The following is a 53,216-nucleotide window of genomic DNA, read 5'->3' as shown; positions in this document are numbered from 1 at the left end:
CCAGATTTTTTTTTTGTGATTGATGTCTGGTTTCCTAGCATTGTGGTCAGAAAAGATTCATGGAACGACTTTGTTGATATTTTAGAATTTGTTGAGACTTGTTTTGTGGCCTCATATGTGATCTCTTCTGGAGAATTTCATGTGCACTAGAAAAGAAGGTATATTCTGCTGTTTTAAGGTGGAATGTTCTGAATATATCTGTTAAATCCAACTGGTCCAATGTGTCATTCAAAGCCACTGTTTCCTTGTTGATTTTCTGTTTGAATGATCTGTCCATTGAGGTAAGTGGGGTGTTAAAGTCCCACAAGAGTACTGTCTTGTAGATCAGGAGTCTGACACTGGGCTAAGATCAAAGTACATTCCTTCCTAGAGGCTCTAAAGGAGATCTGTTTCCTTTCTTTTTCCAGCTCCTAGAGGCTGCCCACTTTCCTTGGTTCATGGCTCCTTCCTCCATCTTCAAACCCAGCAACATCAGGTTGAGTCCTCTTCACGCTGGCATCTCTCTGATTCCTTCTTCTGCCTCATTCTTCCACTTTTAAGGAGGTTATATCCCTGTGATTACATTGAGCCCACCCAGATAATCCAGGATAATCTCCCTATTTTAAAGCCAGTTTAATGCCATCTGCTACTTTAATTCTCCTTTGGCATGTGTCCCTGCAAAATTCTTATGTTGAAATCCTTCACCTCTTCACCACCCCCACCATGGGGTTGGAAGGCAGGGTCTTTGGGAGGTTGCTTAGGTCATGAGGGTGGAGCCCTCCTGAATGGTATTTGTGCTTTTTTTTTTTTTAAGATTTTATTTATTTATTTGAGAGAGAGAGAGCTGACAGAGAACACAAGCAGGGGGAGTGGCAGAGGGTGAGGGAGAAGCATGCCCTCCCACTGAGCCAGGAGCCCAACGCGGGTCTCTATCTCAGGACCCTGAGATCAAGATGCTTAACCGACTGAACCACCCAGGCGCCCCTTTGTTTTTTGCTGGGGGGTGGGGGATGTATTTTTTAAAAGATGATCTTATGTGTAGCCCAGTTTGGAAGTCAGATTGGGCCCCGGCTCAGAAAGAATATCCAAGTTTGAGTAGGGGGCTCTGACCTGGTTTCATTATTTATTTAAATATTCTCCTTACATAAAAAAAACCAGCAAACAAAAATATCTTTTGAGATTAGTAACCTAAGCATGTTCAGCCAGGCCTGCCTTCTCCCCACAGCCACAGGAAGGAAACATCTCCTATACTCCACACACAGTCCACAGAGGGCTCAGCAACTATGTACGGAAGAAATGAGAGAAGAAGAAGAAGGGAGGGAGGGAGCTCTCCTTACCATCTTCCTGACACTGGGTCTGCCCAGTTTTCCATCTGCCTCCCCTAGTAAGCCTGTTCTCTCTTCTTCTCCAGCTTCTGTGGCTACTTCCACTCACCTGTAGAAATAGGACACTCCCTCAGGCAGGGTGGTGGCATAAGGAATAATGGAGCTATTTCTGGAGCCCGCAAACAAACCCCAAATATTATAGCAAAAGTTGTCCCTTGTGCTCTAAACACTTAGAAAATGACAAGGGTTGGGGCACCTGGGTGGCTCAGTCATTAGGCGTCTGCCTTTGGCTCAGGTCATGATCCCAGGGTCCTGGGATGGAGCCCCGCATCGGGCTCCCTGCTTGGCGGGAAGCCTGCTTCTCCCTCTCCCACTCCCCCTGCTTGTGTTCCCTCTCTCTCTCTGTCAAATAAATAAAATCTTTAAAAAAGAAAAAAAGAAAATGACAAGGGTTATGGGAGCTGTGAGCCAGGGCCATGATTGAAGACCAAACTATATTATGTCTTATTATAAATCACAACACAGGAGTAACTGAAGAGAGATGCTGGCGCTGTCTTTATAATAAAGCAGTGTGAAAATAAATAAAGGAAACATCATTAAAAATGGAGTCGGGAAGCCTTCAGTGCGCAGCCACTCAGCCCCCAAACAGCAGGAAGCTTGCTTCACAGAGCCCAGCAGGAAGTCTTGCCCAGCCCAGCAGCGAATGTACTAGCCACTGAAAACCTGTCTCCACCCTAAACCCTTGTCAACAGCCCCTCCCAACTTCTTTCTTTCCTCCAGCCCTTTTCATTCTGTCCTAAGTGTATTAATCAGGATAGGCTAGCTGCTGTAACAAACAACCCCACTCATTCCATGCCTTTTAACACAACATGAATTTATTTCTTGTTCATGGTCACAATACAATGCTGGGGTCAGGGAGGACCCACTCCACAGAGTCGTTCAGGGGCTCAGGTTCCCTTCATCTACTGACTCATCCATCTACAGCCTAGTGGTCTCCAGTGAATCCTCTGCTCACAGCTAGCAGGAAAGAGAAGAGAGAACACAGAGAACCACAGGACGGTTTCTAGAGGTAGTCCCAGACTCAACAGATGGCTTCTGCACACATTCCAGGACTCATCACATGATGTCACCTAGTTGCAAGAGAGCCTGGTAATTGTCTAAACTTGTAGGAGAAAGAGGAGAAGCATGGATGTTGGTGAGCAACAGTGACCTCTGCCACAGTGGACAAATTTGGGGTGTGGCACACCAAGAAATTCAAGTTTGCCCTGGGCTCCAGATCACAAAAGGCTTAGAGGTAGGGAGGGCAGAGGCCACCTTGTTAGGGTGACATACCCACCCAGGGACCAGAGACCAGTCATCATCACCAGCAACATCATCAATTTCTCTTTCACTTTGGGTTTGTTGTGATGGTTGCTATTTCTCCTGCCTCTGGGCTCCCCAAACCACTGAAACTTGTCCGGGCCGTCAAACCCACTGGCTGTATGGGGATGGTTTGTGTACACGTCCCTGTCCCAGCCTGACCATCATTTTACAACCTGTAAATGCCAAGGCACCAGAGGACTTAGCACTCATTTAAGATATGATCAATCACTGGATCTGAAAGACACGATAGCAAATGGGAAGGGGGACCTTTTAGTGGGCAAGGGAAAAGTGATGATGCTGTCCAGCAAGCACCAGGGGGTGAGTTGCTGAATCTTGCCACATCACCCTGGCCTCTGGCTGTTTTGTCGCCGGTGACTAATGGGCCCCACCCTTGCTCCCATCAGCTGATTCAGAATCAATACAGGAGGAGACAATGGTTGTGGGTTCCAGGGATCCTCAAAGTCTTAGAGAGACCAGCAGAGCAAGCATGTCTGAGGGGTCTGGTGGACTGCAGCTACCCCCACCCCACCCTTACTACATGGACATGAAGTCTTTTTGGGAGCTACTGCTTTGAATTCAAATTGTCTGGATGTGATGGAGGTGAACTAAAATCCTGGAAAGTGCTCAGGGTGGCTACAGCCTCTGAACCCCAGGGTTTGGCCTTCTGGTGCTGGAGCTTTACGATCTCCTTGCTCAGTAGCAATTAGCCCCTGGGAGAATCACCCTCGGGTGTGAACTCACAAGATGTTGTCATCCCAGAAAGTAATGGAATGATTTCTACTGGCAGCATGGTTGCACGGTGGAGGGGGTAAGTGGACGCCATAGTGGGCTCATTAACTGTTGAGCACTAAGTGTGTGTGTTCATCATCACGTTAGGCAACAAATATGAAATGCCAACTGTGTGCTCATTTGCATGGGTGCACTAAGAATAGGAGGTGCAAATTAGGCTCCTAAGACTACAAAGTCCCTGCCCTCAAGGAACTTGCCTCTGGAGGGCAAGGTCGGAGGCAGTCGGGGGTGACACCAAGAACAAGCTTGAAATATATGTTAAGAAAAAAAAAAAAAAGAAGAAGAAGAAGGTAGCGGGAGGGGAAGAATGAAGCGGGGGAAATCGGAGGGGTAGACGAACCATGAGAGACGATGGACTCTGAAAAACAAACTGAGGGTTCTAGAGGGGAGGGGGGTGGGAGGATGGGTTAGCCTGGTGGTGGGTATTGAGGAGGGCACATTCTGCATGGAGCACTGGTGTTATGCACAAACAATGAATCATGGAACACTTCATCTAAAACTAATGATGTAATGTATGGGGATTAACATAAGAATAAAATTAAAAAAAAAAAAAAAAAAAAAGAACAAGCTTGAACTCTGGACTCTGTCCCAGGGCCGAATTCTTACTTGCTTAACCTCAACAAACCTGTTTATCCATCTGCAATATGGAATCATTGCTACCTCACAAGAGCTGCTGTGAAATGAATGCGAAAATTGTGATGAGAGGTTATTGTGAATCCTTAAAAGTGCACATTCATTGTGGAAAACAGACAACACAGGACTAAAACTTTATGCACCTTTTCCCAAGATATTAGCCTCTGAAACATGCCTTTACTGGAGTAGCTATAATTAGGAAAACACATCCATGCACAAGACACTATCCCGGGCTTCAAGTATCACAGAAAGATGGCAGACGAAGGAGCTGGTTTCCTGGATGCTCCCGAGGGGCTGGGTGCAGGCAGTGGGAAGACCCCACTGCCCCTGGCAAAGTGGTCAAAATGAGTGTGGGGCTGAGGTGAAGAGAAGGAAGAGAGAAGTCCCTGGGAGGTACCAGCAAGCCATTAGGATGAGAACTCCGTCTGAATCTCTCCGTGTACTGTGTGGTTTAAAAACCTACAAGCCAAGCTCTATTCCCGACCCTCCTCTTAAAGCAGCCTCAGGTTCTGGGAGTTTGAAGGATGTGGTGCCCCAAACCACAGGCTGGTTAAAGGCTCCCCTATCCCTGGGTCAGGTGTGGGAAAGGCCCCTTCTGAAGGGAGGTGTCCAGAACGTGCTCAGGGATCCTGAGGCCCTGGGGACAATGGGGGAAGGTTCCAGGGAGGTGGAAGTTCTTTTATTCAGCTGACTGGCTCTCTGTTAGGCTGTTAAAATGCCGAAATCAAGCAGACAGGTCCTCCTGTCCTCCAGATAATCCGAGCACATGGCAACACAACCTGGGGCAGAGACAGAGGAACGTTAAGGCTTGTGAAAACAATGAGGGGCCATTAAGTCAGTCTGAGGTAATGGGAGGAAAGCAATCTCCAAAGAGGAACTCCTGAGGGAGTTGAGGTCACGCCCGTGTGGCCAGGGACATGAGCCGGAGGATTTCTGGGGCCAAGCAGGGAATGGGATAGCCCAAGAGGGCCCCTGGCTGATGAACTGCAGCTTTTCCTCCACGGAGCACAAGCAAGGAAACACTCCCCTGTAGGAACAGCACACGCCCTCAGGCAGGGCAGTAGCGTATGAAGAATATTCCAAATCAAGGCAGAAGAGCACAGTGCAGGGCCTCCCATGCTTTGGTATCTGAATCCCTGAGAGCTAATAAAGAACACAGAGGCCCAGGCCTGCCAAAGCAGGATAGGACCTGGGACTTGGTATTTGTACCCAGGTCCTGGGTGATTCTGACACCTGCCAGAGGCTGGGAACCAAGAACATGAGCTCTGGACACAGACTCCATGGATTTGAATCCCAGCTCAGCCACACGCCTCCTCGGCGACTCTGGCAATGCTTGTGATATGGACGTTCTAAGTGTACATATCTCAGAGCTGCTGGGAGGGTGGACTGAGCTGTTACCAGAACAGCACGGAGAACGGTGTCTGGACTGGAAGTTGCACTCTGGGAATGATACCCATTATTCTGACCTGTTTCAGCTGTAGCAGAAAGGTGCCTCTAGAGGAAGACAAAAAATTTAAAGGAAGGGATTTGAGGGTAAAACAGGATTATTTGATACATTTAACCGAGATTTTTACAAAAGCAAACAGAAAATCCTACTCGATTAGCTAGCCTATGCTACCAGCCAGTGAGCAGTTTGAGACGTTTAAGCCAGAAGCTGAGTACCCATGTTGTAAAGAGAGCATCCACAAGAGGAGGGAAAGCTCCATCAGTTTATTAGAGAAAGCTGGGGTGCTCAGCACCCCCACCTCCCCTGGGCTTCCTTCCTAACCTGTCAGCTTGATCCTGGGGCGTGACGGAAGAATGATCAAGGTGTGAATGGCTTCCATATGGGTGCCCTGGCTGCAGCTATTCTGTGGGATACCTGGAAGAACTTGAAGGTGAGACTGGAGAGGCAGTAATCAGGATCCAGATACCGGTTAATATGCAGGGCTGTTTCCACAAATCCAGAACTTCAAGAACTCTCAGACATACTTGGCTGAACCCTGCGAACTCACAATACTCACTGTATTTCATTTCTGATGGGTTAAGGAGAGCTTGGCTTAGGTTAGTGAACTTGAAACTGCAGGCAAAAAATCAAGTGTGGTTAACAAGGTAAATGTTAGATGTGGGCCAAGAGGACTCCTTCTGGGGGACCTGTCCTGGCCTCCTCCGGCTATGTCCCTCTCCATGAGGCACAGGATTTGCAGGACCAGGGAAATGGGGACATCCAGCGCTTGTGTCCCCCCTCTCACCTACCAGACAAGTTCAGGTACCCATCTTAGACCTTGGAATCCCTGTCCAAAATGACCCAAGCCTGCCTCCAAGGCCTACGGAAGGAGCCTTTCCCCTGGGGCCATTTTCACAAAGACGGTGCTGCCCCATGGTGCACACCCTAAGGCCCAAGTGCTGAGTGGCCAAGAAGTGGTGGTTTGCAATATGGTGACACTTGGGAGGTGTGTGCTGGGGTTTCCCTTGTAATGTGGGAAAGAACCAGGTGGCAAGAGAAGAGGCCTAGACCACAGGATGGCCAGCTATGACACCACACTGTGGCACAGACCTGACTCAGAATTCTCAATTTAAACTTGGCCTTCCAGAATGGTATGTCGCGGTTAGGAGGATGGAACGTATGTGGGCTCAGCTTGATTTTTTTTAACCTTGAAATATTAAGACATGGCGCATGGGTCTCCATTTGTATTCCTGCCTCTGGCTTTTACAAATGTTGGGGATGTGCCTGATGGCTAAAGGTATGTACCAGATAGGCCTCAATTGAAATATTGGAGTGTGCCAATTATTACATGCCTTGGGCAATTTACTTGAACTCTCTAATAATATTGATGTTAAGGCCTTTCAATTGCAAGTAAGAATGTCCCAATTCAAACAGACTTCATCATAAATAGGAATTTATTGGTTCTTATAACTGACAAGTCCAGTGGCAAACACCTCAGGCGTGTCTGGATCCGGCAGCCTCACCAGCATCCTCAGCACGTGGTCTCTGCTTCCCTGTGTTAGCTTCCTTCTTGGGCAGGACTACCCATTGTAATAAGCCTACATCCTACTTACCAAGCAATCCCCACAGAAAATTAAAGCTATCACTTTTCTAAAGATCTGGCAAAGTCCAGGGACCTGATGATTGGTTATAAGCCTACCATGAAGGGTCTCAGTCTCTCTCCTCTTAAGTCATGTGGATTGTGGATTAAGAGTCAGGGAAGTGTAGTTCACCAAACAAAAATTAAGATGCGGTTGCTGGGAGAACAACTGAGGCAAAAACCATAGTGGGTTGGTGGGGATTAAATGCTTAGCACTCAAGTTAGCCGCTACTAACACGATCGAGAAAACGCGGATGGACTCAAATCGGGTGTGCGTGTGGAAAATGGAAACACTCATTTTCCAAGCGCCCCAAAATGGAGATTTGGAAATGCCCTGACAAGCTTAGAAGACACACTGGACTTGCGTGTAGGAATCATGCCTTTGGTTGCTGTGGTCGATCCTGCAGTGCCAACCCGTGCCCATCAGCACACCTCTGCCTGAAGAGCTGGGTGTGAAACCAAGCCATGCTCGCCAAGAAGACGCCTCTGCAATTGTGTAGAGAAGTACATGAACCCCCAAATTATTATGTTACTAGATCTGTGGCCAATTTGGGGCAATGTTCAGTCTATCTAACCTGAGATAATCTACTATCACTGATGACTCATCACGACAGTATGTGTTTCCTACTCACCACCTGTAATCTCCAATTACAGGACAATCTTGAATAGGAGGAGCCTTCTTACTTTGATGGAAATTGACCAAGACTATCAATAGGGCTTTAAATGTGCACCTTTGTGGTTTAAGTATTGTGTTCTATTTTTGATGACTGATAAAAATAGGCTATATACCACCATTGAAAATATATTCCCGGCCTTTTATTTTGAAAAATTGCAAACCCACAGAAGTTGAGATAGTAATACTAAAATGTTAATGCTGCCTTCACACAGAGTTTTAATCAAAAACACGCGGCGGCCTCTGCTCTAGGTTAATATCCAGATACCTTCTCCATGCGAAGCAGCCTCAACATTAGTGAGAGGAGCGGTGTCCTCAGGAAGTCTGTGACGACTTTTTTGTAGGGCTTCACTCATCTCATTAGATACTCACGGCCCTGCAAGGCCCTCAGAACAGGATTTATTCCCATTTTACAGAGGAGGAAACAAACTCAGACGCCCAGTGATCTATCTGCTCAAGGTCTCAAGTTAAGTGACCCGGCCAAACCTGAAGCCAAAGACGTCTGACTTCAGTAACTCAACATACTACGGTCACTTGCCTCCCGGATACCCAGTGAAGAGTAAAGCCAGAGCCAAACAGATATGCAAAGCAGTGTTTTAGCCTCATTTTTCTGACAACCTGAAAGCAACTGTTCACCGGGACCCATGTGCATAGCATTATTAACCAGAAGTCTGTTATCAAAAGCATAAAACCACAATGGAAATTGAGTGGGATGATGCACACAGAGGGTATCAAATGTCTGCTAACTGCCCCCCCGATTTGACTTCAATATTTATTGAGTGCTTACTCTGTCCCTGGTATTGTGCTTGGGGATACAGAGCAAATAAGACAAAGATTCTGCCCCTGTGGAGCTCACATTTCTGTAGCTTAATGAACAATCCAGAAGCTGCCAGTGAGAGATTGGTGGGCGGCATCTGGCCCACGTTAGTGTTCTGTTTGGTCCACAGTGTTTAATTTTTGTTTTTATAATAAATCGCCAACTTCTAGCTTCTCTCAAACAAGCAACTTCTGCTGGATTCCTAAATAATAAGTCGCAGCCACCCCTACCCCTCACCCCGGACACCTGCCCTCTAGAGATCACTTCAGTTTCCCCCCATTTTCCACCATCTTACACCCAGGCCATTGTGGCCCCACGCATGCATTTGCATTTTCCCCTTGACATCCATAAGCATTTCAGCCGAAACCCCTGGAGCAAACATATATCCAAACAAGATGATTTCAGATAGCATTAGGTCACTACAAAATAAATAAAGTAAGCTAATGTGACAGGTGTGGTATGATTGGTGGAAAAGGCTACTTCAGACTGGGTGGTCAGGGAGGCTCTCTCTGAAGTGTAATTGAAAGGGAGACCTGAATAATGACAAGCACGACAAGTCTGCCAACAGAAAAGAAAAAGGCTTCCAAGCAGAGGGAAACGCACAAGCACAGCTTCCGCCTGAGGCAGGACAGAACTTGGCTTGGTCAAATCCGTAACAGCAAGGTTGGGGTGGCTAGGAGAGCGGTCACGAGATCACAGAGGAAGGAAGCCAGATTACACAGGACCTTGTAGGCCATGATGAGAATTTTGGATTTTATTCCAAGTGCAATGGGAAGCCTCTGGAAGGTTTTTGCTTGGGAACAATGTGATCTGGTTTACATTTTCAAAAATCACTCTGCTACGTAGAGAGCGACTTAACGAGGCGAGAGAGGAAGCAGGGGGATCAGTGAGGAAGCTACCTTATCACAGTCCAGTAGGTGACAGTGGCTCGGACCAGGATGGTAACAGAAAAGATGGAGAGAAGCAGATTCAGGTATATCCTGAGTCTAACCAAAAGAATTTTCTGATGGAGTGGATGGTAGGAGTGGGAGCATACCGGAGGGATTAATGAAAAAGGGAGTCATTAGGGGTAACTTCAAGGTTGTGCCTTGTTCAAACATTTATGAGTTGGGGATGTCTAGGGGTGGCCCTGATTTTAGGGAGAGAGACAGCAAGAATGTGATTTCAGAGGAATACATTTTGCCAAGATTCAAGTCTCCCTGGATCCTCATTTTCCTTCTCCCACATTCAAGCAGTCTCAAATCCAAAACGTTTGAACTTTGAAATGCCTCATCTCTTACCAACTCTATCCCTTCAATTTCAAATCCATCGCCTACATCCTGATTCAATCCTCTCTCTTGCCTTGACTTTTACAGCAGCGTCTATAGCTATGAATTAACTAGCAAAAAGCACTTAACAGCCACATGTCCCTCTCTCCCACCAGCCATCTCTGATGGCAGCGATCATGTCTTGTTCGTATTTATCTCCAGTGCCTCGTGCAGTGCTGAGCACAGAGCAGGCACCGAAATACCTGACAAACTGAAAAGAGATCCCCTTAAAGAGGATATCACCTTGAAGACAGGAGTCCAATCTTGGATTCCTATGATTCCTCTACCCAACTTAAAGCAGAACCAGATACAACATGTATGATCAAGTTCCAGAAACTTCGCCTTCCCAAGAGATGTATTTCTTCCCCTTTAATTTAGTTTGAAACTACACCGAGTCCCACTTTTACCCGGTAGTTAGTGAGATTGGCCGACAGACAACATATATTACTACTCTTTTCCACTTTTCTTCCAAATCTAGGGACTTTATACGTGCATACCTTCACAATACCTTTCTAATAAGCAGGTCAAGAAAAAAATCATTCTCTATTTTCAAATTAAAAAAACTGAGGCACAGGGGCGCCTGGGTGGCTCAGTTGGTTAAGCGACTGCCTTCGGCTCAGGTCATGATCCTGGAGTCCCTGGATCGAGTCCCGCATCGGGCTCCCTGCTCAGCAGGGAGCCTGCTTCTGCCTCTGACCCTCCCCCCTCTCGTGTGCTCTCTCTCTCTCATTCTCTCTGTCTCAAATAAATTAAAAAAATCTTAAAAAAAAAAACCAAAAAACTGAGGCACAGAATGGAATCCCTTAATTCCTTTTCGATAGAGTTAGGAGCTTCGCCTGGATTAAGACTAGCCCTTCCCTGACACCACACGACAGTTCTGTCACTGAATGGTATCCCAGGCTCCCAACCCTGCCAACACTGCTGGTTAGTACTCAGGTGTCCCCTAGGTTTTGCCTCCACAATTACAAACTCCTTTGGGTACGAGGGTGTGTTGCCACAAGGTCAAGGCCATGTCCTCTCTCTCTTCAATTTACTCTTTCCCTCCGTGCCTGGTGAAGACAGATTCCATCCCTTGGGCCCAGGAGAAAGAGAAGCACCTTGGTTATTAGACTGGGAGGTCAAGTAAGGCCAGGAGTCACAACAGGCAAGAAGAGAGAGAGAGATCAAAGTAAGCAAGAATAGTTTCAATGGGGAAAAGGGAGAGAGGAGCCACCACCGAGAAAATCAGAATACGCCTTTCAAAAGGTTTCCAGCTGGGGAGTAGCTGGGAAGAAAAGTGGCAGCCGTGCTGGCGGCAGCATGCCAGACCCTTCCTGCCAGACCCTCCCAGAGTCATTTCTTCAAGGCACCCAGGCCTCTCAGCGCCTCCTGGGCCTGGGTCAGCTGCTGCTGCAGCCTCTGCCGGGTGCTCTCGTTGGAGGCCCGCTTCAGGAGGCCCTGCATTTCCTCCACCACTGCCCGGTGGCCAGGGGTGTTGTGGAAAAGCCGCACTGCGCGGTCCCCACAGGAGGCCAGAAGCCGGCCGGTGATGTCAAAGGACAAGTCAGCGATACACTCCCCATGGACCTGCTCAAAGCACTCTTCCTTCTCACCCCGCCGGGTGTTGTAGAGATGAATACTGCTGCCACTGGCCAAGGCCAAGACCTGGGCGTCAGGGGAGAGTGCCAGGCGGCATGGCATGGTGCTCGCCTCTCCAAAGCAGCCTGTCCTCAGCAAGTAGGGATCCTGCTGCTTCTTGTATTCCACATCTGTGTCCCACAGTTTCCACGTACCGTCCTTGGAGACCGAGGCCATCCTGCAGCATGGAAAATCACGGCTCTAGCCCCAACACACCCTGGGCAGGGAGGGCACTGGGACGGCATGAGGGGTTCCAGCTAGGAAGCCAACTGCACCACTGGGCCTACTTCCTGCTGAAGGCCAGGCACTCTACCTACTGCAGAGCTGCTACAGAGATAGGCAAAAGGGCCCCGGTTGCCAAGAGGGGCTGAGAGCCACCGGTAAGACGTCAGAGAGGATGCACTCACCTGCGGGAGTCATTGGAGAAAGCGAAGAAGTGGACGGCTGCAGAGTGCCCCTTCAGTTCAAAGGCTCGCACAACCTCCTGGAAGTCGCTTTTTTTCCCAAAGCAGATTTCCCAAACTTTTACATCTGGGGTGAAGCCACACGAGGCCACAAACCTGCCACACAACCAGGTTCCTTTACAACTTAATTTTAAGAGCATCTCATTTCTGCCAACCCACTAAACCTCATTCCTGAGTAAGTTAATAATCATATGTGTAAATAACGCTGTGCCTTTTAAAACCACTTTTATACACAGGACCTCAGTTCATCCTCATGACCACGCTATAAGATACATAATACGCCCACCCCAGCCTTTTAAAAACTATAGATGAAGAGAGACTAAGGACTTGGATCTAGGCATCCAGATTCCACATCGTATGCTCTTTCCACTATTTGAAATTGGCTCTCTGCTCTGTCCCTGGCCACAACTTCTGCCCATCCCAGATGCCAAGTCCCTCCTTCCTCACCTGCTACAGGGGGAGATAGCAGCATGGGTATTGTTCATCTGGTTGGTGTTGATGGTAGACAGCACACGACCTTTCAGATTCCAGATGAGGATAGTCGTGTCACCGGAAGCAGTCATGATGAACTTCCCTGAGAGGGGAGGGGAGGGTGACATGAACTGAGGTCAATAACCTGACCAAGTCTCATTCTCTAAGGAGACACTTACAATGGCCTCTGCTGCCTCAAATATCCATGCTCCTCTCCTAAGCCAAGGGTCCCCACAGATAAGGATTTTGCTCAAGACTGCGGGTCTTACCTGCCTCCCCTGGGGACCTGCTGTGGCTCTGGGACTCCAGGGGAGCCCAGAGCCAGAGCCCCTTTGTCATACTAGGTCTAGCATAACTCTCAGGCAGCGTTAACTCATTCAGCAAATAACTGGTGCTACTTCTTCTAGTCTTAGGTAAGCTCCACTCTCTGAATGCCTCTTACCTGTGTCCGCAATGCCAATGTTGATGATGGGTGCCTTGTGCTTTTTAGGAAAGTCCTCTGGGTTGGCTGTGAAGGTATAGCCCCCATCCTCTCGCTTGGTCATCTTGAAGACACGAAGGGTGTCTCCATTGGCCAGCCAGATGATGAAGGCTCTAGAGACAGGTACCAGACAAGGCACTCGTTCGTTTGGACATGGAAGCCTATGTGTGCCAGTTCCCATGCTAGGCTCTGAGGAAAATCATGGGTCTTCCTTCATGCCCCAGTCCAGCCCTGCAACTTAACCCCTTGGTTCAAAACCTCTTAATACACTTTAGAAGATAGGACTCTCATAGCTTTGGCTCCTCCTGTGTCTCTCTAGAGTTTAGAAAACCATTATAACAGCTTCCAAGATGAATCTGGAGCCAGACTTTGTTTGGTACTTCCCAAGTAGGAACACATCTTCCTCTCTCTGCTTCCCTGCTGTGCAAAATGCAGAGACCTCCAGGGAGCCCCAGGCACTGCTCAAGCTGTCCAGATAGTCTTTCTGCCACCCCCAGGGAGATCCAGGGTCCCCCCTCGCTATTCCAAGTCAGGTATGGGAAGGACATAAGCCTGGAGCTGGGCTTCTGCAGGCAAAGCTGAGTCCCACCTGCAGTCAGGGCTGAAGCGCACCAGGGTGGCATGGTCCAGCTCCACATTGGCTCTCATGCTGCGATGTTCCCGCTGCAGGAAGTCCTTGGTACTCCAGATGCGGACGGTGCGATCATCTGCACAGGTGGCCAGGTACTTGCCATTGCTGCTAAAGTCCATGCAAGATATGTTCCCACTGTGGCTCTAAGGGAAGGGTTGCAGGAAGTATGAACAGGGACCCCTTGGGCAGATGGGGTCTGCTGCCTGGATTAACGGCAAGCTGCTGATGGGATGTGATGAGGAGGCGCAGGATGAGGCATCCCCAGTGATTTTGGTCAGAGGCAGAAGAGTCTGTCATGTGCACAGAATACTAATGAGGAATAGTCTGCGGGGGCGTGGGGGGGCGGGGCGGGGGAGTGTCTCTGTATATGTGTGCTGAGTATGGGTACCCATGTACCTTCAGTGCCCCAGCCAGGAGGCGGTGAGTGAAGTTGTGCTGTTGAGGCTTCTCCTTGCGAATTCGTTGATGCTGTTTCTGCTTCTTGGATCTCAAGGACTTGTCAAGTGGCAATCCATTTGCTTTTTGGCCTATGAGGAGGGGCCGTGTCATCTACCCATTCACTCACTCACTAAGCATTTCTGACCATCTATGATTGGCCAGGCATTGAGCGGAGCAGCAAGACAGGACCAGAGAGGGTCCCAAGCTCGAGAAGACACAGTGATGTGGACAAAAACAGGGGCTTTGGAATCAGACTGGGTTTGGATTGCATCTCTACCACTGAGTGATCTTGAGGAGACTGCTTGCTGTTAGTCCATACAGCACCTCAATGCAAACTAGAAAAGGCGTCGGCGCAGCTCAGTGGGTACACAGCATGGCCAGCCAAGTGCAGAGTGTTGGGCAGACATCCCTAGGTAGGGAAGAACGTGCACAACCAACTCTGGTGGCCCTGGCCTTGGGCAAGTTACTTAATTGCTCTGGGCCCTGGTTTCCTTAAAGAGAAGCTATGATTACCCAACATAAGAATTAAAGGCTCAGAGGACTCCCAGAGAGAACTCAGGGATGAGAGGTGGGTAGTCAACACCTGTTGAGCACCAACCCTGAGCCGGGAATGGTGCCAGCCACTTTTGCATAAAATAGCTATTTTCATTGAGAATCAGGCCAGGTGCAAAGCTGGCATGTGTTAGATTACTGCAGATGCCCCTCAATTCCTACAGGAAATAAACTCCTGAGGCCCAGGTACAGAGACCACCACCATCTGCCCTCTCCAGCCTTGTCCCGCCAGCGCTCTCCTCCCCCTCAGGTCAGAGTCCCATCAAACGCCCTTTGAGAACTGCCTGCCTTCATGCACGTTGCCTTTGCCAGCGATGTTCTTCCTCCCTCCGTGGCCAAACTGACACATCCATCCTTCAAGACCGCACGCCACGTGTTTCCTACTCAGTGAAGATTTCCTTGACCCGCCCCCCCCCCCAAAAAAAGCAAGGCTGACCACTCCCGGCCTTGGGTTTCCCGTTGCTAGTACGGACCTCCTCCCTGAAACCCATTACACTCTATTTTTCACTTACATTTTCGGATGTTCTTCTCCCTTACGCGACAGCGTGCTCCCTAAAGGAAAAATCCACCCCACCCCCCACCTATTGAGAACTAGTCGGAGTGCTTACAAATGCGTGTCCGTCTCCCCTCAGCCCTCCTCGCTTCCCTAAAATAAGGAGCAAGTAGCGCGCTCGAGAGTTTGCAAGCGCTCTCGTAGCAACTCCGGGGAGACGCGGAGGCTGAGCCGGACAGCTCCCTGGCCTCGGCCACCGCGAAAGCGGCAGCGCGGGACCCAGCTTGTAATTACGGGCGCGACCAGCACGGCGAGCCGGAACCTCGTCTCCGGAAGCGAAGTTCACTTCACAGGAGAAACTGAGGCCCCGGGGATCCGCGGCACCCCTGCGGGCCCAAACCGCACGTCCGACCACCGGGAGGCCGGGAGCGAGGTCCCCGCGGGTCGTCCCCACCAGCCCCGTGCCCGCTCCACTAACCGGCGGACCGGCTGCACGTCTCCTCCTCCGCGCGCAGCCAACCCCGCGCTACCGCCGCCGTCGCCACCAGGGCCAGCAACCCGAGAAACAGCGACAGGCCCATCAGCTCCGGCATCTGCGGCAGCTCCATGTTGGCAGGGCGCTGCCACCTCAGCCTCCCACTACGCTGGCGCCGGCACGCCTCCGCGGGGCCGCGCACGCACGCGGGGCGGGGTCTGGCCGTTGGCCCGTCCCGAGGGGCGGGGTCTGGCCGTTGGGCACCGTGGGGGCGGGGCCTGACCGTTGGGGCGTCCCTAGGGGCGGGGCTTGGCCGTTGGCTCGTCTCGCGGGGCGGGGCCTGATCGTTGGAGCGTTCCGAGGGGCGGGGCTCGGCTCTTCTGGTGTTTGGCTTGCGAAGCTCGCTCGAGGGCAAGATCTGAAGGCTCTGCCGAGTCATCCTCTTGAGTAATTTACTGATAATCGTTTATTAAAGGCGCTGTTCCAGCCATCTCCACGGTGGATCCTTTCGAGGAGGCAAGGCGGGGATGAGACCGTCTGGATGGACCAGTGTGTGCCAAGACCAAAGACAGAAGGAAAATCAGGAGGCGGTTGCTAGGATCCAAGAGGAAAGTGATAAGGACCTAGACTTAGGGGTGGCCTGGAGAGTGGAGAGGAACTTGAAAAGATTTTTAACGAGATGTTTTTATTTTGAAATTATAGATTCACAAGGAGTTTGGGAAAGCCAACAGGAAGGTTCCCCGTACCTTCACCCGGTTTCCTCCAGTGGTAACGTCTCACGTAGCAATAGTGCGATACCAAAACCGGGAAATTGGCATTGATACGGTCTACAGAGCTAATTGATAGGATTTGAATTAGACCTGCTTGGCTGGAAAGAGAGTGTTCTCAGAACAAGGAGCAGTGCCCCGTGGGCCTCCCAGCCCTGCAGCGCAGAGTGAGTTGAAATACCAGGGTCAGGGATTCCAGATTCAAAGGTTTCCGTGCCCACCAGGGAACCTCTCCTGAGAGTGCAGGTTCTCGGGCCTTTAGAAGGACCCTCTAAAGAGAAGGGCTGGTGCAGAGACCAGGTGACAGACAGATACATCCATAAGCTCGGTTGAGGACATAGATCCAGTCAGAGAGCAGATGGAGTGTGGCCTCATTTCCTTCCCTTTTGTCCTTGGTCCGGGGCGGGGGGGGGGGGGGGGGGGGCGGGGGGGAGGTTGTCATTGACTCAGCTGTGGGCAGTGGGGTGGGGACAGCTGGGAGGGGGTGTCCAGAACATCCTGGGGCTTTTCCTCCTTAATTTGCTATTTAGAACTGTAGACCAGCCATGAACCACTATATCACCTAGAGACAAAGCTATACTTTTTTTTTTTTAGTTTATTTATTTAAGCAATCTCTACACCCAACGTGGGGCTCAAACTCAACGACCCTAAGATCAAGAGTCAAATGCTCCTCTGACTGAGCCAGCCAGGTGTCCCGACAAAGCTGTACTTTTAAGAACTTCATTCACCGAGCATTTTGCATGTGACATTTATTGATCCGGGAGCTTTGTATTTAATTTAATCTCCCATTCCCATCCCACAGATTAGGAAACTGATGCTCTAGGAGGTGCTCATTAATTGACTTTCCAGATCACACAGGAGAAGAGTGAACGTGGCAACACATGCAGGTCTGTCTGTGACTCCAATCTTTTGATGTGGGGGACAAGGAGAAGAAAAAAATAGGGCTCTGTGGACAGCTCAGTCAAGGCTACAGAATTCTTCCACATCAGTTTAGTTGATTTTTCTAGCAGCCTCTAAGGCCAGTGATGCTATGAAATTAAACAAATGAAAAAAAAAATTAGGCTCAGGTCAAGTGACTTACCCAAGGTCAACAAGGAAGCAAGAGATACAACTCATTGGGGTGGGTGGTAAACCGGGGTCCACTACACTCCAAGACCCATCCTCCTCCTACCTCGCCACTCAGTGGTGATAAGGCCTGGCTCTTACCCTCAAGTGTCACAGTTGGAAGCCAAGGTTAGCTTGTGGAAGGACAACCAATGACACAAAGCAGGACTTGGGAAGGCTGGGCAGACCAGGGAAGGAGCTCTACTGGGAGCTCTACCAATGGGTTTTCAGGGGCAGTGAGACTTGGCTGTATGGCCGTGGCCCAGCATCATTGTAAATGTAAATTCTTAGACTCCATCCCAGACCTGTTGACTCAGAAATTCTGGAGGTGGGGTCCCCCGGCAATCTGTATTTTAAAAAGCCCCACTGGCTAAGTGATTCTGATGCATAGTACGGTTTAAGATCCACCAATTTAGGGGTGCCTGGGTGGCTCAGTCGTTAAGCGTCTGCCTTCAGTTCAGGTCATAATCCCAGGGTTCTGGGATCGAGCCCCACATCGGGCTCCCTGCTCCGTGGAAAGCCTGCTTCTCTCTCTCCCACTCCCCCTGCTTGTATTCCCTCTCTCGCTGTGTCTCTGTCAAATAAATAAATAAAATCTTAAAAAAAAAAAAGATCCACCAATTTAACTAACTTGAGCTCCAGACACTTGTTATTTGCAGCTCAAAGCATCTTCTTACAGTGGTTCTTAACCTTGGTTGCATATTGGAATCACTTAAGAAATGCTGGTGGTCGAACCTTCCACACGGAAGGCTTCTGATTTAATTGGTCTAGACTGGGTCTGGTCGTGAAGATTTTTTAAAGCACGTTATTCAAGTGCACATTTAAGTTTGAAAAGCAGCTGTCAGGGATACAGCCAACTAATACAAGACTATACGTAGAAGGGGATGTTCTGTTGGACCAGGGTGGTGGCTGTGGGGATGGATGCCTACGAGGTCACCTGGCCAGGCCTTGATAACAGGTACCACAGGGCAGTGGGATGTTGACAGGAGCTGAAGATGACTGTTTCCAGCTTGTATAAGTGTCTGGATGGTGGCACCCTTCCTGGGGATGGGGAACACGAAGAGGACCAGCTTTGAGGAGGAAGACTGTGGGCTATGGTCTCAGAAATGATGAGTTCTGGGACACCTGAGTGGCTTAGTCGTTAAGCATCTGCCTTCGGCTCAGGTCATGATCCCGGGGTCCTGGGATCGAGCCCCGCATCAGGCTCCCTGCTCTGCGGGAAGCCTGTTTCTCCATCTGCTGTTCCCCCTGCTTATGCTCTCTCTCTCTCTCACTGTCAAATAAATAAAATCTTAAAAAAAAAAAAAAAAGAAATGATGAGTTCTGTTTTGGTTCCTTCGAGGTAAAGGGAGCTGTGAAACATCAAGAAGGGAGGGGTTAGGGTGGCAGTTGGATATGTGCTTTTGTAGCTCCAGGGGCAAAGCAGGGCAGATCCAGAAGAGTGGATCCTCGGCAGAGAGGCCAAAGGGAATGCTGTTACCTGGGGCTTGCCACAAAGTAAGAAGGAAGTGGGCCAGGAAGGGTCAGGCGGAAGAAGAGGCTCCCACAGCAGGCCCTGGGAAGGCACTGTCAGGGAGGAGGGAGAGCCTGGAGAGAATTCTGGATTCATGAGGAAAGGGTGGTTCTAGAATGAGGTCCAAGCTGGGGCGCCTGGGTGGCTCAGTTGGTTAGGCGTCTGTCTTCAGCTCAGGTCATGATCCCAGAGTCCTGGAACTGAGCCCCTCGCCAGGCTCCCTGCTCAGTGTGGGGTGGGGGGGTCATCTGCTGCTCCCTCTCCTTCTGTCCCTCTGCTCTCTCTCTCAGATAAAATCTTTTAAAAAAAATGAGATCCAAGGGCCCAGGGGAAGGCAGGAAGAGCACTGCAAATTTGGATTTGGCAATGAGGGAGTCAAGTGACCTTAGTAACAGCGACTCAGTTTGGGGTGAGGCTGGGGTGGAAGTGGGGAGGAGGAGACCAAAGATGGGGTGAGTGGGAGGGGAGGAGAGAGGGAGAGCAAGTATAGATAGCTCTCTCAAGGAAAAGTGGCATCTAGTGGGGGGACACAGGGTCAAGGGGGGTCAAGGGGATGTCTTATGGGGACATTCCTGGGAGGGTGTGCGTGGGGGAAAAACAGCAAAGCACACCGTTAGGATTTTTTTTTTTTAAAGATTTTATTTATTTGACAGAGACACAGCGAGAGAGGGAACACAAGCAGGGGGGAGTGGGAGAGGGAGAAGCAGGCTCCCCGCTGAGCAGGGAGCCCGATGTGGGGCTCGATCCCAGGACCCTGGGATCGTGACCCGAGCCGAAGGCAGACGCTTAACGACTGAGCCACCCGGGTGCCCCCACCGTTAGGATTTTACCTCTCAGCCACTTCAAACCTTTGTCTGCAGCAACAGATAGCCCTCCAGGCCTGGGTGCACCTGTTCCCTGCACCGTAGAGAGAGCTGGGTAAAAGCAGAGACTAGAGTCAGACAGTAACCAAGCAGCCCTGGGCTAGTTAACCTCTCTGTGCCTCAACTTTTCATCTGTGAAATGGGGATTATAAATAATTACGCTAACTTTTTTTTAATATTTTATTTATTTGATGGATAGCACAAGCAGGCAGAGAAGCAGGCAGAGGGAAACGGAGAGGCAGGCTCTCCACTGAGCAGGGAGCCCGATGTGGGACTTGATCCCAGGATCCCGGGATCATGACCTGAGCCGAAGGCAGACGCTTAACGACTGAGCCACCCAGGCGCCCGTGATGACTCTTATAGAGTGCGTTATGCCAGTCACTGTTGTAAGTACTTTATATATATTTACCCTGAAATCCTCACAACTGGCCCTTAGAGGTAGATGTTAATATACAATAAGTGAGTTCATATACGTATATAAAGTACTTCAAATAGTGCTTGGCACAGAGTAAACATTAGATGAGTGTGTAGTTAGTATTGTTATCTGTGTTGTGATTCCACACAAATGAGGGGAAGTCAATGGCCACAGAAGCATCTGTGGAAGTCCTGAGATGTAAGAGGCTTGAATCAGCCCCATGAGGAGAGGGATCCGGCAGCGAACAGAATCCCCAGCACCAAGACCATCGTCTGGTTCCCGGCGGGCCCTCAGAAAAGATTTGTTCAAAGCTCAATAAAAGAATCAGTGAAATACTGGGGCCACTCACCCCAATTCCCCATCCGAAGTATCAGTTCCTTCTAAGACATCCCAACCAAGTGGCCGCCCCCCCTCCCGCTTGCACATCTCGCCTAATGGGGAGGTCACCACCCCTGGTGGCAGTCTGTTCTCCTTCTGGATGGTTCCAGCGGAGGGCCCTGTCCCTTCTACTCCTTGGCTTGGCTCTGCCCTCTTCCAGCTTGGAAGGTGGTAAGCCTTTCTGAACCTTTTCCTAGTCATGGAGAGAGGAATTCCAGGACGAGTGTCTGTCCTCTCTGAGCAGGATGATAGCAACAGCTTAAAACTGGTTTCCCTGCTTCTGTCCTTGCCCCACTGTGGCCTATTCTTGGCTTTGCACCCGGAGGGATTCTGTTAAGAACTTACATCTGACCTTGTCCCACCTCTACTCAAAACCTTCCAGTGGCTTCTAGCTCAGAGGAAAAGCTAAGGTCCTTTCAAGGCCACCTCCCACTGCCAGCTGGCTCTCTTTCCATCCCAGAGTGAGACACACTGACAGTCCCCAACAGTTTTTGGTTTTATTGGCAAGAATTCTTTACAAAATCCACACACACGCATCCACACGCACACAAGATGCCTGCCCCTGGTTTGGCTACCCCTCTGCCCTGCTCTCTCCTGGGATCAGACCTTCCTGGCCTCACCCAGGGATGCCATCCTACAGCACCCCACCCCACACTGGGCAACCAGCGAAGGAGCAGAGAGTGGGAACCTCCTTTTCTGCCTGTGTCCTACCCGGGGGAGGCGGGAAGCAGGTGGGGGAGGCAAGGAAAGAGGATCATCCCCCTTCCTCCTCCAAGCTCCCTGAGTTGCCAGCTTGAGCTCCAAGTGTCACAGCTGCTAAGGCCTTGGGATCATCATCTGGTTGAAGCTTCTCCAGCCCCATTTTGCAGACTGGAAAATGGAGGTCCCAAGAGTGAGCACGAGTCCCCCAGGTCACAGTGTTCGTTGCTGGTGGGGCAGCGACTAGAACGTAGCTCTTCCTGGCTTTCAGGAGGTGGAAGAGATTTGGGCCCTGCCAGACCCTCAGGCAAGGGGACAGCCAGGGCCTGGGGCAGGAAGGGAGTGCCCAGAAGTTGTCCCTGGAGCCCACGCCCAGGGAAAGCAGCCCCGGGGCCGCTGAGTGAGTGGCAGTGTCTGGCCAGCACTATAAAGGTTTACCAAGGGTGCCCTCTGTGACCGCCCGTGTGGCCTGCTCAGGTATACAGCCTGGATCTGTCAGGATGCTCGTAGATGTGCTCAGCTGGCGGAGAGAGTTCAAGACAGCTGGGGAAAGAGAATGAGAGAGAGAGAGAGGGAGAGATACCTCCTGGGGTCTAGGCCCTTCCTCCGGATGCTGAAGACGAAGGGATGAGGGAGAGATACTAGCTGGCAGGACCGTCAGCCCTTCTCAGGACTCTGTCTGCAGGTGTCCTGGAGGCCGGAAAACCATCCAAGGTACGTGGTGGGATGGCCAAAACTTTAGGCTATTCTGAAAGCAGGCTGGACCTGTGGTCTGAGCAGAGTGGACCTTCCTGGACGTTCCTGGACATTCTGGTGGGCAGGGGGGTGGCTCACGTACTTGGCCGGAGAGCGGGCAGGGAGCAGTACTGGTCCAGCCAAGCCAGGGAGGTCTGGCGGAGGCTCTGCAAGCTTGCAGTGGACACCATCCCATTGAAGGACTCGAACAGAGGCCGAATGAGGACGCTGAACTGGGCTCAGGTCAAGGAGCAGGCCTGTTGATCAGCCAGGACCCTCACCCAGCTCATGTGTAGCCCTGACATCTGGCCCAAACCCCGGGAAGGTCCTGGCCACGGTGGCACCTTGAACTTGGAGGCCTCCCACTGCAGCCACCCTCCCATCCTGCCACGGCCTGCCCGGCCCCTCTATGCCATCTTCTGGGCTACGCTATCCCTTGTCCCTGAGCTTCCTGTCCCAGCTCAGCCAAGAGCTTGACCAGGTAAGGGAGTGAGAGATTCCACGTCTTCTTCAGGAGCCACCCCGCTCACGCGACTCAGACTTGAGGTTCTCCCAAACTCCCCTTGGGACATTCTGTGGGCAGGGCTGTGGTCCCCTCACCCAGGGGCTCCTCCCTCGGTTTCCCTCTGCTCCCAGCGAATCACTGGGCACTCCTGCCGGCCAAGACGCCACGGGCCTGGAAGGAGGGGGCAGAACCTGTGTCCCTTCCCCTGGGCTCAGCTCAGAGCCCCTGCCTGGCCTGTCTGACTGCCGCGTTCCCCCCACCCCCACCCCCCACCGGCCGAGGGAGGATACCACCCAGAACTTCCAGTTGTGCAGCGTCCGGGTACGGACGTAGTCGTCAAACATGTCTCGCATCTGGTCGAAACGCTGGTGTGTGATGGGCACCCCAGTAGCAGGCAGCTGTTGCTGGCACAGGCTGGGGGCAGGGGGCCGGTCAGGGCTGGGGAGCCGCGCGGCATGCCCCGGGCCCCAGCGCCCACAGGCCCCCCGCCTACTTAATGGCAGCGTTGAGCTCCTCGATCTGGTCCCGTAGCTGCTGGGCCTCCTCCTGCAAGGCCGCGCGCTCCTGCTGCAGCATGGCGATGTACTCGGCTGTCTTCTGCAGCGTGGTTGCTTTGCTCACCTGCAGGCATCACCAGGGTGGGCTCAGGTGCTGGAGGTGGCCCCACTCTGGGGCCCACTGAGGCACTGGGTGGGAGGAGGAAACTGGGTGTCCAGAGGGTCCTGAGATTTGGTCTTGGGCGGGGCAGGGGGTGGGGGGTGGGGTCAACGAAGGAGCCCTGCGGTTCTGGGGTGCCGGCCTGGGCTGGGGGCTCACCTTGATGCTGGGCTGGGCGCTGAGTGTGCTCACTAGCCCGTGCAGGGTGTCAAACCCCAGCTTGATGTTGAAGCGCCGCTTCTGCTCTGCAGAGATGTGGGTGATGCGCCGGTTCTCAGTCTTGGGGGGCAGACAGTGGGGTGAGCCTAGGAAGGAGCATGGAAGGGCCTAGGGGTAGCAAACAGATCTCGGGGTGAGGGAAAGGTGCCACCTTGTTGTTGTCTGGACGGCCCCGGCTTAGGATGGGTTGAGGGGGAGAGACGCAGACACTCAGAGTCCCCGGGCCCCGCATGGAGCTGAGCTCCCCAGACAGCCGTCGCTCACCACCTGTGGCAGGGACAGACAGAGACCCACAGAGAGACCGACACAGGGGAGAGGGTCCCATTGCCCTGTCCCGCTCATCCTGGCCTCAGATGTAGTCCCCCCTTCTTCCTTCCCCTCCACCCCCTGGAGTCCCCCAAGCCCTGCAAGCCTCTTTACCGCTGTGCGCTGGGGGCGAGAGCCGCTCCGCTTTGGGGACAATCAGGGGCCTGGGAGGGGCCAGTGTGGCCGGGCCTGGAGGTGGCTGGGGCGGTGTGGGGGCCGGGGTCGGGGGTAGAAAGGTGCAGGGGAATTCAGGGGCCGTCTCCTGCTGGAGTGGAGAAGGGTGGAGAGTTGGGGTGAAGCCCTGGGTCCCCCCTCACCTCCCAGTGCCCGCCATCTTACCGGGGACCCTGAGGGCCGGAGGAGGGTGCTGGACACAAGTGCTGGTTCCAGGGTCTGCTCGGGCTTCGCTGTGCATGGGCAGAAGTGTGAGGGCCACTGGGGCCAGCCTCAACCCCGTCATTTCCAAAGACCCCCTCCCTCCCCTCCAAAAAAGCCCACTCCCCTCTTGGGTTCAGGGCCCATGTCCCTAATTCCTCCCCACTTCTCCACACCCCCCCAGCAGAGCCTGAGCCTGCCCCTTAAACCTTCACCCTCTGCTCCCATAGGCTCCCCACTTCCACATCTGAGGTCCCCACCTTCCCCTCTGTGGACCCGGTTCTCCCCATCTCACCTGCTGTGAGCAGCTGCGTGAGGCAGGGGTTGCTGCCCCCGGCAGTGACGGTGGGGTTGGCAATGGCAGGGGCCAAAGTCGGGGGGCTGGGCTTCCGCCCTCTAGGGGATGGGGTGGGGGGCCTGCCTCTGGGCCGCATGCCTTGGGGCACTGTGAAGTGGGGCCCAAATGTGGGCTCCAGATACCCTGAGGGCAGAAGGTCTATGGGGAAGGGGCCAGGGGCCGGGCCTGGACCCGGCTGTGGGGTGGGTGGGAAGGCAGTGGGAGCAGGCAGTGGGGACACTCCTGGGCCCTGGGGGACAGTGGAGAAGGGGAATCTGGGAGAGAAGAGAGGCTCTTCCGGCAGCAAAGCAGGGGGAGGAGCCATGGGAGGGAAGGTGGGTGGGGGACAGGGCTCCAGGCCAGGCCCCTTGGCAAGGGCCCGGTATTGGAGGAGGGGTGGGGGGACTGGCGGAGGTGGGAGCTTGGGCTTGGGGTCTTCAGGAAGGAGGAAATCAGAGTTCAGGAAGGCACTGGAGTCCAGGGGGCCAGGGCAGCTGCTCCGGGCCTGGTTGGGGGACAGACAGAGCAGGGGAGAGAGCTGGTCTTGGCAGCCACTCCGGCAGCCTCTTGACCTGGCTGAGCTCTGGACTGGGCACTGGGAGAGATAGGAGAAATGATCCCTGCTGTCCCTCCCCCGACCCACACCCACACACCAAGGGAAACTGCAGTCTAATGAGGGGAGGGATTGGAACACACGTATGCACAAATTAGGCCTGAGAAAGAGTATCAATCTTCCTGCCCATCTTTTCATTTGCCAGATTAATTATTCCATCCAGCCACCAATCCATCCACTAACCCATCTGTCCTCCATTCACCTATTTGTCCTCTCACCTGCGAGCTAACTCATCCACCCATCTCTCCACCAGCCCACCAGTTATTAGCCCATTCACCAATCTATCTGACCGTCTCTACTTCATTCATCCATCAACCCATCCATAATCCTCTACCTATCCACCATCTGTTCACTGACCAGCCACTTCTTCAGCCACCAGCCTATTCACTGACCCACCAAACTATTCATCTACAAATCCATCTACAGCCCATCCATCCAACCGACCACTCACCTACCCATATGGACACCAACCCATGTAAGCATCCACCCTCAACTACAACCCATCTATCCACTCACCAACACACCCCTCCATCTACACACTCACTCACTGGCTCATTAGCTCAGTCATTGGGCAACGATTTAGCCAGTACTGCTCAGGTGCTTGAACTGTGCCAGGTAAGCCTGAGCAAGGCTTAGTTAGCTCTTTCAGCGAGGAGCTCGCTGTCTAGTTGAAGAGACCTCTCAACAATGAACTACAAGAGTGCCTGAACAGTCTGATGACAGAAGGAAAAGGCGTCTGACAGAGCAGCAGGGAGGCGACCTCCAAATTGAGCCTGCGGCTGCGGGTTCCTCATCCAAAATGGCAGCTTCACTGTGTCCTAAACACTCACACTGAGCTTCCTGTCTCCGTGTGCTCCTTTGTGCTTCTCCTCCCATCTGGCTTGCCCTCTACCAGTCTCTTCTTCTGTCCAAACCCAACCCATTCACTAAGCCCAGAACCTCCCCTCCTCCAGAAAGCCTTCCATAAGCAACCCGGTCCTGGGTGGTGTCCTCCTCCATGCCCTCCCCTCTCCACTGCCCCCCCCCCCGGCCGCTGCCCTCAGCCTCCCCTCTATAACCACCTGGTCCAGTTCTGCTTCACGAGGCTCCTTCCTCCTGAGCTGAATTGCTGCCTCTCAGAGGGCAGAGATGGGGTCTCTCTCCCCCTCCAGTCCCTCTCAGTCGACCAGGCACAGGACTGGGTACTCGGGAATTACCCTATCTCCCAGACAGGGGCAGGTGAGCTAGGCAGGGCTGAGTGGGGTGGGGGCGGGAGCTCACCTGCAGGCGGTTATGCCCTGAGAGGTGGGTCACACCCGACGAGGCAGGGGGCACCTCTGAGCCCAAGATCCCACTGCTGAAGAAAGGGTCAGCCATGGGGCCAAAGCTGGGGGGCTCTGGGAAGTGTGAGGGCGTGGGCGTCGGTGGGGGGCGGTAGCTGGTGAAGAAATCTGTAATTCAGACATACAAGGCGGTGGCAGTTAGGGATAAGGCCAGGCGTGGCTGGAAGCAGTGGGAGGAGAGTGGGCCTCGTGCCCTGTCCCCAGGCTGGGCTGGCCTGGCTGGCAATGAGATCAGGGGGAGGCGGGCGGGGGGGGCTTCTACAGGAGATTGTGAAATTGGGAGAGTTTCTGTCTCACTCAGGGGAAGCAGCAACAGAGGTTTGGTGGGATGGGCCTGCACCCTGGACAGCAGAGGCCGGGTCGGGGTGTGAGTAGAACCCCAGGGAATAGTCCTCCCACCGAGCCTTACACTTGGCTCATGGGGTCCTCTTCCCCATCCCAGGCCCAGGCCCTCCCCTCTCCCCCTCCTGTTACCAACTCTGCTGGGGCCATAGAAAGGGGCAGGGTAATAGAGCCCGCCAGTGAGGGAAAGGGGTGAGGTGCACAGGGCGGAGGTCTGGGATAGGGAAGAGCCCCAGGGTAATGGGAGTTCAAGGGGTGAGCTAGAGGTGAGATGGGTCAGGAGGTCAGTGGGTCTGGGACAAGTTGGTTTGTTGGAAGGTCAAGTGGGGCCTCAAAAGTAGAGCCCGGGAGTGGGGTGAAGGACTAAGGGGGTCATAGCAGGGGTCAGAGGGTGGGCTCAGAGTGGGGGCAGGGGTGGGGGGCGCTGGAAAGCCTCAAAGAGCTGGCCGGGGGGGGCAGCCAGATTGTCTGAGGTGCGGGTTGTGTAAGCCCCAGGCTATTCTGGTTTTGGGAAGCAGCTGCCTGTGGCCTAACCACATCCCGGGCCTGGGCGCCACCCGCCCACCCGCTCCCTTCCGGGCACCTTTCTCTGACCCTGACCAGCCTTTGGTCTGAACCAGCTCCCAAGGCCTCTTGGTCTGGCCTGACCCAGCCACACAAGGCCCATCCAAGGCCCTGGCTCCCCAGCCAGGGAAGCTGGTCAGGCCTCTCTCCCAAAGGCCACCTTGAAGGAGACCCAGGAATGGGACAGATAAGCCCACACCCAACCCGGAGCCTGATGGAGTTAAACTTTGTATGTGCATCTTATGTGAGTCTGGTGCCCGTGTCACTGGAAGGTTGTCGCTCTGTGGGTGTCAGTGTGTGGTCTCATGCAGGATCCATCTCTGCTATGTGTCCCCGTGTCTGTAGCTCTGTCTGAGTCGGTGTGTGCCTACCTTGATGTGAGGCCCTCTGCAGGCGCACGTCGGCTCTGTGCCCGGGTGTGTGTGTTTGTGTGTGTGTGTGTGTGTGAGCTTGCACGCGCTCATGTGGGTCTTTCTTGACCACCTGATCAGAAAGGATCTTCTTGTCCTACTGCCTCCCTTTAACCGAGGGACTGGGTGGCAGAGGGTGAGTGGTCACTGATCCTCTATCCCCCCAGCCCCCAGAGACTGTGGGCCTCATCACTAGGCCCCTTGAGGCCTAGGCTCTAGAACGAGCCACGTAGGGGGGCCTGTTCCCCCCTCACTGCTGCTGCCTCCTCCCCAGTGCTCTGCAGGGCTCATGGGGTACCGAGCCCAGTCACCACCCCCCCCCGCCATAGTTTGCCCTCAACTGTCCCTTCCCCCTTGAGAGAAGTTGCTTTGTAGCCCTAGCCGGCCACCCACGGAGCCCTAGTTCCCCCCAGCTTCTGTCCCCCCTTTGATCTATATCCCCTCCCTGAGACCCTCTCCTACTCCAATCCCCCTCCCCTTCCTTGAATACTCCGCCCCAAGCCCCCTCCCTCGGTAGAGTTCCAGCCCGTCCCTGGGTTTCCTCTCTAGTGAGGAGCCCTGGGGGACAATCGAGGCAGTAGCCCTGGTGGCCCTGGTGCTCCCGGCCCTCCCTGTGTGTGCAGCGCCAGGGGGCCACACTAGCCACCTCCTCTGCATCACCCACATCCCCTACCTTTGGTTGCCCATGCTCACCGCCCCCCAGCAGCCACCCTGGATTGAGAGAAGTGGCTTCCTAGCCCCCAATTTGGCGGAGTCCGGGCAAGAGGCGGTTTCCTACCTGTGGCGGGGGTACGTGTGCCCAGACAGGACCACTGCCCTCCCAGACTGGTCTGCTCCCTGGGCTCTGCCATCAACACTTCTGCCCCCACGGCCCCCACCCTGCCCAGGGCTGAGGCAGGGGTGGGGGTGGTTCCTCATTCCCTAGTGCCCGCCCCACCTCTTGACTGACAGGCCCAGGACCCTATGCAGAAGAAGCGGAGGGGTCATGGGAACTAAGCCTTTATCCCAGAAACCCCCTTCCTACCCCCTGGGCCTGGGCTGAGACAGGCCAAGCCTCTATGGCTACCTGACCCCTAACAGGGTCCAGAGTCCCCTGTTCGTATGATTGTCGGGGACAGTCTCCAGGATCTAAGCTAAGTAAAAGAAGCAATGTCAGGCAGTCTATTGTGAAAACAAAAAGAGACATTTGTCCACAGGTGCTCATGCAGACACGGGTATCTCTGGGAGGACACAAGAAACCAGTGACCTAGCAGCCCTAGGGTCAGGGAGAGGGAGGCACAGAAACACATTACTAAAAAAATAAAAAATAAAAGAAATAAAATAATAAAAATGCTTTACAAGATAAAATTCCTGGGATTTTCTTAAAAACCACTAAGGAAGGAGAAGTGGGTGAGGCCTCCATGAAACCAGATCGGTCAAGGGTTGATACATATTGAAGTCGGTGATGGTTACAGGAGGCTTCAGTGAACCACTCTCTCTCTCTCTGTGTATGTTTGGAATGTTCTTTTTAATTTATTTAAAGATTTTATTTGTTTATATTTATTTGAGAGAGAGAGAGAGAGAGAGAGAGCACGACTGCGGGGAGGGGCAGAGGGAGAAGGAGAAGCAGACTCTCTGAGCTGAGCAGGGGGCCCGAGGTGGGGCTCGATCCCAGGACCCCAGGATCATGACCTGAGCCCAAGGCAGACGCTTAACCGACTGAGCCACCCAGGCGCCCCTGGAATGTTCTTTAATAGTTTTTAAAGGGAATTATGTAAATAATAAACGGGCCCAAACAAATCAAAGTCCCTTTCTCTCCTGAGATTCCCAACATCCCTACTTTCCTGGGCCCTGGCGCCTGCTCAGGTGCCCAGTCTGGCCCTGCTCTCACCTGAGGCCACGTCAATTGCATCCCAAGTCCGGGCAAAGGGAGACCAGGAAGGGCCCTCAGAGATCACTTAGACCATCCGTCCTCCCGGAGGGGTCTGGGACGCACCTGAGGGCCGGTGGTCATCCGGGGACTTTCCTCACGCTGGCCCGGCCTACAACCCCACCCAACAGGGGGCGCTGCCTCACCTGAGATCTCCATGAAGTCGTCCAGGCTGGGCTGCAGGGGCGTCAGGTCCGGCTGGATCATGTCAGCATTGCCCACGTAGGCTGGAGGGGGCAGGGGTGCCATCAGGAGCGGCCGGCGGGGTGGAGTGGGGCCGCCCAACCTCTGGCCACCCTCCCTTGGCCGCCCGGATTCTCGCAGGCCTCGCTTTCCAGGTGCAGGCCCTTACCGTCCTCAGGGGGCAGCTGCAGGGGCGCGGAGCTGGGCTGCGTCATGGTGAAGAGCGTGTCGGAGATGTCGGACAAAAAGCAATCGAGGTCCAGCAGCTGCCGCCCGCTGGGCTCCTCCTCCGGGCCCCCCAGCAGCACGGGCACCACGCTCGAGAAGAGCTGCTCGCACCATCGCTCTGGTGGCTGCCAACCCCCTTCCGCCTAGGGAGACAGAGCCTTCAGCAGCCACGAGAGGGACACAGGGGTCCCCCACTGCCCCTCGCCCTTCCGTATGGCCCCCGCCTGGGGGATGAGGTGGTCAGCAGGTCGGGAGCCTGTGTGTGCACGGCCCTCCTCACCTCTCTCTGGAGGACCCAGTTTGCTGCCTGGAAGGCCTATGGTGGCCTGCTGAACAGATAAGGGTCCCCTTCCTGCCCCCTATACTTTTTTCCTGCCCGGAACCCAGTTCTTGGGGACTTCTGTTCTCCCCATGCCTCCCACCACTTGCTGGGCTAACCGGAAGGCTTGGGGTCTTCCCACCGCGGCGCTCAAAGGCTCCCCCTCCTCCGGGGAGAAGGGCTCGATCAATAGAGGACAGCGGCCACACCCACTGCCTTCGTGACCCACCGTCGCCGGGCCACCGCCTTACCCACCTAGAGGGAAGCTGTCAGTTCTCTGGGTCCCGGGAGCACCCACCTGCTTTGGGGTCAGGAGGTCCCCTTCCCTGCTGGATTTACGGAGCTGCAGGAACACAGAGTGGTGGACACTGGATCGCCTGTCCCTCTTCCAGCAGTGCCCGCCAAGGCCTCCCCTACTCAGAAGCTCCCCCGGACGAAGGGGCCCCCCATTCCCCCTCAGGAGCTCCTCCGCGCTGGGAGGTAAGGAGGCGGCGAGGAGACTCTGGGCCACACGGTGGCGCTGTCAGCCTGGATCTTAATGGCAGGCGGGGTCGGGCGGTCGAGGGGAGTCCCGCCCGGGCTCTTCCAAGAGAGGCAGTGGTCCGCAGCCCCCCGGACCCCCCTCCCTCCCACCGCTGACCCGTTTCTTGTAGTAGATGCGCCACTTGTGGTACTCGCGCATCACCACCTCGATGCGCCGCTTCCAGTAATTGCCCTCCAGGACCACGGCCTGGGGAGGACCAGGAGGGGGCTCAGTGAGACCGCGGGCACTGACCCCCAGCCCTCACCCAGTCCGCCCCTGGGCCAGCCCCTCCTGCCCCGCGCCGGGAGAGACCCGAGGGAGGGGCCGGGCTCGGCAGGGAGGCAGGCAGGCCGGGAGGGCCCGCCGCTCAGCTACCTCTGGTTTCCGGTGCTCATCAGCCTCAGGCCCCTGCAGGGGGGTCACGAAGCCACACACGGGGCTCTTCCTCTGCTCCACATCTGAGAGAAGGGGGCCAGGTCAGGGAGGTACCCGGCGCCTTCACCTCCCACCCCAAGGGGACTGGGACTCAAGTGCCACACTATGAAATCCTGCTTGGCTTCTGATGCTTAGAGAAGTGCCACCTCCTCCAGGAAGCCTTCCTGCCTGCTCCAGCACCCCCAGGGCCCCCTCTTTTACAGGACCCTGTGAAAGGAACCTCCCACACCTCCTCTGCCTCCCTCGGGAGCCCAGTAGGTGTTCAGGCAACACTCGCTGAATGGGATTGTGGGACCACAGGAAGTGAGCTGCCCCAAGAAGGTCAGACTGGCAGGCCAGGGCCTGGAGCCCTTGGTCTCCTGCCTCAGGCTCCTCGGCACTGCCCAATCTGATGCCAGAGAACCACCCCTTGTCCTCTCAGGCCACCTAGCTGAGCCCTTTCCCCACCTCCTCCACTCCCTTCCCTATCTCCAGTCCAATCTCTCCCTCCCCAGGCTCCTTCTTCGGGGCCCATAAACACATTTCAGGCTCCCCTTTACCTCCTAAACTTTCCCTTCCTTTGCTACCCCAACAAGCTAATCTTCTTCCCTTTCACCCCTCTGCTTTGCCCCCAGTTCTAGAATAGTTGTCATCAGCACCTCCACTCTGTGCCTCCTGGTCTCCTCTTCACTTCCTGTGACCCAGCACCTGCCCCCACTGCCCGGCCAAGGCCCTTACCCTCCCTGGACCCAACCTCTTGGACCTCAATGCAGAGCACCCCCTCCTCCCTCGGCCAGGGAACCTACCCTTTGTTCTCCTGCCTCCTTGACTATTTTCACTGGCCCTTCTGCGAGGCATACCCCCAAACCCCTCTCATCTTGCCCCTTTCCAGCTGCAGATATTTTTCACCCGCCCATAGAATCTCTGTCAGGATGTCCCAAAACTTGGGGGGTAGGGAATTAAAAAAAAAAAAAAAAGGATGTCCCAAAACTTGACCCTCTCCGATGTTTGGAAACGTCCTTCCCAAGCCTGTGCATCCTCTGGACAGCCAACACTGCCCCCCACAGAAACTGCCCATCTACCCCCAGCATTCCTCTCTAACGGTGAACTAATCATCTCACTCCTGTCTCACTCCCGAGGATATGTGGCATTTCTGCCCCTGTCCCCTCCCCTCCATATTCTTAGTCACACCCCCCCCCCCACCGGGGGTCTGGTGACCTCCTTCACAGGCCCTACCTTGAAGCCAAACAGCTTCCCCCCACCACAGCCCACCCTCTGGTTTTATTCTTCACGGAATGCCTTTCCCGTCCCTCCTCTGCCTCACCCACATCTGCCCACCCGTCAGGAGAGCCCAGGGCAGTCCCTCTTCCAGGAAGCCCTCCCTCCTCTGAAACCCTGCAGTCTTATCTGCCTGGCTCTCCACTTGGCCTTGGCCATTTCTCTGCATGCTGGCCTCCCTGCTAGGAGTAAAAGTAGGAGCTGTTGCCCTTTAGCCTCAAATCCCTGAATCTGGCAGAGAACTTGGCACACAGTAGGGCTTCCGGACCCTGGGACCCCCATGCAGTGACTTTTCCCGCCTCAGTCCTCCGCAAACTTCCTCTGGGACAATTAACAGACAAGGGGGACCACCCAAACATGAAATTATCGGGACCTTCAGCCTCATTTACAAAGTTCTGTCCTAAAGGACAGTCTCCAAAACGATCCCCACGGGATTAGGGAAGAGGTTTGTCCTGCTAGCTGAGCGTGGCTCGGAAAACAAAGGGATGGGCCCCTGGGTGTGTGAACTCCCCGGGGTGAGAGTAAGGAGGGTCTCAAAGAGTAGCTGCCCTGGGTTCCCAGATGAGGACATGAGCACTAGGGTCCCCAGAGGGTCAGGTCTGAGCAGGCCTGGCTGGACCTTCCCTCCCCCACCCCGGGGACCCTGTGCTCTAGACAGAAGGGCAGTGACCATGTGGCTCCTGGGGCTGGGGCGGGCTTTATTTAACACTGTTGAGTTCATCCATTCAGGAAGCCACCTAGCCCCTTGCACCTGAGCTGGGACAGATGCTGGGACAGGGAATCCGCAGGCGAATCAGAGCACTCACGGCTTAGTTGGAGAGATAAGGAAAGCACACACGTAACATGAGCTAATGCAAGGGGGGGAGCCCGCCCATGAGAGGTGCACAGTGCTCTGGGAGCTCAGAGGACACCAAGATGATTTGGGGGTGTTAGAAAGGAGGGGAACTTGGAGGCCAGGAGCCTGCAGAGGGGTGGCAGGTACAAAGGGGATGAGCCAGGCAGCCCTCCAGCTGTTCCCCCCTCCCTTTCCTGAAGCCCACCTTCAAACCCTCAGTGCCCGGGGAGAAGGGGTGTGCCATGTGCTGTTGCTATTATCACGATAACATTATCACCTTCGGGGAGCCCTTGTGTGTGTCGGGCCCTGTGCTGAGACATGAATGATCTCACTAAAAACTCACAGCAAGCCTCAGAGCAGGACCTACCGTTATTCTCTCTGTACAGATGAGCGATCCTTATCTAGGGAGACTAGGGACTTTCCCAAGGTCACACAGCTTGGTGGGAAGGGGCATCCTAGAACTTGACCCAGCCCCCCTCTCTGTCTGACACAGAACCCAGGTGCTTCCAGCAACTCGGGCAATAGCCAGAGACCAGGGTCTGCCTGTCTGGGTGAGGACCCTGGGTAGCATCAGCAATTTCTTCTGCAGAGAAGGGTTTGCATCCCATCCAGCTGTGTGGGGGAAGGGCAGAGAGAGCGGGGCGGTGGGGAAAGTGGCAGTGACTCCCTCTGGCCTATCAGCCTCCTGGTTAGGGTAGGTCCTGGTCCTACGTGTTCTCAGGTGAGCCATCCTACCTGTTCTCAGGTGAGGACTGAAAGCCAGCCAGCTGGGAGCAGCGAAAGGAGCTCTGGGCTCAGAGTAGGAGAGCCCTGGACTTCCAGCCAGTCACAGCTCTGTTCCTTTTATGCTCCATGACCCTGAACAAGTTACTGGCCTTCTGCGCCTTACTTGCTCATCCATAAAATGGGGGTAATAATACCTATCTGCCAGGGTTGCCAGGAAGCCTCGAATAAGATGGTTTATGAAGTACTGGGCACCAGAGATAAATGGAAACCAGAAAACCCTCCCTCTCTCTGCTTGGATGGAATCCAGGGGACCAGGACAGAGAACACTGAATATGTTCCCTCCTGGGCTGTGTGTTCCCAGCTCAGGGTAGCTTTTGATCCTGTAGCAGGACTTGGCTGCACCGGACAAGGTCCCAACCCAGGGTGGACTGGTCTGAGGCTGCTCAGCCTCGGCTGTTTTGCCATGGAGGGTGGGTGGGTCTCGAAACCCAAAATGAATGACCGTGACCTTCTCAAGGGCATATCAGATTCACCCATCATGGGGGCTCCTGGGTGGCTCAGATGGTTAAGCGTCTGCCTTCGGCTCGGGTCCTGGGAACGAACCCCACATCGGGCTCCTGGCTCGGCGGGGAGCCTGCTTCTCCCTCTCCCTCTGCCTCTCCCCCTGCTCATGCTCTCTCTCTCTCTCTCTCTCTCTCTGTATCTCTGTGTCTCAAATGAATAAATAAAATCTTAAAAAAAAAAAAAAAAAGATTCACCCATCATTTATTCAGCACCAGCTTTGCACCGGGCCCATTCATACTTGTTATCCCCAGGCCAACCAGGAAAAGTAGGACTGTTGGCCTTATTAGGAAACAGATTCAGAGACGTTAGTCACACAGCCTGAGGTTCCACAGCCAGCAAGGGCAGAGACTGGGGAGGTAAGCATCTCTGGGCAACTCCCAAGTCTGCAGCCCCCTCCACTCTACCACATGGCCTCTCTGGGTGCCGCACCGCCCCCCCAGACTCCATGCGGGCACCTGCTGGCGGTTCAGTAAGGACTTCAGAAAGGCTGGGGGAGACCCAGGCAAGATCCTTATTTTCTCCCCTTTGCGATGCGATGCCACTGGCCCGGACAGCATCTAGCACCTCTTTCCACTCTGCCATGTGAGGCACTGACTAGGCTGATGGAATGCAGAAAGGGTCTTGAACTGCCCTCAAATCTCTGCCCACCTTAGGACTTCCAAGGGGTGACCGCTGCTGTGCCTAGCGGTCCCTGTGGAGAGCACCCTTTGGAACGCGTTCCCCTAGACCCTCTGGGGGTCAGATGCTGGTGCTGGCCCCTAAGGGCCATGGGGGTTTCCTGGGTGCCCCCCACTTACAGCCCCCCTGCTGGTGAGGCCCGTGGTGCCCACTCACACTGGATGTACCAGGCCCTCCAGATGGCGTTGTTGAGGCGGATCTTGTCTCTGCAAAGCAGCTTGAGGCCTTTGAAATTCTTCCACTTGGGAGACACCAGCTTGCCACTGTCAGAGGGAGAGGGCTGGGTCAGGGGGGGTTGCTCCTGCAGGGCTGGCTCCCCACTCTTGCCATGCACTGGCTATTCATCCATGCTGGGCCATCTGAGGGTCTCCTCCCCAACCCCGAAAATCCTGCTCCTTGCTCTAACCTGCCTGAAATTCCTACCCTGAGAGTCAGACCTTCAGAATAGGTCCTTGCTAGGGCCCCTGTGTTCTCTGGCCGGAGCTGCTCATTCACCCACTGCCAGAACTAAAGCCAGGGCTGAAACCTGTTTGTCAGCAACGTCCTAAAGACAATAATGCCGGTGGTCCCACAGACATCTGTCTGTAGGCCCGCTAGGGCGGGTTCTCAGACCCATTTCTAACAGAAGGCAACTGAGCGTCAGGAAGGTGAAGCGACATTCCCAAGGCCACATGGTGGAGATTCATTCAGGCCCTATGGCTTTCTCTCCACCAGTCTCACTGGCCCCCTTTGGCCCCTAGGGGATGGGGAAGGTGTTCCTGGGTGGGGAGAAGTGGCCTCCAAGCAACCAGCCTCTGTCTTTTCACTGCCCTTCTGGCGCCTGCCCACTCCAGAATCCCAGGATGGCGATCTGGGCTGAGCTGGAAAGGTGTGCCCCTTCTCAGGGGTGTGTGCAAGACAATAGCCATCAGGCTCCAAAGGAAGGCAGCTGGGATGGTGGAGTGGTGGGCACGTGCCGTGGGGAAGCAGCACTCTGATCCCGACCCCTAACCCTGACCCTAATCCTAGCCGTCAATCAAATCCACGAGATGGAAGGGCCTTACACAGGTGAGGGGCTTGACTCTCAAGGTCAAGATGTGCCAAGTCAGTAAGGACTTCAGAAAGGCTGGGGGAGGGCGCCTGGGTGGCTCAGTTGGTTAAGCGACTGCCTTCGGCTCAGGTCATGATCCTGGAGTCCCTGGATCGAGTCCCGCATTGGGCTCCCTGCTCGGCAGGGAGTCTGCTTCTCCCTCTGACCCTCCCCCCTCTCATGTGCTCTTTCTCTCTCTTAAATAAATAAATAAAATCTTTAAAAAAAAAAAAAAAAAAGAAAGGCTGGGGGAGACCCAGGCAAGATCCTTATTTTCTCCCCTTTGCGATGTGATGCCACTGGCCTGGACAGCATCTAGCAACTCTTACAGGCCAAGTCAACCACCCCTAAGGAGCTGACCCAGGAAGTCAAGATGCTCAGGGTCCAGACCCCCACTGGTTCCCCCCTTCTCCCTCCATCCTCATGGTCCACAAGCCAGGGCTGTATACCAGTCCCTTCTGGCCCACCTTCTCCAACCCTTGCTCACATGGGAAGCTGAGGCCCCAAGGCTTAGTTTTTCAGAACCCCAGGCCCGCTTTCTTCCAAGGCTTCTCCCTCATCTTGGGGGTAAGAGGTGGGTGGGTGGCAATCTGACTACTACAGCCCCTTAGGTGCATGGGTCACTGGGTCCCCTCTCTTCTCTGGTCTCCAAGCTCCTCTGTTTGTTTTGGGATAGGGAGTGGGGAGGACTGCCACCCCAGGGTACCATCGGCCTCATTACCCAAATAGAGTACATAGCCCATGCTTGCTGGCTGGCCCCCTCCCTCCTAAGTTAGATAAACACCATCTGTCCAGTAGAGAGACAGGGATGGGGTACACTGATACGTCCCGGGCCAGCTTCTTCTGTGGCACCTGGGGGGGACTCCTGAGTTCGTTGCCCCTGCCGGTATCCCAGCAACCTCCCAGCCCGCTCTGGTCACCCAGTTCCCCACGCCCAGCCTGCCTGCCCTCCCTCCGTTTCCCAGCTGAGGCTATGATGTGTGTGGCCAAGGCGGTGCTCAGGGAGATGAGACCGTGACAACATCCAAGCCTAGGAGGAAAGCATTTTGTCTGTGTCGGGCTTGCTGGCTGGGAGGGGAGGCGAGGGGCCCAGCCGGGAGCAAAAAGCCTGGTACTAGGGTTCAAGGGCTTCTTATGACCAATAGAAAGTCTGGGAATCTTGGGGATGGGTTGGAGAAAACCTAGGACTCTTAGTTCAGCGCGACCGACCCCCCATCCCCTCTCCCAACCCCAATCTACCTTATAGGAATTCCCCAAGAGTCTCTCTGACAGAGTCTTCCTTGCTGTCTCCCAGAGGCCATGCTTTCCATAGCTAGCCAGCTCTGACCTTGAACGAGTGTTTTCTTGGAACTTCCAGCACCTGTCTCCCTGGGGCTTCCACCTACAGAATCGTGAACTGTGGGCCTCCTCCTAGAAGGGAAGTCCTCCCTCTTTCCACACTGCCCTGCTGAGGATGAAAGCCAGCCAGGCAGCCACAGGCTGTCCTTCCGGTCAAGCACCTCTGGACCCCTTGCCTTGCTGTCCTTTCCCATCCAGTCACTCTCTCAGATCACCCTGGCTTCCCCAATACTCTCCCTTCCAGGGGACCCCTATAATCAGGGGTATTCAAGGGCTAAAACACTGTCCCAGTCTGAACCTCAGATTTTTCCTCCATCGAAGAGGGGGAAGCCAAAGTCTCCTCTAGTACTGAGCCACCTCCATTCCTGGCACTTGGGCCCCCACAGAGATAGAATATTCTGGGTGTTTAGGGAGAAAGCACAGCCCTCTCCTCCCCAGCTCGCCTGGGTCACATCAGATTCTAGTCAGCCTCTTAGTGGGGGCAGTTCTTGGAGTGTGCCCTAGCCCCAATCTTGCCCCTACCCCCGAACCCCTCCCTTTGGTCACCCATGGTTTGAGGTTGGATGGGATGTGGTATAGAGCAGGAAGCTAAAGTTGGGAGCAGGTGAGAAATGGGGTGCCCTGGGAGAGTCTGGGGAGGAGGGGTGCCCACATCCGGTGTACCAAGACCTTAAATGCCCTCTCCCAGTCTGTCCCATGATGTCCCAGGAGGCGGGCGGGGTGGGGGGGGAGGGAAGAAAGGGACGGGAATTTGAACTTTCCACATCGGTCCGGCGCCCTGGACGATCAGGTTGCAACATGACCTGGGCCCGGGGCCAGAGCATGTGGGCCAAGGTTACATCGCCTCCAGCCAATGGGGTCTCGGCTAGGCTGCCGCGGTTGGGGGTGGGCAACACCCCCGCAATCCCCACCCCAGCTCCGGCTCCTGGTCCTCGAGGGCCGTTCTGTATCCAGTGGTTCTCAGAAGGGGAGGAGGCGCCGCGGAGGAAGAGGAATATTTGCACAGAGAAAAGATCAAGGCCGGCCCATCCCCCTTTCACCTCTATGGTTTTCAGTTGATAATTTATCCCGGCCCCTCCGCTCCTGGGAACTTTGCTCCAGGGCACTGGGCCAGAACCCGGGTTCGCGCCCTCCCCTAGGACACAGGCGTGGGGCTAGGGCCGGGCGCGGTCCTCGCGCTCTGCGACGCGCCGAGCAAGGGTCCCAGGCAGCGTTAGGCGCTCAGCCTCGGGTGGGTGGCGACCGGGGTAGGCGAACCCAGGCCTCCAGGGCACCAACCCCCACGCGGCGTTCTGCACCCCCTGCCGGGCGACCGCTGGGAAACTCTGCCAGCTCCCCCCCCCTCCCCCGTCCGCCCGCGGCGCCCTTCTCTCGCCACCCTGGATCTAGCAGGTCAAGAACAGGTGTCCCGGCAATTGGGGAGTGCAGGGTGGAGGAGAGACTGGGTTTCGAACGGCGTTGGCTATGAGTCCGGACAATCATGGGCGTGAGGAGTGTCGCCAGGGCGCGGGACTGGCGTGGGTCTGGGCCGGGTCTGCTGGGGAGGGAGCGGAGGGCTGAGGTGGTCTGGTGGATTGGCCCCCAGAGTGGAGGGTGGGGATAGCTTAGGGTCCTGGGAGCGCGAAGGATGCCCTGGCATTTCTTTGGGGGCAGAGGAGTCGGGACGGGGAGAGGGGCCCGCGGTGGGCCTATGGCGGTCAAGGTGGAGGGCAGGCGGTCCGCGCCCTAAGGAGGGAGTGAAGGTGGCGAGCAGCGGGAACCTGGAGGTGCGCGCTCCAGGCGGAGGCCGGTGGGCTGGCCCCGGGCCGGAGGACGCTCGGGGCCGGGGCAGGGGGGTGTCCAGGATGTGGTCGGAGTCTCCGAGAGCAGCCAGGGACCAAAGTTTGGGGCCGGGTCGGGTGTCCGGGGCCCCAGCGCGTGGTCCCGCCACGGAGGGTCTAGGCTGTCGGGCCCCGGAGCCGCCCTCACCTGTAGGCCAGGCTCATGCACTCGAAGAGGCGGGTGAGGGTGGGGTCGATGCTGCGCGGCCCGAAGTCTGCGGGCCCCATGGGCCCCTCCTGGTCGCGCCGCCGGGTCAGCGAGTCGCTGTGCGGCGACGACACCATGAAGTGACCGCTGTGGATGACCTGCGAGCGGAGCAGCCCGCCCGCGCTGCGCCGGGTACTCGGGTCCTCCGAGTCTGTGTCTGAGTCCGAGTCTTGGCTGGGGACGACCCGCGGGCCGTGCAAGCCCGCGGCCAGACCCTCCAACGCCCCGGCCATGGCTTTAGTCGCCGCCGCCTCGCCCCGGCTCGGTGGAGCCACCCGCGCGGTTCGCTGGGCTCGACTGGCCTCATTAGCATGGTCCCGCCCCTCCGCCGCCAAGAGGCCGTTCGAGGGGCGGGGCCTCCGGGGCGGGGCGGGCTTAAATTAGCATAATCAGGGTGTTAAATATGAGCGTCGGCATCCGCGAGCTCCTTGCGGGTCTGGAGTTTGGAAGAGGAGGGGTTTCTCATCTCCCCTCCCGCCTTTCCTCTTGTGGTGCCCCCTACTTCGCCCGAAAGGGGTCTCAAGAAGAGTTGACTATCAGTCGTTCACACCTGAGCCTGAAGGCGCCTCAGTGCCTGGGGTTCCTTGCTTCCAGGGACGCCCCGCTGTGAAGCCCCTCACCTAACTACACCCCTCCCTCCCTGCTCTCTTTGATCTCTCGGCTCACATTCACCCCCTCTCAGTCCTGCACACAGCTGGAAGCACCCACCTCTCAGAAGTCTTGTGTGTCCTGGCCCACAGGTAAGTCTCAGCACCCCCAGTTGCCATAATGATCATCACTACACCTGCACAGAGGCCCCAGAGGGTTAATGAGTATGAATCCAGTGCTGATGGCTGACAGCTGGCAAGGTGGAGCCTTGGTCACCCTCCCCTGGACATCCCCCAGGCAGGCCATCTGCTCAGGAGCTCTGGGCACCCCCTCTCCCCCGCCCTGAGGTCCAGCTCCTGTTCCTGATTCCCCTCCTCGCACCCTGAGAACATGAACCAGGGTGTTTGGTCTGAGGCCCTCACAGGGTCACCTCACTGGCACCTATAACAATCCTCCAAGGTGGGATTCTTGCCCCACGGCCGGCGGCGTCACCAGAGTCCACACGAGTGGAGAGACACTTGAGTATCTACAGAGGGCCAGCTGCAGAACCTGGTCTGGAATTCCAGACTTACCATGCAGGGCTATCCCTGGTGGGGGAGGGGAGGGCTAGAGGCCAATGGTAGAGGGTGTGGCCTAGGTGTGGTCACAGGAGGGAAAGATGGGGGTAGTCAGCTGGGGGCAGGAAGCTGGGAAAAGTTTCCCTCAGAGTGCTTTCCTCTTGCCCAGGATCCCGAAATCAAATGGCAGTGCTTCCAGGGTCCCTGTGACCATCTGAGAAGCTGTAATGATGACCCCAGGCAGCTCACAGGCCCGCTTTTCCACCCACCCATCCACCCACGTCCCTTGGCCCAGGTACCCTCTGTCCCTGGCAAACAGTCACCTCTCAGTCCCCGGAGCCTCGGGTGCTCTCCTCCGTTGTCCCCTGCTATTCTCTGCAGGAGGTGCATTCTTTCCGCTCATCTCAGCCAAACTGGGGGGGCCTCAGGGTCCCACCTCAGCCTGCCTCCTCTGGAGAGAGAGCCATTCCTAAGTGGCTCTTTTGGGATCCTTGGCACAGAGACCGACCAACACAGTCGTTACTTATCCCTGATGTGCCTGACTGGCTTTGCCCCTGTCCTGTGGGCCCTGAGGCAGGACTGCTCCTCTAGTGTCTGAACCCCCAAGCTAAGCATGCAGGGACTTGGGGGAACCCATGACACTAAACAGAGCTGGTGGCCACTGTGGGGGAGAGGGGTGGGAAGCAGGGCCTCCTCTCCCTTGGAGACTTCTAGCTTTAGGGACCCACGCACCCCAACAAATCTCTGTCTTATTGGGGTTCTGTCTCTCTACGTGTAAAATGAGGCAGTTGAATTCAGTGATTTCTTAGGAATCTGTAACTGTTAACACCCTTGGTTCTGAGTCTATGTGATCAGCATCCCACCTCACCCCACCATGCTCCCCTTGGCCTCCTGTCCCCAGGATAAAAATCTCAGAATTGTCTCCTGTGGTTCAAGAGACTTTCCTGAGAGTTGGGTCTCAGTAGGGTGGATTATATGTGTCACCCCATTTCCCTTCCTTTCCCCAGACATCAGTTGGCTCTCTCTCAACAAGCATCTGCACCCTATTCTTGCTCTCCTCAGGGCCTGATAATACCCTTGGAGGACTAGTCCTGAAAAGACGATCCCTCTGTGTGTAATTCGAAAGAAAACACTGCGACACTGTATAATAAATGCAAGGAAGTTCACAAATTCTGATTCTTCCATGACGACACCTTCAATTAGAATATCCATTACTAAATTTTTTTTCAAAAAAAAAGAAAAGTTTAAATGCTCCAAGCTTGGGGCACCTGGGTGGCTCAGTGGGTTAAGCATCTACCTTTGGCTCAGGTCATGATCTCAGGGTCCTGGAATCGAGCCCCAGGATCAGGGTCATCATCAGGCTTCCTGTTCAGCAGGGAGTCTGCTTCTCCCTCTCCTTCTCCCCCCATCCTCCCCCCCCCCCCAGCTCACACATGTGTGCGTGCTCGCTCTCTCTCAAATAAATAAATAAAATCTTTTATAAATAAATAAATACTCCAAGCTTGCTGGCACCTTGAATGCATGCTTCATCCGCCTTGTCCAGCCTCCCCCAGTCATCGTTCCTTAACCATACTGAAGTAAGTAATATTACCTCCATTTTACAGTTGAAGAAACAGGCTCAGGGAGGTGAGGCACTTGCTCAAGTTCCCACGGTGGGAAAGGGCAGAGCCAGGCCTGACTCTGAAGTCCAGGCTCCTTCACTTATGAGGCTGCCACTCTCCCTCTTAAATACAATTCTAGCCACAGCCAGCTGGAGAAGTCAAACCAGCTGGCGGCATGGGGGCCCTGCCTGGCATGCCCGGACATGGGCACAGCCTGTTCAGGGTGCCCTTGCCCAGATGACAGTGCAGGCTTATGTGAGCTGCCCTCGCTCACCCTCGTGCTCCCTTTCCTCTCTGGCCTCCGTCACCTGCTATCCAGCGTTCACAGCCTCTCTCTACAGCCAAGTCTTGTTCACAACCCACAGAGACCCCAGGACCAGGTCCGGATTGGTGTGGGAAGCCCTGGCTGGCCAGCAATCCTGCTTGACATCACACCTGCCCTGTGTCCCAGCCTTAGTTCTCGGGATCCCTCCCCTGGGCTGCCCCTCCTCATCGGGAAAATTCGCCCAAACTAGAAGTGCCGCCTCCACATCCAGCATCTTCCTGGAGTTCCCACAACCCTATTCCAACACAACTTTTAATTGCATCTGGCTCTGCCTTCTCAGGGAGGGGTGCACATTCCTCCCTGTCCCACTAGATGGCGAATGGCCTGAACGGGAGAATCATAGTTTATTTCTCTCTATAGACCATTTTCCTCCAAGTGCAAATGTGCAAATGGGTTTTTGTCGAATGGATGAATTTATATTATATCTGTCTACTATGTGTGCTCTGTCTATCCGTCCATCCATCCGTCCATCCATCCGCACACACACACACACACACAGATGACATTTACTAAGTGTATATTATGTGCCTGTTGCAGTGCTAGGTATTTCATTTTTGCAAGAGTTCAAAAATACAGAAAAGCAAAGATTTGGCACTTGTAATACCCAAAGAGATGGAAAGTAGCTTAGCAGCTGCCAGGGGCTGAGAATGGGGGAATGATTGCCAATGGATATGGAGTTTCTTTTTGGGGTGTTGAAAATGTTCTCGAATGAGATAGTGGTGATATTTGCATAATTCTGTGACTATACTAAAAGCCACCGAAAAAGGGTGAGCTGTGTAATAACTGTATTATATCTCAGTAAAATTAGGCACTTTTAGACATCATTCCAATTCCTGGTTGAGCTGTCAATTGTGTGTGGATGTGGATGTGTTAGGATGGTCATGGCCATTTTACAGAAGGGGAGACTGAGGCTCTGTGGGCGATTCAGAGTGCTGTTTTGAGAACTGACTCTAAATGGCTAATGTTGGTGGGGCCTAACCCAACCCGTCCATGGAATCTTCATAACAGCTCCGTGAGCTGTTTCAACTCATTTCAACTCATCTTGTAGACAAGGAACAGGCTTTGCCAAAGGTCACAAGGTAAGAGAGCTGAGATTCACACACAGTCAATCCGATGCCAGCCTGCCCACAAGAACCTACGTTCTCAAATTAGAAGGACTAGCGATCATGCGGGAGAACGTGGTGTCAACAGAATCTCATCCAGGCCGTCGCCAGAGTAACTTGGCACAATCACTTTGGAAAACTATTTGTCAGTACCTGCTAGAGCCGAACATCTGCATCCCTTATAACCCAGCAGGTGTATATGTGTACCAAAGGACATGCACACAACTATTCATACAGCATTATTCTTATCAGCTCTGTACTGGAAACAACCCCAATGTCTGTCACCGGCGAATGGTTACATGCATGGTGGGACAGCCACGCTATGGAATATTAACGCAGCAGTGGGAATGAACCCCCTACAACCGAATGCAAGCATATGGATGCATCTCACTGATCATACGTTGACCAAAGAAACCTGACATGGAAGTGTATGCACTGTAAGGCTTCATTTTTTTTTTTATTTTTAAAAGATTTGTATTTTATTTATTTGTCAGAGAGAGAGAGCACACAAACAGGGGGAGCAGCAGGCAGAGGGAGAAGCAGACTCCCTGCTGACCAAGGAGCCCGATGCAGAACTCGATCCCAGGACCCTGGGATCATGACCCGAGCCGAAGGCAGACTCTTAACCGACTGAACCACCCAGGTATCCCTGTAAAGCTTCATTTATATAAAGCTCCAAAACAAGCTAATCTGTGGTTTATCAGTCAGGGGAGTGTTTAGCTTAGAGGTGACAGGAGGGATCAAGAAGGGGCTTCCTGGGGTGCTGCTAACATTGTCTTTCTGTATCTGTGTCCCGGATACATGGGTGCATTTTTGGTGAATATTCATCAAGCTGGATACTTATGCTGTGTGCACTTGTTATTTTTATTTTTTAAAAAGATTTTATTTACTTATTTGAGAGAGAGAGTGAGGGAGAAAGAGAGAGCATGAGCAGGGGAGGGGCAGAGGGAGAGGGAGAAGCCGACTTCCCGCTGAGCTGGGAGCCCGACGCGGGACTCAATCCCAGGACCCCAGGATCATGACCTGAACCAAAAGCAGACACTTAACCAACTGAGCGACCCAGGCGCCCTTGATGTGTGCACTTTTTTTTAGGTATGTTAGATTTAAAAGGTTTTGAAAAGAGAAACCAAGTTTGCATGCATACACACACACACACACACACACACTATCAGCCACTTCGCCTCCTGAGTCACCTCCGATGCTGTTACCTGAAGCCTGCCCCAGCCGGGGGTGAATTGGGCATCTAGGTGAGGGGAGGAGAGAGGTGGTGCATCAGGTCTAGAAGAGGATGGCGGGGGTGGCGGGGGATCACTGAGTGAGTTGAAGAAGTAGGGGATGGAGGGATGGACAAGAATGAGAAAGAGGAGTAGAAACGTTTTTGGTGTAACAGATTTTACCAAATGGTCATCCAAAAATATAATCCCCACCTTAACTGTTTACCAACAGAGTAGGGAAAAGATGGGTTGCCCCACCCACATCATTTCGGCCTTTTCCTGGCCTGGGATGGGTTTTTGTTTTTGCTTTTTTTTTAAGATTTTATTTATTTATTTATTTGAAAGAGAGACACAGCGAGAGAGGGAACACGAGCAGGGGGAGTGGGAGAGGGAGAAGCAAAGCAGGCCTCCTGCTGAGCAGGGAGCCCGATACAGGGCTCAATCCCAGGACCCTGGCACCATGACCTGAGCCGAAGGCAGACGCCTAACGACTGAGCCACCCAGGTGCCCCTGGGATGGGGTTTTAAGACTGCCTGGAAATAGCCAAAGTGCTGGAGAAGGGGAAGTTTCCAGACAGACACCCGCACTGGTCACATCACTGATTTCTTCCTTCCCAGCTCTCCCTGCACATCACCCACACCACCCCCCAGCCCCTCCACTGGCTGCACCCCAGGGCCCTATGGAAATACCTTCCCTTTCCAGTCCACTACTCAACTGTACTAGTCAAAAAGGATAGGGTCAGGAATTAGAGCCTTAAATTACTTGCTCTGTGACCTCAAGGAAGTGACTTAATGTCTCTGAGCCTGTTCCCTCATAAATAACAAATAATCAGGGGCGCCTGGGTGGCTCAGTCGTTAAGAGTCTGCCTTCGGCTCAGGTCATGATCCCAGGGTCCTAGATCGAGTCCCGCATCGGGCTCCCTGCTAGGTGGGGAGCCTGCTTCCCTCTGCCTCTGCCTCTCTCTCTCTCTCTCTCTCTGACTCTCATGAATAAATAAATAAAACATTTAAATAAATAAATAAATAAATAAATAAATAAATAAATAAATAAATAACAAGTAATCATAATCCCTGTTCTTAGTCTCCTCAAGGGACAAGAGGAGAGAAGCATCTAAGTGTGTTGGGCCACGCAGAGACTGGTGGTTTTGTGGCTAAACTTTGGGCAGGCTTTGGAAGCCCAGATGGATGGGCCAAGGCCCTGGCCTTGGAAAGCTGGATGATGGGGGAAGAGGGGGTGCAGAAGAAGAGGGAAGAAGACTGAGAGGGACTAAAGTGGGCTGGCGCTGAAACTAAAACTAGCCTCACTGTACGTTCCCCCAGATCCCAGGGACCTGGCCTGGTTCTTCTAGAACCATCTGGGGAAGCCCAGGCTGACCTTCCAGCTGGTCCCCTCCTCTTCCTGTCCTTCCTCAGTCACAGACACTCTGGGACAGGCTCTGGATCCTAGCTCCCACCCTGTCTGCTGGTCTTTTTCTAGTTGCTTCTCTCTTCCTCTCCTGGGCCCTCCCTGCCCCACTCCCCAACTCAGTCCAGCCTGGGGCAGGAGCTCATGGGAGGCTGCCCGACATGATGTCAGCCCTGGGTTCAAATCTCTGCCTTGCCCACCCCCTCCTCCCTCCCAGCCGGCCATCTGTGAGAACCTTAGCCGGTCATGCCGTAAAAGGGAGACGAAAGTTCTTGCCCTGCCCTGCTCTCAGGGAAATGAGAAAATGACCACGAAGTCATGCTGCAAGTCAGCCCTCCCTCCACTGAACTTCCACAGCGCCAGGCACTATTTCTGCCCTTCTCTGAGTCTCTGGTGGGCATGCCTCGGTCTCCCATGCTGAGTTGCTTGGAGGCAGGAATCAGGGTACAAGTGTCTGAGCATCCCCCCACTCCTGCACCCCTGGTTTAACTGAGGGCGTGATACCAGCAGGCAGTTAATATGTGTGCTGGATGGGCAGCTGAGGGGGCCCTTGGGTGGGAAACAGATGAAGAGATGGAAGGTTAGGTAGATGTATGGGTGGAAGGAAGGATGGACAGATGGACAGATGGTAAATGCTAGCTATTGTTATCATGGTAATTGTAGAAATAGTAAAAGGTAGCTAGGAAGCAATGCTGACAACTAGTAATAGTGAGCACTCACATATGGAAAGAGAAGAAAAGTCGGGGCATATAAGCACCAAACTATGACATTGGTGGTCTTTATGGGAGGCGGGAAACAGACATTGCTTGTAAATTTCCATAAATGTTAAAGTTGCATAAGCCCTGTGTATTACTTTTGGAAACGAGAAAAAAGAATTCTCCGAAAAAGTAAAGAAAATAAGAGAGAGCATAGTAGATGATGGCATGGGAACCCTCTCCTTTCTTCTTGAAGACCCCAAAGTCCACAGATCAAAGCTGTCTAAACAAAAGAAAAAGGGTTCCTGACTGGCTGACTAAGCACTGGGGAAAAGGGGAAGGTACAGCCTCCCGCCCCAGCAACTCTGAACCCTCTTTCTCATCTATGGAGCCCAAAGACGACATGGGGGACATTTTCTCTTTAGGGCACGAGGCGGGCTCATCAGGTACCTGTGGGTCATCTCAGGCAAACCATTCACCCTCTCTGGGCTTCAGCTGCCCCCCACCCCCGTAACACGGGCAGAAGCAGTCTAGCCCCCTAGGTATGTTGTGAACAGCCAGGGTGGAGAATCTGGTACACAGCAGTGGAGGGATGGGGGGCAGCCAGGAGATGAGGTTTTGCCAAGAAGGGCTGTCATGCCAAGAGTCTTGTCAGCCTACAAAAATGTCACTGGCCAGGGCGCCTGGGTGGCTCAGTTGGTTAAGCGACTGCCTTCGGCTCAGGTCATGATCTCAGGGTCCTGGGATCGAGCCCTGCATCGGGCTCCCTGCTCAGCGGGGAGTCTGCTTCTCCCTCTGCCTGCAGCTTCCCCTGCTTGTGCTCTCGATTTCTCTGTCAAATAAATAAATAAAATCTTTTAAAAAAAAAAGTCACTGGCCACCATTTTTACCCCCATAGAATACTATGATTCAATTCCATTCTGACACTATCTACTGGCAGTTAGCATCCAATCTCACAAGTTAAGGGCTCAGTCCCACAAAACTGGCTCCATTTCAGACACCAACCACAAGTCCAGGTTATTACGTGTACTTCTGACCGACCGCCTATAAATTAGGGGATCCCAGCACCCCTTTTTCAGGCACTCCAATTTGCTAGAGAGGCTCACAGAACTCAAGAAAGCACTTTGTTGGGGCGCCTGGGTGGCTCAGTCGTTGAGCGTCTGCCTTCGGCTCAGGTCATGATCCCAGGGTCCTGGGATCGAGCCCCGCATCGGGCTCCCTGCTCAACGGGAAGCCTGCTTCTCCCTCTCCCACTCCCCCTGCTTGTGTTCCCTCTCTCGCTATGTTTCTCTCTGTCAAATAAATAAAGTCTTTAAAAAAAAAAGAAAAAGAAAAAGAAAAAGAAAGCACTTTGTTACGTTTGCCATTTTATCCTAAAGGATAGAACCCGGGAGAGCCAAATGGAAGGGAGGCACAGGGCAAGGTATGGAGGGTGGGGTGGGGGTGCATGGAGCTTCAGAAGCTGTCCGAACTCCTTCACTTAGGAGTTTTTCTGGAGGTTTCATTAGGTAGGCATGATTAAGTCATTGGTTATTGGTGATCAAATTCTATCTCCAGCCCCATTCCCCTCGGGAGAGAGATGGAGGGTGGGGCAGAAGGTTCTGACCTTCTAAATCCCACCCTGATCTCCCTGGTGACCAACTTCCACCCCGACTATCAGGGGCTGTCAGCCACCAATCATCTCATTAGCATACAAAAGAAACTCAGGGCTCTGGAATTTCCGAGGGTTTTCGGAGCCGGGTGCCGGAAGCTAAGAAGGACGGAACATACACTGCTCGGGATTCACACCCGCTACTTGGAAGTTTGGCGTCAGAACTGGACTAAGCTGTGGAAGTCAGCAAGGGCGACAGGCTCATGTTATTTGGAGGGGCTCGGTTTGGAGCAGTGGCTCACATCAGGCTGCCTGGCATGTCACATCAGTGACCAAGCCAGGTGTCCTGCCTCCCAGCTCCGGCCCCTCCACACTGCACTGTTGGAGCCTCACAAGAGAAACCCTGAAGTAGAACAGGTATCACTGTGTTAGTCTACCCATTCTACAGATGAGACTACAGAGGGCTGGAGAGCAGGCGTGCCTTCCGGTACAGTCTCCTTTGTACCTGGTGGCATTTCTGGCCACCTCAATGTGCCAAGGTGGGTCTGTGCCTGGTTGTTCAGAGTCGGCCCTGGGACAGTAGACCGGGGAGTGCCTTGGAGGGTGTGGAATGATCGTCAAGGCCCCCCGGCCCCCCCAGACCACTGCCTGCTTGGGGAGCATCTGAGTCAGACGATGCCCCTGCCATCCAGAGCTCCGTGGCACCGAGGCGTGGGGACAGGGTGTGGACCGTGCTGCTCAGACCTGCCCCTGTGTGTGACCTTGGGCTCCTCTCTGAGTGTGACTCCTATGCACGGGAAGATCGGTACCGTGGGCTTTGAGCACTGCTTTCTCACCTTTAAACATGGGTGTGGGGATATGGTGTTGAATTTACCTTACGGGGTTGTTGGCAGAATCAGCTGAAATGTGTGAGAGCCAGTGGTAGGCACGTGAGTGTGGATTTCCTTTCTCCTTCCCTCCTTCCTCTGCCACCCCTGCCCTTTCTTTTTTTTCCTTCCTGCCTAGTCAACACTTCCAAGCACGGTGTTAGAGAAGGAACCAGGGGCTGTGGGACAGGGGATGTGGGGACCACCTCCCCCAGGGGACTTGGGGATGGAAAAAGGCCTCTCAAACCAGCTGTGGGTAGCTGTGGGAATCACGCCAGGCCCATCAGGGCTTCAGGTCCCTGGGCTGACACGGAAAGGGGTCCCAGGGAGGCAGATCTCTCATCCAGAGTCACATGGCTGATGGGGCTGTGTGGGCCAAGGGCTGGTATGACTCCCGGGGCTACCCAGCATTAGGGGGGCCTGGGGATTCTGGGCAAGACCTAGCTGACTATCACAGACCCACTCCCATGCGGGCCAGCCTGCCCCATGTCTCAGGGCCTGTCAGAGGGACGCGTCACCTACAGAGCTACCACTGCTGGGCCCTGCCCCGTCGGGGGGCCCCCTACACAAGGTCAGCTCAGCCCCCCTCAAAGAGGAGAGGCAAGTGTGAGCAGTCTTGCTCCCGAAGCTCAAAGCTCAGGAGCAGGAAAGTCCAGCGGGGAGGTGGATGAGGGGGAGGCGGGCACGGACCCTGTGGACACCCGCGGGCGTCCATGAGTGCACCCCCTCTGTGTGGTGCTCCCGGATGCAGGGCGCACGCTTGCCCACAGCTGCTGCCCACAGCCCCGACAAGCCCATTTAGCCCCCAGTGACAGATGAGCAGAGTGAGGCCCGGAAGGCGACAGGGGATACCTCAGAGGCAGCAGTGAGAGCAGAAATCGGAGCTTTGGAATCAGGGTGCCTTGTTCTGAATTGCAGCCCTGTCATTTCCAGGCTGTGTGACCTTGAGCCAGTGCCTTGACTTCTCCGAGTCTCTGTTTCCTCTGTTTCCTCATCTATAAAGTGGAGACAATATCCCTCCTCTCTCAGGTTATCAGGAAGAAGGAAACAGTGACAGAAAATCACAGTGGCCAGCACACAGTAGGTGCCCAGCGAATTCTAGTCCCTCTTCCCCCCTTGCCAGCTACCCTGCGCCTCAGGGAGCCTCTCTTTCCTTCCTCCCCTGCCTCACATTGGAGCCCCAACCCCTTCATCAGCACAGATCAGGGAGTGAGAATTGGGCTGATGAGGGCCTCTCCCACCTGCCTTTGCCCCCCACAGAGCCAGCAGCAGGGCCAAGGGCAGCCTCAGGGGGAGGCCCCAGGCAGGGCTTCTGCCCAAAGGGAAGAAGTGGGCTTTTGGGCAGGTGTGGTCAGTGGGAGCCTCGAAAGCACGGCCTCTCCCGCCTCCGTTCTACTCTGCGGTTTGTCACAGTTCGTTGTGCCCTCCACCTCAGTTTACCAGGGTCGTCTCCCCTGGTGCCATGTACACACAGGCCCGGGGATTTCGTTTACAGCATTCCAAGACCCCAGGTGGGTCCCCGACCCTGGCCCCCTCACCTGGGCCCAGGTCAAGTCCTGATCCCCCAGTCTGAGCCCTGAGCGTGATCCCAAACTGAGCCTTGGCCTGGGGTAGATCATGTCCTTAGTGGGGAATAGTGGTGCAGCCAGAAGGATCCTCCCTCTCAAGAGAGAGGAAATCCTGGTTGCCACAGTACAGAGCTCCTTAGTGGGAATCTCCCCCCTCCTCCAGGAGCTGCCCCTGCCCTGAGGCTGAGGCGCTGAGCCTCCCTGGGGCGAGCATGAGCCCACTGCTCAGGTTCCTGGGCCTGAGATCCCCAGGCCCCAGATCTCCTCCCCCTGGATCTTGGGTGGGGGGGAGTGTCTGGGCAGGAGATGGGCAGGCCAGCTGCAGAGAACAGAAGGAGACACACCTGGACAAGATGGAGGCCTGGGCCAGATTCCTGGCCCCACCCAAGGCCTGATTCAGCTGACCCTGGGGTATCATCCCCCTTTCGACGACGGACCACAGGGACCTTGCTTGGAGTGGGCTGCCCTGTGCTGCAAAGCATCCTGGTGTCCCAATGAATCCTGTCCCCATCTCCACTCCAAGTGGCCCAGAAACGAGTTTCCCCATGTCACAGAGGGAGAGCCGGGCCCAGAGAAAGGAAATAATGTGCCCGAGATCACACAGCCAGACACAGACAAGAACTCAAAGCTCCTAAACCCAGGGCAGGCCTGACCACAGCTTCTTTGCCCACCAGGGTGACCTCAGGAGACACTGAGGTGGGGGTAGGGGGGCTGGGAGGTAGAAGGAAGGCCTGGCCTCCCTGGGCCAGACCAGAGGGAGCGCCCTTTGCCTCTTCTCTAGCCCCTACCTGCTGGCCAGACGTCTGGTGGCCATGAATCCACACAGCTTCCCTGCCAGACGGTAACATCTGGCTTCTCCCTGCCCAGCCGGGGGGGAGCTCTGAGTGCTTGCTCCTGATCCCAGGGCCCACATGGAGCCACCTTCTCTGCTGGCAGCCACACCTGTCCAGGGCAGAGGGTGCAACCGGGAGGAAGGCCCTCCCTCCTGCCTCCCTCAGCCCACTCTCAGCTCCATGGAGAGTCCCCAGCCACCATTCAATCCTTGCCCAGCCCACGGGACCCCACGAGGCGGTGGGAACCTGTGTGCACCTCACCCTCTGCTCCTGGAAGAGATGAACTCCTGGATTCTCAATCCTGAGCCCTCTCTGGGGAATGAGCTAGCCTCCTTCTCCTCGCAGCTGAGCCAGGACAGGTACCCACGAGAGCATTAACCCTGTCAGCCCCGCAGAGCCCGCCAAGTGTCCCTCTGCGTTTGACAAGTGCAGAGACAGAGGTCCAGCCTAGGGGAGGATCTGACTCCCCTTGGGCCGGGCACTTGCACCCACCTGCTGCCCTCCACGCCCCTCACCTGGATTCCGCGCGATCCGCGGGCGGGGAGGGTCCCAGGCAGCGCCACAGGGTCCCCGGTGGGGGGGACGGAGGGGGGTCCCGGGCCGCGGGGCGCACGCGGGATGCTCCCGGGAGCGGCCGCGTCTTCACTGAGCCCGTGTCTTCACCGCGCCGGCGGCAGAGGGCTCTGTGCGCTGCGCCCTGGGCCCGGCTTTTAGCAGCGGGTGTGGACGCGGGCACTGCCCGGCCCCCGCCCGCTCGAGATGTCCTTTGCCCCTTGATCCGGTGCCTCTTTCTCTCCTTAGCACGTGGGTGGCAGCCGCTCACCCGTCTGGCGCCCTGTGGGCCAGCCATGGCCCGGGCCGCGGGCCCCGGCGCCTGCCAATCCCGTCGGGGCCGGCTCGTGCCCGCTCACCTTTAACCCCCCTCTCCCCGGGGGCTCGGTGCCCGGCTCCCAAACCGCGGGCTGGGTTTGAGAAGGGAGGAGCCACAGGTATGGGGCCCGGGCCCAGGTGCGCAGGGGCAGAGGCTGGGGCGCTGCGGCCAGCTAGCTCCCTGAGCCCCAGCCTCTCTGGGAACGTCTGGTG

General features: G+C 54.7%; 2 protein-coding genes across 7 annotated transcripts; both read right to left on the bottom strand.

Annotated features, from left to right (window-relative positions):
* Positions 1-7,947: 7,947 nt before the first annotated feature.
* On the bottom strand, positions 7,948-15,708 carry TBL2 (transducin beta like 2). Its single transcript, XM_045875547.3, has 7 exons — positions 15,576-15,708; positions 14,011-14,141; positions 13,573-13,757; positions 12,945-13,096; positions 12,479-12,605; positions 11,975-12,127; positions 7,948-11,745 (listed from the first exon to the last, which is right to left on the bottom strand). Exons 1-7 carry the CDS (start codon positions 15,703-15,705, stop codon positions 11,283-11,285), a joined length of 1,341 nt encoding a protein of 446 aa, XP_045731503.1. The 5' UTR covers positions 15,706-15,708; the 3' UTR covers positions 7,948-11,282.
* MLXIPL (MLX interacting protein like) lies at positions 14,030-52,998 on the bottom strand. Of its 6 annotated transcripts, none has more exons than XR_010411985.1 (19): positions 39,729-40,096; positions 35,510-35,616; positions 31,234-31,316; positions 30,976-31,065; positions 30,634-30,678; positions 29,958-30,159; positions 29,752-29,832; positions 26,319-26,488; positions 24,404-24,950; positions 24,073-24,140; positions 23,848-23,998; positions 23,579-23,694; positions 23,368-23,487; positions 23,045-23,172; positions 22,842-22,965; positions 22,150-22,279; positions 21,750-21,854; positions 15,576-19,870; positions 14,030-14,141 (listed from the first exon to the last, which is right to left on the bottom strand). XR_010411985.1 is itself a non-coding variant. In XM_064593128.1 (19 exons), the coding sequence occupies exons 1-18, from the start codon at positions 52,981-52,983 to the stop codon at positions 21,367-21,369; spliced, it is 2,808 nt and encodes a 935-aa protein (XP_064449198.1). In that variant the 5' UTR covers positions 52,984-52,998; the 3' UTR covers positions 19,733-19,870; positions 21,324-21,366. The 6 variants fall into 6 exon arrangements, 3 of the variants coding, with proteins under 3 accessions (XP_064449198.1, XP_064449197.1, XP_045731499.1); XM_064593128.1 differs by lacking the exons at positions 14,030-14,141; positions 39,729-40,096 and adding exons at positions 21,324-21,482; positions 52,649-52,998 and having other exon boundaries at positions 19,733-19,870; positions 24,404-25,040; XM_064593127.1 differs by lacking the exons at positions 14,030-14,141; positions 15,576-19,870; positions 39,729-40,096 and adding exons at positions 21,096-21,482; positions 52,649-52,998 and having other exon boundaries at positions 24,404-25,040.
* Between the last annotated feature and the right edge of the window lie 218 nt (positions 52,999-53,216).

The sequence above is a fragment of the Mirounga angustirostris genome, unplaced genomic scaffold (genome assembly GCF_029215605.1).
Source record: "Mirounga angustirostris isolate CCGP_5_RB_7025 unplaced genomic scaffold, mMirAng1.0.hap1 SCAF_5, whole genome shotgun sequence".
Taxonomy (NCBI): domain Eukaryota; kingdom Metazoa; phylum Chordata; class Mammalia; order Carnivora; family Phocidae; genus Mirounga; species Mirounga angustirostris.
This window is presented reverse-complemented; position numbering and strand designations above follow the sequence as displayed.

What these genes read in the sequence shown, in the direction of transcription:
- TBL2 (XM_045875547.3), bottom strand. Translation starts at nt 15,705, where the DNA reads ATGGAGCTGCCGCAGATGCCGGAGCTGATGGGCCTGTCGCTGTTTCTC. An exon ending in GCTATCTCCCCCTGTAGCAG is followed by an intron (nt 12,128 to 12,478) that starts GTGAGGAAGGAG and finishes GTTGTGTGGCAG; the next exon opens with GTTTGTGGCCTCGTGTGGCT. An exon ending in TTCTCCAATGACTCCCGCAG is followed by an intron (nt 11,746 to 11,974) that starts GTGAGTGCATCC and finishes TCCATGCTGCAG; the next exon opens with GATGGCCTCGGTCTCCAAGG.
- MLXIPL (XM_064593128.1), bottom strand. Translation starts at nt 52,983, where the DNA reads ATGGCTGGCCCACAGGGCGCCAGACGGGTGAGCGGCTGCCACCCACGT. An exon ending in CAGGGCATAACCGCCTGCAG is followed by an intron (nt 25,041 to 26,318) that starts GTGAGCTCCCGC and finishes TATCTCTCCCAG; the next exon opens with TGCCCAGTCCAGAGCTCAGC. An exon ending in GGTCACAGAGGGCACCCTTG is followed by an intron (nt 21,483 to 21,749) that starts GTAAACCTTTAT and finishes TCCATTTTCCAG; the next exon opens with TCTGCAAAATGGGGCTGGAG.